This window comes from Rhinichthys klamathensis, unplaced genomic scaffold, assembly GCF_029890125.1.
Source record: "Rhinichthys klamathensis goyatoka isolate OS25496 unplaced genomic scaffold, OSU_Roscu_1.1 h1tg000079l_1, whole genome shotgun sequence".
NCBI lineage: Eukaryota > Metazoa > Chordata > Actinopteri > Cypriniformes > Leuciscidae > Rhinichthys > Rhinichthys klamathensis.
Window position 1 is genome coordinate 327,814 of NW_026606621.1, and position 72,089 is coordinate 399,902.

General features: G+C 39.7%; 1 protein-coding gene across 1 annotated transcript; it reads right to left on the reverse strand.

Moving 5' to 3' along the window:
* Positions 1 to 27,069: 27,069 nt before the first annotated feature.
* Positions 27,070 to 46,061, reverse strand: fmr1 (fragile X messenger ribonucleoprotein 1). The gene is made up of 15 exons (XM_056251212.1): positions 45,770 to 46,061; positions 44,227 to 44,279; positions 43,929 to 44,022; positions 43,726 to 43,797; positions 43,241 to 43,389; positions 43,041 to 43,134; positions 42,835 to 42,951; positions 40,780 to 40,950; positions 40,576 to 40,654; positions 40,354 to 40,466; positions 38,545 to 38,631; positions 36,898 to 37,096; positions 36,265 to 36,450; positions 35,970 to 36,049; positions 27,070 to 28,286 (listed from the first exon to the last, which is right to left on the reverse strand). The coding sequence occupies exons 1-15, from the start codon at positions 45,818 to 45,820 to the stop codon at positions 28,119 to 28,121; spliced, it is 1,713 nt and encodes a 570-aa protein (XP_056107187.1). The 5' UTR covers positions 45,821 to 46,061; the 3' UTR covers positions 27,070 to 28,118.
* Positions 46,062 to 72,089: the final 26,028 nt, after the last annotated feature.

A 72,089-nucleotide genomic window follows, 5' to 3' on the forward strand; every position in this document is an offset into this window, starting at 1 on the left:
TAGTGTTAGGGTTAGACCACTAGACCAATATGAGACACAGATATATAGCGCCATATATCTGCGTCTCATATTGACGGTAACGGGTGCCATGTGCGTTGGATATAGACGCTTTGGCAAAAGCGTCAGTATATGACGCCTTGGGATGAGAACTGGCTGAAATACCTGTAATAAAAAGTTAAGCCAATCGGGGAAGCCACTCCGTTTTTTTTTCTTACATCATAAATGACTTGCAATAAACATTGTCAAATTGTCTTGCGTTCGGATGCCTGGTGTTTGTGAACACAATCTTATGAGACGCTTCTGGGAGGGAATTAAACCCAATCATTCTGATGACAGACTTTGGCTCTGGCATTTCAGAATGACCAAACCAACATTTGAGATGCTGTGCTGATCCACTGGTTAATCCAGTTATCCAATCACATCCTCTGTTGAGGCAAAGTCACATGATTTTTTTATTTTTTTTTGCACATCAAATGATTTATTCTGTAAATGTGTTTTCCTCGTAGTTCAAGCATGCGTCCTCTTATCGGATAATTTTTTTTTTTATCCGCCTCAATTTTATCCGCCTCTATATGCACATCTTGCCGTTCCATCCATCGTTATTTATGCAATATCCCAAAATGTGCATACAAATAGGTGGATGGAAACATAACTACTTAGAGATTGAGAAATATTTTGGTAATTTTAGATTATTTTACTTTCTTATACTTCTTGCATGAAATTGGACATTTAATGAGTAGACTAACTCCTGATGTATACACTTTTTTTCTTTAAAACAATGCCTGAATAGCAATGTTCTACTGCATTCAACAGCCTGCACAAAAAAATAAATAAATAAAGAAACCATCAGAAACCCACTTGAAAACATGTCTGGCATTGGAAGAACAATCACATTATTGTTTGAGCCAAGGTTGGTCAAACAAACAGAAAGAGTTGTGATAAAGTGCACATTAAATTTGCATATAGAAGATAATTTTATCATCCAAAAAAATACCTTAGCTTTAAAGTCCCCTTGTAGTCAATCATTTTATCCCTTAAAACTCATCTCTGATCACCAAAATGATATTTAAACGCTTTTTCCTTGAAAAAAAAAATGGCTTAAAATAGCTTGAATGTAACTCTACAGCCTTTCCCTCATTTAGTACGCGGTTCTATGAATATGCAAATTAGCCCCGCCTCCACTCACTCACACCAGCTCAGAGATCCACTCGTTGACGATCACAGGTCGACCCGATTGGTTACAAGGTATTTTGTGACGTCAGAAATTTCAAACCGCGTTTTTGAGACTGTCTTTGGTTCACTTGCAGTTTTAAGGAGAAAATACTCAGCAATGGTGTTGACTTATGAATTCGCACATGGTTTGTCTTAAAGCATATTAAAAACACCACATAGACAAATAAGCAACATTAAAAGCTTGATTTTCTCCACAGGGGGACTTTAAGATTATATAATTTCAGAATGTAATTTCCTGACTAATCCAACCTTTTGTTTTATATATTCATGAACCTTGCATGGTTTGCATGGCGCTATTGTTCTCTTCAAAACTAAAGGAGTTTGATTGAAAGAGTTCTCGAGTCATTCATTTTCATTTATATTCCCTGTCGATTCTGCATATCTCCTGTTTCTTTCTCCTGCTCTTAGACAGCAGCCATCCAGAACGCTTGAACAGTGCAAAGGAAAAAAAAAAAAGAAAGAAAGAAAGAAAAATAAGTGAGAAAAAAGGGGGTGCTATAATGCAGTGCACAAATCCAAAATGCCTGTGGCTAATTTCTGCAGTAAAATCTCTTTGGCACTGATAGGTTTCTCAATACTGCTTTTGTGCTTTCAAAGCTTCAATTGATCTGGGGAGAAAAAGAGAGATGGTGTTTTTTTGCTAATTGCAAAAGTGTCAAAGAAGAAAAGCTCTGATGTGAATACACAAAGACAAATCAACATTATTGTAGTCATCAATCTTTTATGATCATTTTAAAATCCAAATCCAAGTTTAAAGAAGCAATTATGCCAATGTGTATGTGAAAAATGTTGATTTTCACGTTTCTGAAGTAATTTTCAGTGATGCTCACCTGCAAAAACGGCCATCATGATGCGAAGGTGCTGATGTGGTAGCTATGGTGTGGATAACAAGTCACTGGTTAATGGCGTTACACTAAAAATCTGCATGCAAGAGTGAAAAGTACAACTATTATTTGTCATACATGCAACATACAATACATACTTATTTTACACATATTGAGCCCTGAATAATTATAAGTTAAAATCAACAAACAAAACTCGAAGCAAAATGCTGATTACCTAAATAACAGTAACACTTTGTTTTACAGTGTCCTTGTTACACATCACATGTAGTTACTACAATAATTACTATAAATTGTGCATAATTCCATGCAACTAACCTTAACCACATCCTAATACTAATATATAGTAAGAACAGTAGTAACTATAGTAAGAACAGTACATGTACTGTAGTTAATTATTATTACTCAGTACTTCATTGTATAATTACACTGTTATACGGGCACCTTAAAATAGCGGTAACGCTTCCTTTTACAGTCCTGTTACCCATGTACTTACTATGTACTTTTTATAGTAATTATAATTACTGGGTAATAACTAGGTAGTAACCCTGAACCTACCCCTAACCCATGTACTTACCTTATATTAGCCAGTACTTTCTAGGTAAGTACACTGTAAGTACACGTAAGTATTGTACTGTAAAAGGAAGCGTTACCAAATTAGCCTAAATACTGTAACCCCTCAAACGATCATAACTTTTACCAACCTAGGCCCATTGGAAAAATGTGCCGGAGCCGACAAACCTGCAGAATGATTACGGCTGCATCCGAAATCGCAACTTCTTTTGAATACGTACGTACTTTGCAACTGTTAAAGCTCCTGTGGGTAACTTTTGAAAACATGTATTTGCTAAAACTGTCATTATGTCCTGACAGTAGAATATGAGACAGATAATCTGTGTAAAAATCAAGCTCCTCTGGCTCCTCCCAGTGGTCCTATTGCCATTTGCAAGAAATACACGCTCCCGGTCAGAAACAACCAATCAGAGCCGAGAGGAGTGTCTTAGCAGTGTCAATCACGCTCGTGTACGCGCTGATCACACCCCTCTCTTGCACAGCGCGAGCGCCGGAGCGCGAGCCGTCGTTCAAACTCAAGATTGCCGGCGTTCTGCAGCTGTGCTTATGACGGAGAAACAACCTAAACTGCCAATTCTCGAGTGACACCTGCTCATAAAACAAAGAGGTAAAAGGAAAAAGACTGATGACGATAAACAAGCGAAAAAGAAAGAATTACACAGAGCCCATTGTCAAAACTCTAGCCGCATAACATGTAGATAAAATGTCACGCACTCTGCTAAGCAACAATTGAAACCTGCTAATTCACTGGCTTGTCATGTTGCTGAAATAATGTACTAGCACACCTTATCTAGACTAGCATTATATATCGCTAGAATAATTACTTACATGCTGTAACATTAGTTACCGTTAAATTAACGTTATCTCACTAGCTATTTATAACTTATAGAAAGAGTGCAACATTATAAAGTTACATGTAGGCTATTGGAAAATACATAATGATTTGAGGACCAAGTTTGTAGTCAAAGTATGGGCAGGCCATAGTCAATGTAAAGCATATTATTGACGTTTAGTCCCTATTAGTGAATGTGCCATATAACTTTTTATCCGCCGTTATCGGTGGCCCTGTTTACTAGCCTGCGCGTTCACGACAGGCTCCGCTGTGGAGGACGAGCTGTGGAGGGAGGGCTGTAGCGCAGCAGAGAGCAAGGGGGTGGGACCTGTAAGTTGTGCTTGTTCAAATTTTCAGGCTAAGTCAACGTTTTCTCAAAACTCCCTACTGCAGCTTTAAAAAAACATAATGTTCTATATAGTACGGATGCAATCCAGACATATCAGCATCAGTTGCTGCCAATCACACGTTCTCCTCTCCCGTGGCCTCATGGGATAGTAAAGCGTTCATCAGATACTTCAGAATCTCGACGGATGTAATAAGTCATCCAGATACTTTTCTCCTACCGTTTTATGGAAAACTGTAAGTTCAAACACACTACTCTTTTCATTTACTGCTTTTCACCTGCTATTGTTGCTTCTTACACATTCAATTTTAAAAGAAGCAGATAAATGTGAATCTAACAACGTTTTATGTTGGTTATTGTATATTGCAACAGTTTTGAAATGAAATACCCGGTGAGTGGCGGTAAAGGTTAATGCGCTATCGCGTTTGAAAATAATGTAGCAGCTACACTAAACCCTAAACAAACTCGATAGTGTTAAAAGAAAATTGAAATAAAAATGCATTTTATGAGGCAACCGTGCCATTTTAGATGCTTCTACAAGTCTTCGACCTCTTTTATAGTGACTCGTGTTTCAAGTGCAATGCTGTGCCAGGTCAGGTACAGAGCAAGTTTACTATGGTAGAAAAGCCATACATATGGAGCTGAGTATAAATAATTCAATTCAAAATGTATTCATTTACAAATCAAAACATAGTATAATGCAAGAAACTGTGAAAATAAGTCTTTATTAATTGGTAACCTGGCTCTGTAATCATAATTTGTGCTAAAAGGAATAAAAGCGGTTGTTTTTCACTGAACACATATTGGCTTTTACAGCCCAAATAATACACACATTAAATCCTATAAAAGTGGCCTCATTGCCTCCACTGTAACCTTTTTGACTTCATCATCATCAAATCAATTTAAAGGTGCGTTGCGCAACTTTTCATGTTAAAAATACCTGTTTTTCTATCCTATACATGCTTAAAGAACTACCTGATGGGCTGAATGAGCCCTTCTCTGCGCACTGAGATTGCCTCTATAATCCTGTACAGTAAAATATATAAGAGGGATTCGGGCTCGAATTTGAGACCGGGCGTGACGTCATGCGCGTTCACGCTCACCAGGCTATGTCTCGCAGGTTTGTGTATTCGCCCACGCCGCCATTCTCAGCATCAGCGAAGACAACTCGTGCGTCAAAGGTAGAAGATGAATTCAAAGAGACCGGCTTGTAGTCCATTCCAAACCCCAACGCAAACTCCACGTAAAGTAAAGAAAAGAAAAATTTTGTCTAGTGCCACCAAAAGGTCCAAATTGGAGTCAGACAGGCGTCGGAGTAAGACGAGAGTCAACCTCGGGAAGGCATTCAACAAATGGAGAGATCTCCGGTCTGCTCTTGGTCTCAAACGGGATCCTCAGTTGGCTTTTTTCTTGATAAAACGGTAAGAAATAGCTCAGTCTCTAATGTTAGATACGGCCAATCTATGTATGACAACAAATGACGATGCGTAAAATGTGTAATGCTTTAGCGTAAGCTAGATACATGTACAATCAAAATTGGTTTTACTACCATTGTTAGTGAACAGTTTCATAAACTAGGAATTGTGTTCGGAAGAATAGTACAACATGAAAAATAAAACATATCCAATAAAAGATGCGTGTGGTCCATGAGCGTGCACAACTCTGGTTGCAGTTTCGCTTGTCGCCAGAGGGGGCGTAGTTCTGCAAAAACTCAGAGACTTGCGTTTTGCACCTTTAAGTAAAAAAAAAAAAGTGTGTGGTTATAAACATTACAGCACAAATGCTGTTGATTGAGCTGAATTGTATTGAACCCCCATCCAAAAAAAAAAAAAACGTGAATGTTGTTCCTGCATATGTGCAGACATATCATGTTCAAATGTAATGGAATAACTTCTTCATCTTGCCAACAATAGGCTATAGTAACTCACAGGAGATGGATCGCATGAACGGTCTTCACTCGCTTTGGCAGTTGTTGCATCATGTTGCATGTGCACAAAGTTATTCTTAACTATGTGGAGTTACTGGCCACGGCCACATCCTGTTGCCAAAGGTCACTGTCGCTCACGTTGCCACACGTTTTAACAGCTTTCACTGAAAATCAATGAATTCAGGTCACTTTATTGCTGAGACGCTGCCAGTGTGAAACTCTACAGTTCTCACAATTAAATAATGTACACACGTATTTAAAGGGATAGTTCACCCCAAAAATGAAAATTAGCCCATGATTTACGCCATCCTAGGTGTATATGACATTCTTCTTTCAGACGAATACAATCAGAGTTATATTAAAAAATGTCCTGGCTCTTTCAAGCTTTACAATTGGCCGGTTTCTGTTAGCCTGGCTCCGCCCTCCTACGTACTTCCGCTCAATTTTCATTTTCCTTCAGTACTACGCCTGGGATTGTGCTGTAGTCTTTGGTTTTCTCCGGGTCAATATTTTCCCGGACCAATCAGCGAACAGAGGGAGTGGCTGAGAACAATGACGTTGATGTGCGATTGGTTATGGCAGATCCAGAGTGACTCTGGGCAGATCCAATAGTTTTAGACTTCAAAAGAGGACCCGCCTTCAAGGAAGTTAACGCCTGTCAATGGAGCGATGCCAGACTCTATGTACAAATGAAATGTACGAAAGTCTGGTGGGACCAGGCTAGGTTTCTGTGTTTTAAGTCCATAAAAGAGCATCTATCCATGATAAAAGTGCTCCACACGGCTCCGGAGGGTTAATAAAGGCCTTATGAAGCGATGTTTTCGTGTAAGAAAAATATCCATATTTAAAACTTTATCGACTAAAATAACTAGCTTCCGACAGACGGCCGTACGCGTCGATTTGACGCATGACGCATTGATGAACGCGGATGCGCAGAGGATAGAGCAAAACAAAACACCGTTCACAAATTAGAAGTCTAAAACGAGAACTTTTAAAGTGAAATGTCGAGGAGCTTGAGTTTGTGGCCCAACCCTGTTTGTTTGAATCGCGAGAGGCGTCAAAACTTACGCTACTCCTACATCTACGTCATACACCGCCAAGTGTTACTCTTGTGGCGTAAGTCTGCCGGAATAAAGCTTGGAAGGGCCAGGACATTTTTTATTATAACTCCGATTCTATTCGTCTGAAAGAAGAACGTCATATACACCTAGGATGGCTTGAGGGTGAGTAAATCATGGGGTAATTTTCATTTTTGGGTGAACTATCCCTTTAGCATCACAAGATCCAAATCGAATCGAGTGAAAGCTACACAAATAATATAACAGATCAGTGTTGACCTGTCATGGCAATCACTTAGCCTACTATGTGAACAATCTGAAATAGCAAACACAAACCTGTAATAGTTCTTCCACAGCAGCATTTGAAACAACAGGAAAACAGTTCATCTGTGTTTGCACGTTTGACAATGACATGCGCATTATGAGTGTATACAGACGCAATCTCGACTCCATTGAGAAACATCAATTATTCGGCAGCGGTGTCAGTTGGAAAGGCAGAGGCTTTATATCTGCCAGCCTTTCATTCCAGGCATCATCTGTTTGTGCCGAGTGGGAGAAAGTTCTCTGGCAGAAATAATGACCAAATAGAAGCAGGTCTTTGAAGACAAGAATCAAAGAATTCCAGCCGCTGGATCGAGGGAATTGATAATGACAGTGTTTTTCGTCGGGGCAGTGAGATTAATCAGAGACCGAGGGGAGAGGGGATGGAGGGAAAGAAGAAAAAAGAAAGAGGCAAACATTTCTACCGATCCTAATTTTTCTGGCGTGGACTGACTGCTGAGCTCTAAAGAAGTGCTGGTTTTTGGAACAGACTGGGAGCGAGCTCATTAATGTTTGTGTGGATGGATCAGACGAGAGACTCGCTGTGTTCTCTCTTCCTTTATCATTTCGCTCTTCCATCTCATGGATGTTTTTTTTTTTTTTTTTTTTGTTAAAGGCCGCCTGCCTTAAGTGAGGTTTCTGCTAGCGATGTTTCACTGGTATACGAGCGGAGTGATCCTGAGCAATGGCAGCATGGAAAGATAGTTTAATGTCACCTTGTCATGCTATTTTGCTTCAGGGACATGAGGAATCACAAGGCTGTTGGAAATGCACTGGGGATTTTAGACTGGCATTTTTGAATTTGTCTTACGGCATATCCCCTTTTCTACTCTATTTTGGATCGCACATGTCAGTGATTATACAATATTTCCAGTGATCAATTTTTCTTCAAAGACCAGTTCCATTAAAACTGCTCATATGAGAAAGATTAAAAGCAAGTATTATTGTTATATCAATACAAGCCAATGTTATTTTTTCTCCCCTTTATATATATATATATAAAGGGGAGAAAAAATAATATTGGCTTGTATTGATATAACAATATATATATATATATATATATATATAGCAGAGGTGGGCATAGATTAATTTTTTTAATCTAGATTAATCTAGATTAATATTGAAATTAATCTAGATTAATCTAGATTAAAATGGCTCATTTGAATTCTCCCGAAGGCATTCAGAATATGTGTGCTACCCAAATAATGACTAAAAGTAAGTCTTTGAGAATAGTTTGCCTCGCGTAGGGATGTGCATTTCTGCCAAAAATGCCATTCGACAATCGAGGAGCAAAAGTCGAATATCGTAAAAAAAAAAAAAAAAAAAAAAAACAATGACAGAAAGGGAGGCCAATTTCATCTCCATCGATTTGTCATCAAACAAACTGTTTATTAATTGAACAAGTAACATGTTTTCGTCCTTTTTTTTTAACATAGTAGGCTAATTGGAAGAAGAAGAAAAACAATACGCACGACAGTCCGTTTTTGCATCGCCAAGCTCGTTAGATCAAAAAATAATGTCATCATATGTCATAAGAATTTTATGTGAACCTGCCTTGTTACTGCAATAGCCTCATTTTTAAACAAATTAGTTTCAATCAATGTAAACTATTCGTGTGATTATGCCACTGCGCAATACACACACAATAGAGGGGTTTCACGACGCGTCATCAATCCGGAAGTCGGCCATTTTGGAGGCACAGAACGTAAATAATGCCACTGAACTGAATGGACTTGCAAATTTGGCTGATTATTGCTGCTGAAAAATGGTCGAGTTTTTGTCTGTACCAATCGGTCACATCGGGAAAAAACATGTTGAGTGCTATAGACTGTCAAAAGTTAAAGAGAAGAGTGCAAAAAACTGATGAAAGAAGGCGTTTGTGGTTGAGAGAGGTAGTACATCATCAGACAGGTGTAAATGAAGCGTTGACTATGGCTAAAATGTCGACGTAGTTAACTATGGCTACATTCACACTGTCAGTCCAAATCCGATTATCTTTGTATCAAATTGGAATCTGATCTAAAATGATGTCCACACTGTGTATCGCAACTGTTCAGATCCGACGTGTGTGTCCATGCATGTTATTTGGTAATATGGCAATGACTTTGCGTTGATGGAGGGGTTGCATTTGCAATATAATGTTAGATGTTGTCTTTTTTAAATGTTACAACATGGAAATGTGTATAGCCGCCGCGCTGGACTACTACGGCAGAACTGTAGGAGGCTGGTATGTAACGTTACTGCTTTTTTCCCACGCTCGTCTGCGCCGGTTTCAGAAATAATACTTTTCTGCTCGTCCGGCACTTTGCAACAACACAGCATTGTTTCGGCAGTGACTTTCAGCATGTTTCCTATAAATGACGTTTGCATTTTAAGACATACCACGCGAAATCCGATCGTTCAGACTGAGGCTGATGTCCTGATATGTGATTTGAATAGGATTTCAAACCACATATGGATGTAACTTGAAACGAATTTCATGTGCTTTTTTGGACTGACAATCTGAACGTATCTTATTTCGGGATAATAAATAGATGGAAGAATTGCAGTAATGTTACGTGCTAGAGAAGCTAACTCGTTCGGATCTTTAGCAGCTACCACATAATGTGACCACATAAAACATATTAACTTTAGTTTGTCAAAATGTTGCGCTCTCTCCTGCTTCCCAAGTCCTTCTCTATATGATTTCGCACCTACCACGTGTTTTTTCCGTGGTTTATTAGTGTAACAATGTGTTCAGTAGTACATGAACAGTGCAATCCATGCTGTTGTTTACATCCGAGTGCCTCCATAATGGCCGCGCATCCGGGTTACCGCCCAGAACGTGACGTTGGTGAAACCCCTCTATGTATTACCCGAATGAAATGAAATCGAATGTATCGTCCTGTGGAATCATTCATTCACAGACAGCTTACGAAGATGTTCAACTAATAAAGATCTTCATCGCTGGCAAAAATATGATGCATTTGCAGATTTGCATTCACTAGACTAGACTGTAGATCGGCCACTTCATCCAACGCTCTTGATGCTCTTAAATCTTCCTGTTTCGACTCCGAGTGTGAATTGAAAGCGCTTCAGACGATTCAGTGCGCGAGGAACTGAACAGATCAACTGATTCGCGAACCGATTTAGACAGATCATCTGACAACTTGTTTGATGAAGTCTTTGAACAGAATCGACTCAAAAGAGTGATTCATTTGTAAATGAGCATCGCTCATGCCCATACAAAGGACACAGCGCGCTTGGAATAAACTCATTTAACAACGTATTGCATTAAAATAAAGTAACGAGAGGAACGTCGCCCAACGTAACAAAGTAAAAGTACACCTTGTGTCCCTGACAGGAAAATACCCTACTGCACGATCTGTGACAGTAGGCGCGGCGTCATACTACACATTAGAATTGCGCGAAAATATAACGATATTCGAAAAAGCTATTTATGATCCCAACCCAACTTTGATTAACGGCGATATTTTTTTTATCGCCCGATAAGAGTCTCACGTTAACGCAGCACGTTAACGCCGATAACGGCCCAGCACTAGCTTATTAGCATATTACTAGGATATTGGCTGTTTGTTCTTATAAAGCGCATATTGATGCCTTATTCCGCATGACCATACATTCCTTAATCCTACCCAATACCTAAACTTAACAACTACCTTACTAACTATTAATAGGAGTTTTTGAGGCAAAAGTAATAATTAATAGTTAGTTAATAGTGATTTTTGGACCCTAATCTAAAGTGTGATCATACAATTTTTTTCTGCATAGTTTTTTTTTTTTTTTTTCAGTGATATTTAAATAAGCTTTTACATATTTGTTTTATTATTAAATAATAATAAATAGTTTAATAATACCTATTTCTATAATTTTGTGTACAAAAATCACATTTTATTTATTTAAAGCTCAAGTCCGTACCTTTTTTGGGTTAAAAATAATCCAAAATAAATTTTTGAGCAAGTAGATAACCAGCCAGTGTTCAAAACTCTCTGCTTGCCTTAGCTCGATTTAAACCGGTAAGCTTGTAAACGTTTTTAATTCCAGTGGTACTGGTCGATTTCCGCGGAAGATTCGAGCATGTCTTTGCGTCATTACGTCACATCTGTACACATAAAGAAGGAGTCTCGGCTAGTATAGGCTATATTGTGTGTGAGGATGTTGGAGGTGCAGATTTATAGCCTTTTCTCACAGCACTTGATATAATTAAACTTATTAATTTGATGGCGGATCCAGAAAGGTTCAAACGACAATCACCAGTGACAACAGATTCACCCGCTGTAAAATGCAAAAGACTTTGGACTGAGAGTTTGGAAAAAGAGACTGCAACCGGACCCATGCGAAAACAAGGATAAATATCTGAAGGGCTTTAAATGTAGTTACACAATGCTGATGTTGTTAACATTAACAATTTGAGAACAAAGTATAATTTGCACGGTTTGACGTGATATGATAAGCGATCGTTAGATTTATTCAGCGTGATTTACTGCAATGCTTTTTTTAAGTTAGTTGGTCAGAACAAAAGTGGATGTTACTTGTTCAGATGACATTTCAGTGTGAAAATTCTTATGTTGGTCATACTTCCAAAAAGTAGAATCTGTGATTCTGAATGCCAGTATCCACACCGGCGCGGCGACTGACAGCCGCACATTCTCCTCAAAAACATTGTGTTCATCCGCGCTGTGCCGTGTCGAGGTACAACTCAAGTAAAGTTGATAATTCCGTGAATGACTGCAATTGCATATTTCGAACAGAGATGGCGACAAAGAGGAAAAACTGCGGACTGCAGCTTTAATCAGGGACAGTACATATTAATAGTACATAACAATATGTAAAATGTGCCAGATTAAACCAACACTGGCTAATAGGAAGATATTTTGAAGAACGATTGGAACCAAACAGTTGTGGGGCACCATTGACTTCCATAGTATTTTTTTTTTCTACTATGGAAGTCAATGGTGCCAAACAACTGTTTGGTTCCAATCGTTCTTCAAAATATCTTCCTTTGTGTTCAGCAGAAGAAAGAAACTCATACAGGTTTGCAACAACTTGAGGGTGAGTAAATGATGACAGAATTTTCATTTTTGGGTGGAGTATCCCTTTAAGTTTAGGTATTGGGTATATTAAGGTATATTAATTATTATATTAATTTGGAAATGGTTAATGCAGAATAAGGCATTAATATGTGCTTTATAAGTACTAATAAAAAGCCAATGTCCTAGTAATATGCATGCTATAGGCAACTAGTTACCGATAATAGTGAGAATTGCACCCTAAACTAAAGTGTTACCAAAAAAAAAAAAAGAGATAAGCATTGCATATGGCTGCCTCACATCCATTAAGCATCTTGGTAAATATTTCATAACAAATGTGCTTATGAGACAGCATATGATCCCACCAACCTGTGACCCATGCAGTCTCCAGTAACGCTCCCCTCTGCCAGAGCTGATCTGATGGGTGGAACTCTCTGAGCTGAGAGTCGGCGGAGAGCGTGACCTTTTAGCGAGTGTAAGGGATAAAATAAAACTGCTGTCAGTGGTAATGAGCCATCTGGACCTCTCATCCAGCCACCGTCCCACCTGAAGCCCCCATCAATCTGCTCCACTGCTGTCGAGGGGTGAAGGAAACATCTACCATGACCCACCGATGCAGCTCTAACCTTACTGTACCTGAGCAGTCAGGTGTGAACTAGTCTGCAGAGCCCTCAAGATGAAACATATTATAACTTTACATTTCAGAACAAGAGTTAAATGCCATATAATCCAGACATACTCACTCAAATTCCCTTGCACACTTTGGATGGGTCTGTATTTATCCAGTGTGAGACTATAGGGTTAATCTGACGTGCAAGTTTTGGTCAGACACACAGTGCTCTCTGCTGGAACTGACAGGAACTTTACACTTACTGCCCGAAGAGAACATTTGGGGAGCATTTGAACCCCAGCAACAGGGCTTACCTCGACAAAATGGAGATGCTGGTTAGAAAGTCTGGATTAGGTGACACCTCCAGAAACTGGACAAAGCCTAAATCAGGTAGACAACATCCAATTAAATGCAAGTGAAATAATGAAACAAAGTGAATATAAGTCTAAAACATGGTCCAGAAAAAAACTTAAAAAGTGGGTTGGTAAATATTTTGTTTTTGAAAGAAGTCTTATGTTTTTACCAAGGCTGTTAGAGCAAAAATACAGTAAAACTTTTCTATTTTAATGTATTTTATTCCTGTGACGCAACGCTGAATTTACATCAGCCATAACTCCAGTCTTCAGTGTCACATGATCCTTCAGAAATCATTTTAATGCTCAAGAAACATTTCTTATCATCATATCCTTAGTATCAATATTAAAAATAGTTGTGTGGCATCATATTTTTGTGGAAACCGGGATTCCTTTTGCAGGATTTGATGAAAGAATGTTAAAAGAAGAGCATGTATTTGAAATAGAACATTTATAACAATGTGAACGTCCGCTCACTTTTTTATAAATAAAAAAGGCTATATAATTTCATTTCATTAAAAAAATACCTCAAATTACTGACCCCAAAATTGTAATTTAATTCAATTAGCAGAGTGATACTAAAAAAAAGAAACTGGCACAGCTATAAAGTAAATAGGTTTATCATCATCATCATCATATATCATATATATATATATATAACCTCTAGAATGCCATGATTGACCAATCAAAATCAAGCATCCCAGAGAGTGGTGTAGTAAAACGCCTACAAGTGGAAATTGATGGATTTATCAGCTGAACCAAAAAGAGATGTTTAGCCCATTATTCAAGACGGTATGACCAGTGAACAGGCCTTCAGTCATTATTTGGTGAGAATCTTGATATCAGCTGTTACTAACACATTTTTACACCATGCGTATGTGCAAGTGAGAGAGCTACTATATTGTTTGGTGTCAGTGACATACCACACAAGCCATTTGGACTTCTGTAAATGACACTTGTATGGTGCTTTTTATTCTTTTCAGGGCTTGACAGGCCTGGGTCAACAAACACTTTTAAAAGATAACCTTGGAGATTCTTCTTTTGAGCTCCACAGAAAGAAAGTCATGCAGGTTTTGAAAAGTCCATGATGCATCAAAACGGAATAGACTTGTATAGCCGTGGTCCTCAGACTCCATATATTCTATACTGCGAGTAAACAGTGCTGGGGAAATATGGGTCTGACCATGGAAGACACAAAGGTCCCACATAAACCAACATCAATGACAGCCTGTGCAGTGGCTCGTCACTCCCACTTGGCTTTTTGGATCCTATAGGACGCTGTCAAACGCAGCTCACACACACACTCACTCTGAATGGCATGGACTGCTTCCTCATTCGGAGTGATTCACTGCCACTTCACAACACCACTCTTCAGAGTCTGGGACTGACATTTCCCACATCCAGACTGCTGCTCCTGACAGCCACAGAGAAAAGAAGAGAAGAAAAAAAGACAGGTGCACAAGGGGTCTGACTTTATGTGTAGAGACAAAGATATGCCTTGTGGAAGCTAATCCATGTGTTCAGGTTTTACAGTTATCGGGCCAGGGAACTTACAAAGAAGGGCTGGTAAACCTATAGATGATCTGCATTAGGTATGTAAGGTACTTTCCAACAAACAGCCTGAAACTATTGATTCAACAAATGTTGAAACAGTAAAAGGTGTGGAAACCGTAACCAAAGAAAATATTATAAAAGCTGTTTAATTCATTATAAATTATATTTTTTCAACCCTGTCACCGACATTTGGATGCATCAGAAATTTGAATATATCAGCAGATTAAAACCCTGATGACAGCAAATAAGCATTAAATAAACATCAACATTAAACAACATTTATATAATAATAAAACATACTATATAATTGGTAACATCGGGGTTGCAAAGTTAGCCTTAATTAATGTATATATATGATCTTTTTTGACTGTATCTGATAATAACACTTGAAATGAGTTTATTTACTTGTATTCCTTCCATGCTTGTAGACGAAGCCAGTTTTTGTTGTTAAATGATACATTAAAATCACCCTTTGTTTAAAAATGCAAATAATTTTCATACATTACATGGTATACAATACTTTAAAATATGTAATCGTTCCCCCAATAGGGATTTGTGCCCACTCTTAAAAAATTAAGCTTTATTGGCATTGAAGGTTCCACGTAGAACCTTTGACATCCAATTGTAACATTCAATTTCCATTGCACAAAAGGTTCTTTATAGTGGAAAAATGTTCTTTAGATTATAAAAATGTTACTAAGAAAAAAAAAAATCTCTGTTCACTGAAAGGATCTATGGTATCGCAATGAAAACCCCTTTTGGAACCTTTATTTTTAATTTGTAGGAAGTGAAAACAATGTGTGACATCTTTATAAATATCTCTGCAAAACCTAAATTTACTTACAATTATAAAGCAAACCGTAATGACAACATTAAATTTAACCATGACTAAATGATGGTATATCGAAAGACTGATTAATAGGACTCTACTGAGAATTCCTTTGAAGAGATAAGGCATATTTTTCACATCCCGTCTAAAGTATCAAATGTTTTTCAGGTTGTTAAACCAACCAGACTGGGTCATCGGTCAAATCTGTGAGACGGGGGAAGCCAGCAGGTGGTCTTGACTGTTTATTGAAGTGTTTAAAATCCATCCTGCCATTAAACCAATGGCTACGAGGAGCACTTACGTGTCAGAACTTCAGCCTCACTTTACTGGTGCAGGTCTCTAGAACGTCACTGCGGGACTTTCTGTAAGGGTCACTCAGGCAGCATGACAGGGGTTAAACTCATTTCTAATCATTTTCACTTTGAGGTCTTGAACAAAGAATTAATTACACTGACAGTCTTTCACAGAACTGTTAACATTTCCATTTCCTGAAAGGCTTTGGTGTGAACATTTGCGCAAAGAACTCAAACAATGCCAAGGCCACTGGTTTTAAATACTGAAAAGAAGTGTTATACAGAAATGAATCTGAATAGACTGGCCATTCAAACTTTAGGTCTTCTTCCGAAGCGCTTATTGTATCGGTCACTTAAAAGAGAAAGCAGCCTTCAATGGCGCACAAAAAAAGTATTAGCTACTGGGAGCCCCAAAAACATCTGACGTTTTCATTCTGGGTGTTTGATAAATTCTGTCATTTCTTTGTTGTTTAGAATCTGTAATTCTTTTGTGTTTTATGAGTTTAATAAAGGACTCTGCCTCTTCTTCTGTCCAAACCAACATGACATCATGACTTTGCGTAAACATACACGCCACTTTCAATTCAAGTGGCGTGTTATCTATACGCATTTTGAGGTATCCGCGTGTATGTCCACGCCGAAATCTTTTGCGTGTATGTCTACGCCATTAAATGTCCGAGTGATTCCGCGTGTATGTGTACGCCGTTAAATGTCCGAGCGAAACGAAGCAAAATCTATATCTACATCTGTGGAGCGATATTTCTTTTCCTAGGATGGTAGGAGAAGACTCATAAATGGTATTAACCCCAGTGACGGGTAGGTTTAGGGACGGGGTTGGGGTAGGTCATATATTTATATATACATAATACAGTAATATAACGTTAAGTCAAAGGCGTTGATAAACACGCTGAAAAGCGATTATGCGTGTTGATAGCACGCCAAAAATGAAAATACGAATTGGCGTGTCATACATACGCCATTTCATGAGATCAGTCTGGTCCAAACATACCGCTGCATCTACGTCAGGTGACCTGTAAATGTGGAAAAAGTTTCCATTACAGTTTTGCGAAATATTACTTTTTCGATCTGCCTGAAAACCCCCCTCATGTGAGCGTAAAAAGCCTTTTTCGTGAAAAATTTGTGCTTTCGCGAAATTGACGCGTTTCCATTGGGCATATTTTCAAATCGCAATTTCAATTTGCGCAATTTGAAGGGTAATAGAAAGGCGATCTTCTAGAATCTTCTAGAAAGAAGCAATTTCCTTTAAAAGAGCAAATTCCTCTAAAAGTGCAAATACATGGCGGTTTGCGTATATTCCAACATGCCTTTCCGTCCGTGTTCTCCTGGGTGCGATCGATTTATGTCTCCATCGGACGGCCACGATCGTTGCCTTCAGTGTATAGACATTAGCTATGTTTCCATCCAAAGCTGCAAATTTAACTTTTAAATTTGGAATATCGCATAAAACATTTGCGAATAAAGCAGCGTTTCCATCCAGTGAGTCGAAGAGAACAAAATGGTCACTTCCTAAAACAGGCGCTGAATATCACTAAGAAAAGTAGGAGAAGCCACTGTATGTAATAATGTTTGTATATAATAAATTACTTGTGGCTCAGAGCGCGCGGAAGAAAAGCAATAAACACATTATCTTGCTTTTGGAGGCAAATGCTGCAGTTTGAGAACGCAGTCGTGTAAGACAAATGTGGTTTCAGAGTTTGGACAAATGGTTAGCACTTACTGCCCCGTCACATAGCCTTCTCAAGACAACTCGACACGGCTACACAATCCAATTTGCATGGTACCTGCCAAAGTACAGTAGCCTGACTTCGTCATACTCATATTCTAGTCAGAATGTGAGTCTGATACTGCTCCATAGGGCTTTGATTATGAGGCGTGTCTTAACCGAACCAGAAAAAAAAAACCCTCTGCACTCAATTGGATAGACCTACAACCAATCAGAGCAACGCAGTAAGTGTTTTTTTATGAGCTACAAAGTTGTCAACAGAACTCAACTGCACGCACGCTGGAAGTAGTAGTAAAATAATGAGTGTTGCTTCTTTTACTTGGTCCTCCATGAGTGCGAGTGTGCGACCAAAGGAGAAACCACAACGACCACAGGGCTTTCATTGCGTCCCATCTTCTTAGCGACCATCGGAGCCAGCTGTTAATTTAAACTTTTGTCGAATCCCGTTCGAAGGACGGCAAACACATCTTTCCGATCGGCAAATGCCTTGATTGCAGTTCTCTGTTCGTCTTTTAAAATGAATGCGCTGTCGATTTCTTTTACAACAGACGCGATAGCGGAATCTATACATCTCAATTCTCCAGCTGCAGTCATCTCTGAGGGAAACCAGTTCAACCCAAGCGTTCTTTGATAACGCGATGATTACGTAACTGCAGATCATCTGTCCATCATCGTATAAAGCCCGCCCTGGCAATTTGATTGGCCCGACTAATTCTGAACCGATCATAATTACTCCTCAATGGATCGAGTCCAGACCGAACTTCCCGACCAAAAAATTTTGTGGGCGGGGTTCGGGCTGGCATCCATGCTAAAAGTACAGTGGCATTCTCTTCACATTCTCTTCACATTCTCTCTGGGCGGAAATCTCAGTTCTGCTTGCAAAGAGCTGCAATAGAGCATGTCCCTTCAGCAGAGATGAAGATGGAGTTCTACAGCCCTTTATTGTACCCAAGAAGGGTGGTGGGCTCAGACCGATTCGGGATCTATGAGTATTGAATCGGGCCCCTCACGTGGCTCCCGTTCAGGATGCTCATTCAGGAATACATGCTGACGTGCATCAGATACCAGGATTGGTTCGCGGCGATAGACCTGAAGGATGAATACTTTCATGTCTCGATCCTTCCTGTTCCTACGGTTTGTCTTTGCAGGGGGGCATATCAATACAAAGTCCTCCCTTTCGGGTTGTCCCTGTCTTTTTGCATCTTTAACGAAGTCGCAGACTGCCCTTGCCTTCTTGAGGGAAGTGGCGATTCGCATCCTCAACTACCTCAACGACTGGCTAATCCTAGCTCACTCTTGAGAGTTGTGCACACAGGGACATGTTCCTCGAGCACCTAGCCCAGGACTGGGACTTCGGGTCAACTGGTAAAAGAGCAAGCTCATCTCTTTTATCAGTGTCGAGTTGAACTGCAAGGAGTTGAAAACTTTCAGAAAACTGTGCTCGCTCAGTGCTGAACTGATTGAATTTTTTCCAAGTACAAAACAACGGTCCCTCTCGAATATTTTCAGAGGCTCCTGGGGCATATGGTATCCTTAGCCGCGGTAACGCCCAAGGTGGGCATGGCGCCGCAGCACACATCATGTGGTCATCACACTGAGGTGATTTCGCACATTCAGATCTTGGATGGACCTTTCGTTTCTACGGGCACGAGTTTTCCTAGAACAAGTGTTCATACGTGTTGTTATAACAGACGCATCCAAGACAGGCTGGGGCACCGTGTGCAAAGGGTGTGACTTTATTATCAGGTTCCTGAGAGGTGTGCAGAGGTTAAGTTCTCAGAGACAGTGCCTCATCCCCTCTTGGGATCTCTCGGTGGTCTTACAGGCCCTACAGAGAGATTTATTCGAGCCTTTACAGTCAGTCGAGCTCAGCGCCCTCTCTATGAAGACGACCCTCCTGACTGTGCTCACCTCGGTCAAGAGGGTGGGAGACCTACAAGCCCTCTCAGTTAACAAAACATGTTCGGGCTGGCAGACTCTCACGTGGTCCTGAGATGTGCCTAAGGTTCCTACTACCCCTTTCAGGGATCAAGCGTTCCCTCCTGATAAGGGAGACCCAGCCCTGTCTCTCTCTAAAAATTAAAGAAGCAAATTTTTTGGTCAATGTTTTGATCAATATATAATATGCTACTGATATGCAACCAATATATTACATGTAACATCTGATGAGTGGATTTTATTTTAAACATTTTATAATATAATATATTTTTTTACAGTATATAACATTGTACATTTAAGCTATAAAAAAAGTTCATTTAAAATAAAAAAAATTTGATCAGTAACTGGAAATTCCTACCAGTCTCTGCGTAACAACACATGATTATATTCCATATACACAATTTTTCTTACTTTTATTATGTTATCAGCAATGTACATTAAATGTTTTGTTACATTTTTTGTATTTTATTTGATATTGCATTATTATAGTGTACTGTGTATTATCCTAATGGTGTTTTGTATTTGTCTGAATGACCCTGAGCACCTCATACACAAGTATAACTAGGTTTTATGGAGAGGCCACTTACAGTACGATGATTCATCATATGGCTTTCTATTTAACCACTTTTATTATCATGGTGGTTATCAGTGCATTTTAAGGTTAACAGAGACTTTGGTGTTTCGTGGTAGAATATCAGTATTATATAATTTATTACAATAAATGGTTATAAGTTAAGTTTAAAAGTCAATTTATTTTTATTTTAACTAAATGTAACAGAATATTTGGCCCCACATTTAAATGAATCATTTGATTAGATACATTTTGCATTGCACTTATATTTAAAAAAAAAGATCTGCATGTAAGAGCTGCAATTAATTTCTGTAATTACATATTGTTGACCTTTCGGTTACACCTTAACCCACCCCTAAACCTATCCATACCAACAAACCTGTCCCATAACCTTTCCCGTTTCCCACCTCAATAGCAGCACAATAAGTACAATTGTTTTTGTATTATTCAAAAAGACGATTGTCTTTTTTTTTACATAATAGTTAAAGATAAGTACATAATAGTTAAAGAAACCTAATATAAATTGTGACTGGATATTTTATTTTTTGTGTGCATTGCATTTCCCCAAAACACGATTGATACTTCACATAGTTAGTGTATGATGGAGAACAATAAACAACTAAATTTACGTCTATATGAGGACAAGGACGTTTAAGCATGCGTTATTGTTTCTCCTTCAGAGAGATAAGCTATCAGATCGCTCAGACGCACCGCCTCATTAGGAGCAGACTTCATACTCATCAAAATGCATTAGGAGACAAGCATCTGACACGGGCATTAAAACGACTCTCGTGCAAATTGAATTTGACTACTCTGGTGAGGGGCCGTCTTGCTCGCGGGAGCACTTTGCTTTTGCTCAACATCTCTAGACTCGCGCTCTCTCTCTCTCTCTCTCTCTCTCTCGCTCGGGATGTCAGCATGGCCCTCCATTTGTCTGGAGCAAATACAAAAATCAATAATTTAATTTCACTTTTCAATTAAGTGAACTAACAGAGGTTAGTCCCCATGTTCTTTGACCACAAATTCCTCCCATGCCATCCGTCTGAATTAGCGCTCATTGAAAATAATGACCGGCTCCACATGTCATGTGTTATCTGGAAATGTAGGGCCCATAGGTAGGTAACATCATTTGACTCCTGCTAATTAATACAATGGAGTAGATTTAATGGGCTTCCCCGTCTTTGTTTATCTGGTGATTTATTTCAGGTTAACGGGGCTCAGCACCGCATTCCATTATCAATTTAATTACCGTTTCTAAAGATGGATAAATAATTTTTTCATCACGGATGCACCATATTGACAGGCGTACTGAGGTCATTCATGTTACATTATTCAGTTAATAAACCAAAGGCAACGGAGAATGATATTAGAAGGATAAGAAAGCTTGTCTGTCTGTCTGTCTCTATCTATCACTTTTGATCAATTTAATGTACCCTTGCTTGAAACAATCTATATTGTTAAAAGCGCTATTTAAATGAAGGTGACCTGACTTTACTTGCTGAATAAAAATATGAATTAATTAAAATAAATAAATAAATAAAGCCAAGTGCTGCCTTGCTGAGCATCAGAGACTTCTTTCAAAAACATACAAAATCTTACCAACCTCAAACGGAGTGGTAGTTTGTGTATGTGTGTTTTATTTAGATTTGATTATAATTATATCCTATTACAATTTACAATGTAATAGTAGATACCAAGACATGCAAATTGACTTATGGTATGTATTTCTCTAAAAATACTAAGATATATTTGTTTTGTTTTAGATGACACATTAAATGGAGTAATAGAGTTAAACATAAAATTATGAGGGCAAGTATAGCATATGCGATTCTTCACGATGAAACCAACTAAATTTCTTCTAGCTTTCTTGTCGTGTGATATAAAGCATACTTTAAAGATGGAGAACAGACATAAGAGCCTGTGATGTAAAACCCAGACTGATGACGCTGGAGTGTGAGATTTGGCAGCAGGCTCAGTGTGTGGCCCCTGAATCCCACCACACACACACACGAGTCCGAGTCTCTCACACGCCAGGGGCTACAGAGAAATGAGTCATGAGGGACCCAGACACACACACACAGAGAGAGAGAGAGAGAGAGAGAGAGAGAGAGAGAGAGAGAGAGAGAGAGAGAGAGAGAGAGAGAGAGAGAGAGAGAGAGAGAGAGAGAGAGAGAGAGAGAGAGAGAGAGAGAGAGAGAGAGAGAGAGAGAGAGAGAGAGAGAGAGAGAGAGAGAGAGAGAGAGACATATTTGCTGCTAGTGCATCTTTTTGTTAGCACTTCACTAAAACAGGTTGTTCTTTACATGTTGTGCAACTAATGATGTTTGTACTGATTTATCTTGTAATGGTTCCACAACTACATGCAGGATAATATATGTTTAGTTACATGTCAAATATGGATGTTTGAGATTATTAAAATTAGAAATCCCTAAAAATGAAACCAGCATGAAACCAGTAAAATCTTCAACTACAAATAGAATTTAATGACTCTAAGTGTCACGTGGTGTAAACATACTTTCCTTGAAAAAATTGTGTACAAAATGTAATTTTTCAAAGTAGAAGTTTTTGTTGACAAACGTAAAATGTTACTAAATTTATATTTAAAAAATAAAAACATTGGCAAGTTATAAAATTGTCCGAATATCTGATTTCACATGATTTCAAGTCCTCTATCATATTTCCAAGGTTTTCTTATGCGGATTTTTTTTTTGATTACACCAGTGATTTGGTGGACAAAAGTTTCTAAATCAGTAGGGCTGGGTTACAAATATCGATTACTCAATTTTAATAGATTCTCATTTTGAAGAACTAATATCGATTATTAAATCCCAAGAATCGATCTCTGCTGTTTTCAGTTGATGAATCAACAAAGATTTGTAGCTTTCCTCCCATCAAATAACAATAAGCGTTGTGCTTTGTTACTTCATATATGAAAAAGTCCCATATTTCAAATTCTGTCAATTTTATTACGAAATTCAAACAATAAAGATCGTTCTGGCACTCTTTAAAGTGGCGCGACAGATCAATGTGGCGTCTCAGTTCAGTTCTCTACTACTAGTTACAGCATGAAATAAACAGTACCGAAATCCACATCATTACACATGTAAACGCTCAGTGTTTTAACTGTGGAAAGACGTCGATAAAACAGCACAATGTCACCCACTCATTAGTCAGCAAGAAAAATGGGGAGGGGAGCATTTCGCTGTTTATATGCACTATATTGCATATTCATTGTATTTTTACTTAACCTGCTCATCAGTATATAATGTATTTTTGAACAAATAAGTCTTGTTTTATGACCTATATATATATATTAAAAAAAGTCAAGACAGTCACAGAATCACGAGAAATAAAACCAGAAAACCATTCTTTACAGCATTTTGTGTCATTTTGTAACTTTTAAAAAACGATTATTATGTAATCTTCGTTGTGCAGCCAATTTTCATTGTTCAATTAATGCAGTACGTTTTTGCTTTGAGTTAAAGCACTTGACTGAGACAGAGCTGTGATAGATGTACAGCTTCTGTCATTACATACTAATTAAACAGTTCTGCAGGCATAATTTTAAGTGCTGTCATTAATTTCCTATACATTTATTAATGACTCCACAGGGAAAGGGAGAGAGAGAGAGAGAACAGGTTTTTGAGTTTTGCTTTAAATGAAACCAGACGAGAGAGAGAGAGAGAGAGAGAGAGAGAGAGAGAGAGAGAGAGAGAGAGAGAGAGAGAGAGAGAGAGAGAGAGAGAGAGAGAGAGAGAGAGAGAGAGAGAGAGAGAGAGAGAGAGAGAGAAGAGAGAGAGAGAGAGAGAGAGAGAGAGAGAGAGAGAGAGAGAGAGAGAGAGAGAGAGAGAGAGAGAGAGGTGCTTTCTTGTGGTTGTTAGTGGATGGGAATCTAGGTCAGTCTGTTGGATCCATTGGGTGGATGATGGCATGGATTCCAGGATAAGGGCTCCAACAGACTTTGTTTGGGGTCGGAGGTAATTGGCCCTTTCCTCCTGCAAAAAGGCAGAGAGCATCTACATTTCTGTCAGCTCTGGTGAAAATCCAGTGATGCGGGACCAAAACTATTTTTTTTGCAATTGCACTGCATCTAGCAGAAGAGCGTCAGAGATAGCAGAGGAAATGGAAAGATATTTAAGTAGCCAATGCGTGTCCTCTTTACAGATTTATAGTTAAATACAAACTGCAGTTCCACCTATGTGGAATGGAAAGAGACATGATTGTGATTTTTAATTTTTACTATCTTATAATATAAGGCAAGCATCATTGTAACCGTTGCTCATTCTTAATACGCCGGTCTACAACACATGCCACACCAATTACATGAATCATACTTGTAATTATGCTCCTTATTAAGGTGTGGTATTGCTTGAAGCACTCATATTTACAAAGTTCACTTGAATATAAAGCTAATGTTTTACTGTACTAAATAATACGTACAGGTCATTTAAAACAGGCCATCCTTTTGTTCTTTATATTGTGACATTTTTCCAAGAAAATGTTCGGTGCAATATGTGCATTTCTATGTAAAGTGCAATTACTTCATACATTTATTTGAAAGTTCAATATTTACAACAAAATATTTGTAAAAATGCATCATGGTTTCCACAAAAATATGAAGCCGCACAACTGTTTTCAACACTGATAATCATCAGAAATGTTTCTTGAGCAGCAAATCAGCATATTAGAATGATCTCTGAAGGATCATGTGACACTGAAAAGTCAGCTTTGATCACATGAATAAATGACATTTTATAATAGAAGTTATTTTAACTGTAATAACGTAACATTTTTGATCAAATAAATGGGTTGCACTTTATTTTAAGGTAACAATTACATTGTAGTTAAAAAAAGTACCGAGTAATATGAATTAACTCTACGGTTAGAGTTTGGTTTAGAGTTAGTTAATTGTAATTATGCATAATTTACTGTTATTACTATAGCAAGTAGATGAAATAACGTGTAACTACGTCACTTTAAAGTGTTACCAATAAATGCAGCCTTGCATAAGAGGCTTCTTTCAAAAATGACCCCACACTTTTGAACAGCAGTGTACTATATATATATATATACACAGTGTATATATATATATATAACTTCTGAATGCAGTCAAAACATAACCCAGCATGAAATCTCACATCTTTAATAACAATAGTAAACGATCTTACCTGACATGATTTTCCTTTTGAAATAATGCACAGTAATTGCTATACAAAAGACAAACACAAGTTAATGGAGCCGCTACATACAGGGTGAATTCAGGTAAAGCATCTCAACGTCAAAAGCGTCCCAATTTACCCTATGCCAGCATTCATTAGTTAAAGGAGCAGTTTGCAGCGCCATTGTTGTGCAGGATTCGGCTGAACTCTGCACAGCCTGTGCCAGAGCGCCACCAAGTGGTGGAACAAAGAAAACCGACAGCTGCAAATGACCTGAGCACTGGCAACATGCATTTGACATGCCGAGGAAGCTGCTGATGTTCTAGAGAGGACTAATTAAATCTGCTGTCGCCTTTAATGACGCGCAGATTTATCGCCACATACGGAATTGTAAAACCTCCAATTCCCTGCGAGGAATAAAAAAAACACTTCAGATTGCAGAGGAAGATCAACCTTTATTTATTGAAACTGCTTGCATACAAAATATATTGCACTATAACCAAACAATGTCAACATAAAACCCAGTCTGTTCTGCTATTATGTACAAAGAAATTATTACCCAAAGTGCAGTAACATACAAGGTCAGTCTACCTCAGTTCATTATCTACAGTATTTCATGTTTTTTTTTTCTTTTTCTTGTTGTTTTTTCTTTTCAGCTCTTTTTTCAATCACAATAGCCTATGATGTGTGCAAGAGATGGTTTTACAATTTGTCATTTTCATATACATTCCAAAAAATAAATAACTAGAAAACAGTCTGTTTGGCAACACTTCAAAGATTCGGAACAGTATTATTTTTTTTATTTTTTTGGAACAGACTGCAGTGAACTGAGCCGTCTTGCCAGTTTACTGCCCGCCGTGGACGTGCAGGTTTTTAAAAATACTGAGTAAACCATTTAACACCTTAATTTGAAGTAAAGGCTAAATTTAAGAGCCACACGAGAGGGGCCGGACACAGCCGGGGCCGCCTCGATTTTCGAGAGTGGTTTGTCTTTCCCGACCCGCAATCCTCTGCCAGTCACAGGTTCTTTTTCGACGTCTCCGAAGCCTTTCGTTCCGCTTTCACAGGCAAATCACTTTAAAACTGGTGTAAAAGCTTAACAGGTAGAGCTGGTAATCTGCCAAGGTGACTAGCGAGAGCACAGGAGCATAAAGAGAAGTCGAAAACGTAGAGGAAAAAGAGCAAAGAGGATAACAAACGACAAAGGAAAAGCAGAAAAACTACCATGGTTACCGTCACAGTAGGTTTCGAAAGAGTCGTGGGTTAAGAAACAGCATCGCGTCTTAAAAATGTAAACTAAAGTTTAATGCACAAGCACTAATCGGATAAGACAGACGGTTTTCATATCAAAGTTAACATTGTGTCGCCCCTTCTTCTCCCTCTCGAAGCGAATTCAGCTGCAAAAAGTACAGTAGACTCAAAATTAGCGAAGATATCTAAACTTCCGTTTAGTTATGTTGACAGCATACATGTGATTCACCTGCCGAGGAAGTCTTATCACATTCTAGTTTATTATAGGTTTATAGATTATAAAGTACTTGCAGAGTAACACAAACATGATAAGTGCACATTTAAAGTTCAATCTAAAAAGAACAGCAACAATCTCTTAACGGATGACATAATATACAGAATGCAACCCCACAGTTGAAAATTTTTCAGTCTATGATGAGCCATTGTTAGGACGAAGACAATGTTACAGAGAGTTGATATAAGTGCTTCAACACCTGATGCTGAAAAATACAGCAGGAACGATGGCAGTTTACTGTGGTCAGCGTGAACAAAAAAAAACAAAAAAAAGAGCATTTCCACCCTGTTGAAAAATCACCTTGTGTCGTTTATCACGATGGAAGGTAAAATAAGAGAAATCAAAGACATTTATTTAAAGGAACCTGCTTTGCTACTTCTATGGAAAAGAAATTCGGAATTGTTCTACAATGCAAAGATATGCTAGATGTCAAAATGTATATTCGGCGATGCTTACGTCACTGAATTAGCGTTGATATTCGTTCTCTGAGTGGTTGGTTACAATTGATGACTTCCACAGTTGACTAGGTTAGTTAGGTTAATACCTTTACTACTATGGTGAAATATGATTCGGCCGACTTGATAGAATCCTGCTTTTCAGACATACAAAATGTTCATGAATTACATGCAGCACAGAAAAAAAAAACACCTCTTTTTTTTTTTGTCGTCGGCTGAGATTTCAACACTCGGACAGGTGTTGTTCACGTCTTCTTCCCTGATTTAAACATCCAAATTATGATACTATCCACACTAGTTAAAGGCACAGATCCAGACAGGAGCATTTTTTTGTTGTTGTTTACATGGTTTGCCATTTTTTTTTCTTTCTTTTTTTTTTTGCTAATGATGTGGCTAAGATCTCACATCAGAATGGGCTCGAGTGACCACGGACACCAAAGCGCGTAAAAACAATGTATGCCATGAGATGTGGCATAAACTTGTGCCCCGAGCGCTTGAGTTCATCCTCCAATGTGTTACTTTCCCTTTATTGGACATTGTGGAAAACAAAAACTTTAAAAACCAAACATTTTTTTTTTTCTTTTTCTTTTTTTTAAGTCACGATTCCATTTGAGAGAGACATTTAATCCACAGCTTCTTTAAGTTTCATAGGTAGTTATTTAGAAAGTCAATTAGAAAACCTGTAGCTTCAGTTGTGATCTAGAGACCGGTCTCTCTAATCCACGAAGACTACCAAATTCCACACACCATACACCAAGAGACCTCGTCTTTTTACCCCCACTATCAATTACAAAGTGTGCTTTATGTCATGTCTTGCGACAGCCCTACTGACCTGGTTCTCTTTGGCCTAATGTGTCTCTAATGAAGAAGCATCTGGATTGGTGGAGCTGAGTGGGACAATGAGGGGAAGGGGGCAATTTATTCTCTACGAAACGCCGTTCACAACGGCTTGGCTGTCGGGGACATCCTGCTTCTCTTTCTTTATCACTCGGTCCTTTATGGGTCTCTGTCGGTTCCCTCCACTGTCTCCTGCCAGAGCTTGAGAGCCTCGGCTGGTGTGGACGCTCCTCTCGTTATTGCTGTCGATGCGGATCTGGAAAACGAACAGATTGGACAGGTTGTACAAGATGAAAGCTTTCACACAGCAATGCATTTCTTCTTTTTAGTACGGATGTCAAAAAGTACCAGTTCCAAGTGAGTTTGGACACTGCTAATAATAACTCAAAAACATCCATTACATGTCAATAGTTTATTTGTTATTACTGTTTAATAACCACTTGGTTCCAAAGTTTGGGGTCAGTAACCTTAAAAAACAAAAACAAAAAAAAACAATCGTTTTCTTCAGAAAGGACGCATTAAATTGGTCAATACGACAGTAAAAACAATTTAATGTTACAAAAGATTTCTATTTCAAATTAATGTTGTGTCTTTAAACATTCTATACATTAAAGAATCCTGAACAAGAAGTATCACGGTTCATATAACGTATTAGGCAGCACAACTGTTCTCTCGTACTGCGTAATATCTTACTGTAGGGGGGAAAACCTCTTTTCCACGAGATATTGAAGCCAAAAATTATCCTTCATTTTGAATTAATGTAAAACGCGCTGCGGCAGCACGCAGACATAGGCAAGACATAGGCGTGCCTATTGGCTGTCCTGTAGGCAACTGCAGCAGCCTATCGACAGAGGCCCTTGGTGACGTCAGATCCAATGGGGTGCTTCACGCCCACTACGACACGTCCCGCCGAGACAGGCGTAGCCTGGGCCTATAAATACAGCTGATATAATCTGAGAAATAAGCTGATATAATCCGTCTGAGAAAAAGCTTTCTGCGGGACGAACCTTTGCATCTGAAGCCGCTGGCCTTCATCTCGCTGCCTTCAGTCGCCGTACCTGCTACGCTTTCCGGCGTTTATATCCTTTTACTCTGCCGAGTGTGTGTTCGCCGCTGCGACTCACACTCTATCTAAAAGAGCAGCGTCTTTTTAAAGATGCCTCGTTCCTGTGGCTCGTGCCGAGCCGCACTCAGCGACGGGGAGCGCCATTTCATCTGCGTTTCCTGCCTGGGTAAGGATCATGCAGCTCTCGCGCTCGCTGACGGCGGCTGCCATCATTGCGAGCTATTGCCCATGGTGACTGAGGACTCGCCTGGCATTTTTCTCCGAGTCTGCACTTCCGCCCGCTATAGTGTCGCTCTATAAAAAGCGGCGTACTCAGCGGGTCCCTGAGCCTTCTCCAGCCCACGAAAGCTCGCCGGTTCGCCCGCCAGCTTCACTCGAGTCGCTCACCGACGGACAACGGCCGCTGTCCGCCGCCGCTTCCACCATTGATGACGACGAGATAGCTGCATCTGTAGAGGAAGCCAGCTGCTCTATCCTGGCGTCGGACAGTGAGGATTGGGCGAGCTCTGCGGGCACCCCCCGCTTCAAACGCTGCACGCACAGTGTTTACGTTACAGCACACTGAAGCTCTCCGGTCGCCACTATGTTGCGGGCAGAGCCCAGATCTCATTCTACCCCTAGCTATTCATGCAAATGCGTGGGGAAAGCTTCCCGGGGTATCAGAATGGGTGCTGAACATTATAAAAAGAGTTTATTCGCTGCATCTACTTCGAGCCGAAATAGCGAAACTATTGAGCAAAGGGGCCATAGAGCCTTTATCTCAAGCTCAGAGCGAAGGGGGTTTATACAGCAGATATTTTCTGGTACCGAAAAAAGACGGGGGTCTCGGACCCATTCTAGATCTAAGACAGCTGAACAAAGTGCTTGTGAAACGCCAGTTCAGAATGCTCACAACCAGGAAAATCCTCGCGCAGATTTGCCAAGAGGACTGGTTTATGTCAATAGATCTGAAGGACACGTATTTCCAATTACAAATAGCGTCACGTCACAGGCGATTCTTGAGATTCGCCTTCGAGGGCCAGGCATATCAATACACAGTCCTACCGTTCAGCCTGTCCCTAGCACCCCGTACATTTACAATGTGCATGGACGAGGCCCTCGCACCCCTGAAACTTTGGGGCATGCGAGTTTTGAACTACTTGGACGATTGGCTGATTCTAGCTCGATCACACTCAGAGCTCATAGAACACAGGACCATATTACTCGAAGATCTCGAGAATCTAGGTCTCAAAGTCAATTGGGCGAAAAATTCGCTGTCTCCCAGTCAGAGAATATCTTTTCTGGGCACAGAACTGGACTCGCTGTCTATGACAGCGCGACTGTCACTAGAGCGCAGACTGAACATTCAGCGCATCACGAAATCCTTCCGCTGCGGCACTATAGTCCCGCTCAAAAGGTTTTAGAAAATGCTGGGTCTAATGGCCTCAGCATCATCAGTACTCCAGTTGGGTCTGCTTCGCATGCGCCCGCTGCAGTTATGGCTAAAAGCGCGAGTACCACCTCGGGCATGGGCCTCCGGTCTGTTTGGTGGCCTATATAAATCGCCAGGGTGGCGTCAGGTCCCGAAACCTTTACAGGCTGATGGAACGCCTCCTGTTCTGGGCTCAGCACAATCTGCGCTCATTGAGAGCAGCACATGTGCGTGGTCACCTGATTTTGGGACCGGACAGACTGTCCAGAAACAATGTTCCACCAGGAGAATGGTCTCTGCACCCGCAGACGGTCCTACTGCTGTGGGAGACATTCGGCAGCGCGCAGGTAGACCTGTTTGCGTCCCAAGAAAACGCTCACTGTCCAAAGTTTTTCTCCAAGAGCAGGGATGCGCTGGCCCACATCTGGCCCCTCTTCCCACTCTATGCCTTTCCCCCCCGTCTCGCTCCTGCCTCAGGTATTGGAACGAATCAGGGAAAACGGATGCTCAGTGGTAGGGCTGTCGCGGTGAAGGAATTTCCCTTGCGGTAATTTTGAGTGGCTCAATAGCGCGATATGCGGTATTACCGCCATTTATTTATTTATATTTATTTGTTGCTATATAAATACGTGTTATGATGTGGTCAGCATACACAAAAACAATGTAACCGAAACTAAACAGCGTTTCTGCGCATTGAAAGGCTGTCACTCAGCGCACACATTGTTACGCCAACGCACTGTCTTTTGAGTGAGTCATTAAACAGTTCATTCAACGAAAACGTTCAAAAAGCTGATTCCTTAAATGATAGATGTCATGAAACAAGGTGTTATTTTTTAACTTTGAGCTCCACTTTTCAAGGCTCAGCTGGCCAGCAATGCTTCACTTTTGGGCAAAGCTGAAGCAATGCTTCACTTAATAAACCAATGGCATTGATTCAATGCGTGACTCGCTGCTTTCCCCCCATGGCTTCCTCGCGCTGTGTAATGCTGACCAGCGCTGCCGCCATTCATGGTAAATACCCTTACACGTTAAAAGGATGATATGACAAATATTTCGCTTTCCTTGGAAACGGCAACCTTTTCACGAACATGACTTGACTTCAAAGACAGACGCAGGTAATCGCACGCGCTCAGTCGATCACATTCACTGTCTGTTTAGGCAAATCCACGAAGCCTCTGTACAAATCACCATGATAAACAGTCTTGTTATCATTATGAACTTACTTAACATTCAATACACATGGTACGAACTACGAAGGGTGGCCTTATGAAAAAAGAAAATGCGGTTCGCGGTTGCTGCGGTTACTTGAATTCCTCTGCGGTTGGCCTGTCAGTAGCGCGGTATTGCAATATTGCGGTTATCGCGACAGCCCTACTCAGTGCTACTTGTGGCTCTGCTCTGGAAAAACCAGGCTTGGTTCCCAGTTCTGATGCAGCTGACAAGCACTGCCCCATGGCCAATACCAATGAGGAAAGACCTCCTCTCTCAAGCCAAGGGCTCGATTTGGCATCCTCGTCCGGAGCTGTGGTCCCTACATGCATGGGCCATCAGCGGGTACCCGCTAACCTCCCGGAGGGAGTGTTAAACACGATCACGCGTGCTAGAGCCCCGTCTACTAGATGACTCTATTCCTCAAAATGGTCTGTGTTTTCTGGCTGGTGCAAAGCTCGAGGCTTTTCACCCATAGACTGTGGGGTTACGGAAGTTCTAGTCTCAGCCTCAGAACTTCACGCCCACGGAACGTTGGCTAAACGTCTGATGCATATGGTACACTTAACTGGAAACACTTCAGGAATGTCGAAGTCGTCATCTGATTGGTTGAATTTTATCGGATTTCCGGGGGGCGCGAGTGTCGCGTTTATTTTCGGTCTGCCGGGAAACAAAGCGCAGACGTGTGATTGCGGAAGAAAAACTGTTCTGTTTACATGAGTGACAACGAGCATTTATCAAGATCAGCTAAACGTAGGATTCTCAAAAGTATGCGAGGTTCACGGCGTAGACTCTTTAAGAGATGTCCAGGAGTTTTGTTTGAGGCACTTAGTGGAGACAAAAAGAGATATTTTAGCCTGTTTGCCGACGGGATTTGGGAAGAGTATTATTTTCCAAGCCTGGCCGACCCTTTGTCAGCATTTATAAGGATTCCCAGCAGATCCAACTTTACTAGTTGTGTGTCCCCTCCTATCTATTACATAGCTGTCAACCCTCTCGTTTTTTCCGGATTTCTCGATCACGTATTTTAGCTCTTTTCCCGCTGTCTTCCCGTTTTATTATTTTCCCGTAAAATATCCCGTATTTTTACGCTCTGATTGTGTGAGACGTACATGCTCGGGCAGATTCGGCTTGAAGTCGTTCATCGTCGGATGCGGCGCCGCGCGCGCTGTTACAAAAAAAGCTGTGCACACAGCCAAGCGAAATGGGGTCTTGCCGGTCTTGCGCACCCAACGCGTAATCTTTGCCGCGCTCGTGCGGACGCGTCAAGTATAAACAATTATACTCCGTGTTAGCGCGCGCTTTGATCGGTAAAGGAGCACAGACCTCTCCCTAATCATCTCCAGCAGCCCCCGAAGCACCACGTATCGTTTCCCTCGTATTAGTATTTAAACATTCTCTGATAAAAAATGTTTAAAAAATGACACACTTTCTCTCATACACACACACACTGTCTCTTTCTCTCTCACTCATTTGTAGTTATAAACTCTTTAGACTTTTAATGATTAGTGCTTTATTTTTAAAGTTTGTGGTGGGTAAGAATCGTGTAAAAAAATTCCCTTATTTTGGGGATGGATTCCGGGAAATCTCCCTTATATTCAATGTTCAATGTTGACAGCTATGATCTATGGAAGATCAAGTGAAGTACCTAACTGTGAAGGGGATATCAGCCGCGTTTGCGGGCAAACATGAAACAACAGACGCTGACATCGCAGCTGGCCGATTCAGTATTGTGTTCGGTTTTCTTCTCCTCCTTTGATTTTCTATGCTGACTGACTTGTTGCACGCCGGTCTGTTGTTGTGGGGACATTTCCACGTGACGCTGAACGAAACGAACTGTAATTGGTTGTTTGACATGTCGGTCAAACGGCCTTATGGGCGGGCCTTGGCCAAAGAAAGCTGCTATGAGTTCCAGACCTTCAGCCGTCAGTCTGAAGGTCTGGCTACGCGAGACTACGGAAGTTCTCTCCTTCCTTTAAGAGCTACTGGATAAGGGCAGAACCCCATCCACGCTCAAGGTTTATGTGGCGGCCATAGCAGCGTTTGCTAAACCAGCGACTGGCCAGTCACTGGGGAAGAACGATCTGGTCATCCGCTTCCTTAAGGGAGCTAAGAAGCTGAATCCTCCCAGACCCCCTTCAGTCCCCATGTGGGACCTTTCGACGGTTTTGGAAACCATGAAAGGTGCCCCGTTCGAGCCAATCCATTTATCAGACATGAAACATTTGTCGTTCAAGACAGTGTTTCTTATGGCTCTTGCTTCAGTGAAGCGCATAGGGGATTTACAAGCGCTCTCAGTAAGCGCGATGTGTATGGAATTTGGGCCAAATGACTCGAAAGTCATACTCAAACCAAGACACGGGTACGTGCCTAAATCCCTCAACACACCGTTCAGGGCTCAGGTTATTTCACTGTCTGCCCTGCCGGTGTACAACGAGGAAAAGGACGCGAGCTTCCTTTGCCCAGTGAGGGCATTAAGAGCTTCTGTGTCTCGCTCATCTGTTTTCAGACAGACAGCTCTTCGTTTCGTTCAGCGGATGTAGTAAGGGACTAGCCGCATCGAAAGGGACTAGCCTATCCAGATGGATAGTTGATGCTATAGCGCTGGCCTACACTTCTAAAGGCTTGCAGTGTCCTTTGGGTGTCAGAGCGCACTCCACAAGAGGCGTGGCCTCGTCGTGGGCTTGGTATAGTGGGATTACCTTGCAGGATATCTGTATGGCGGCAGGCTGGGCCTCCCCGTCTACATTTATAAGGTTTTATAACCTAGAGGTTCCCGCCTTACAGGCTAAACTACTTTCGGTCTAAAGATCAGTACTGTCTGCCCCGTTGCTTCGGCTCAGAATACTGAGACCGCTTGAGCACCGCTCGCTGATCGATAAAATAACTCCATGGGCAATGAGTAAGACCCACACTGTCACCCAGGCCGAACATGCCGAATGACGCTTATAGCCTCTCTTCTCAGACTCTCTGTGAGTCCCTGGTGTTTATGCACTATATGAGCCCCGGGCACCTGCCCTTGGGACTTTGGTGTTGGATGCCAGCACGCACAGTGTTTTACACTGTGTTCCCCTAGCGTAAGATATTACGCAGTACGAGAGAACCTCTCGTAAGAGAACGTACTCGGTTACTAACGTAACCTCGGTTCTGTCTAGAAGAGGGGACGAGTACTGCGTATCTTTGCTGTGCATGCAACACGCTCTGGTTTGCTTCGGCGATGAAAAACCAGATTATATCAGCCCATTGAGCTGTATTTATAGGCCCAGGCCACGCCTGTCTAGGCGGGACGTGACGTAGTGGATCTGACGTCACCAAGGGCCTCTCTCGATAGGCTGCTGCAGTTGCCGCAGGACAGCCAATAGGCACACAAGCTGTCTTCCCTTTGTCTGCATGTTGCGGCAACGCGTTTTACATCAATTCAAAATTAAGGATAATTTTTGCCTTCAATATCTCGTGGAAAAGAGGTTTCCCTCCCTAGAGTAAGATATTACCCAGTACTCGTTCCCTCTTCGAGAGAGAACCGAGGTTACGTTAGTAACCGAGTACGTTTTCAGGATTGATAATAATCAGAAATGTAACTTGAGCAGCAAATCAGGATATTAGAATGATTTCTGAAGGATCATTTGACACTGAAGACTGGAGTAATGATGCTTAAAATTCAGCTTTGATCACAAGAATAAATTACATTTTAAAATATATAAAAGTTATTTTAAATTGTAATAATATTTCAAAATATGACTTTTTTAGTGTATTTTTTTTTATTAAAAAAAATGCAGCCTTGGGCAGCAAAAAAGAAAAAAAAAGGGAAAAAAAATCTTACCAAACCTAAACTTTTGAATGGTAGTGTAAATGGTACTAAAGTAATGTTACATTTAGAAAAACTAAACACCATGTAGTCTTCAATTTGCAAATTTGTATTCATATTTAAACCTTTAAAATAAAGTAGGGTGTTTAATAGCATATGTACTTTTTAAATTGTGAAAATTCACTGGTATTGTAAAAAATATCAAGACATGTATAAATAATTAAGCTTAAAACAAAAACAACACAATGTATAGCAAGCATACTGATAATCTAGTAGGCCAATATTTGAAAAATTTGGCATTAGCAACTAACAGCCTTTTTTATAGATAAAAGACAAAAAATGGTGTAAATATTGTATTTAAACTTACTAAGTGTAATCTGCTATAAATATAGTGAATAAATATTGATATATTATATATATATGAAATATTATATGTATTGATTCAGACCTGCAATGAGTCTTCCTGGGGTCTCAGCTTTGAGTCTCTGGAACTACGAGAGCGGGACTCATTCCAGTGCATTTCTTCAGCTGATTTAAGACAAAAACAAAGACTATTACAAAAAACGAATACACGACTTAAAAATAAATAAACAAAAAGTAAAACGAGCTGAAATGTATAATATACAGTCCATTTATACAATCTAGATATCAACAGATTTACAATCAAGTGTTTCACTTTTTTTTAATTACTGTATGTGACATTATAAACTCCCTTCAGACAGGTAACAACTCTAAAAACTGACTTTTGTATCCTCCTCCTCTTCCTCTCCCTCCACGACCCCGGGGTCCCCCACCCCTTTTGCGTCCATCAGGGGCCCTTTTGGGGTAACCCATGGACTCCTCATCTGTGGGGGCCAGGGACCAGTCGCTGAGCTCATCTCTGTGGTCGGATTCGGTCTCAGATGCATTGGAGGCCTCAGAATTGGTGCCTGGGACAAATACAGTAAATAATCAGATAATTGGCACTACGCTTTAATTAGTGGATGAATGAAGCTTAAATATCAAACCAACGGCTATTATGTTACAGAAAGTAATACTATCATATGAAAACAATTGTCTTTCATTTAAATGCCCGGTTTCACAGACAAGGCTTAAGCCATGTTGCAGACTAAAATGCACATTCAAACTGCTTTAACTGAAAGCAACTTGCACGAACACATCTTAAAATATATCAGTGCCATTGTTTTTTTAATGTTTCTTTTCTATGGCACATTTATAAAAGCTACTTAAATGTCCTAATTTAACTAAGGCCTAATCCTGGCTCAATCTAAGACCTTTCTGTGGAACCAGGTCAAAATATTTTAAGTGTGATGTTTAGGGCCACCAATTTCCATAACTAGTTAAGCTCTACGTTTATCATTTGAGGCTGGTTATACCTGAGGCCAGTGTCGGGCCCCGTCTCCCTCTCCCTCCACGACCGAAGGGTTTGCCGCCCCCCCGTGACGGTCCCATTCCATTATCAGCCATGAAGGGTTTTTCCTTCTCAGGTCGTCCCGGCAGAGCTCTGGGTCCCCCTCCGATCTGTCTGAGCTGTTCATCGATCTGCAGTCTCTCCATTCGCAGCTGATCAACCTCCTGAACAAGACCAAACAAACATGAACAATGTACCGTCACACACGAACAAAGAGGCTAAATCAGAGTAGTGAACATCACATGATTATCTTTGGGGCATTAAGTATGTCACTAGTCAACAATTGCTGCTTTGCAACGAGTACTAATGTGCTCGGCGATCAGAATCTGCTCAACGAGAAGAACAAGTATTCTGAAGGAAATGTAAAATGCTTGTTCGAGCAGAACTCGTACCAACAACTGCACAAAACAACAAATGCTGAGGTCAAAAAACAACCCCAGGTGTCTGATATTCTAGGGACATATTGAGGAAATTCTTCTTGAGAAAGAATTTAAAAATGTCTTAAATTTCTAAGAAATTCTAAGAAGTGTTGTCTTGGGAAAATGAGAGGCTTTGGATTACTGATCTGATTGTATGGCAGTTCTATCAGAAAACTTGCTGATCAACTCAAACACCTCAGAGGCTGCTCGCGCTTTTATAAAGGTGCAGTAAGCGATTTCTGAGAAACACTGTTGAAAGTGGATAGGACTGAGCACCACAACACGTTTTGAACCAATCAGCTGTAGGGGGCGTGTCCACTCATGATGGGGGAGGAGAGAGAGTGAGAGACATTACAAAAGCTCACAGGAATACCACTGGAAAAAGAAGGGTGATGATTAGATATATTCGAATATTCCCACGTTAATATTAGAAAATCTTTCCAGCGCTGGAGAGACCGAAGCGGGAAGGCTTGAAAAAATGTTAGCTGTAACAGGACCGTTTTTTGTTCTTCCTTGTCATTCATTCAGCATCTAAGTTTTATTTTCGAGAAGCATTATTTTGCTTCGCTTTAGCTATGATGAAAGAAACACTTTAGACATTTTGGGGGTGGAGCAATGAAGGGAGGGGTGTGTTTGTTTGTGTTGATTTCAAATATCAACAGTGTTTTCTAGAAATTGTACTTTGATTGTTTTTAAGAGCCTGTCTGGTGCATACATTTGCGCTCTCCGAAAATTCATTAAACATCTTACCTTGTGTATTTACGAAGAGTTTAAGGTTATGGTGATTTTTAAGAATATTCTTTTCAGGAACTCATATTCCTCTTAAGTTTTGTTTAAAGAACTATCTTAAGAGAAAAATGATGATAATATCCGAGAGAAATGTTTTAGGGAATACAGTATTTTTTAAACTTATTCTTCAGTTAGAAAATAAAAATAAAAAAGCAGTTTAGAAGAATTTTATTCTCAAGATTGTTTGTGAGAATGCAGCCCATGGTCTCTAGTCAATTATTTATTGCAACACTATCAATTTTTTTTTTTTTTGCCATTTTATTGACCGCCAAACTGAAACTGTAAATTAAACGGAAATACTTAAACACCAAAGTTTAATAGTCAGGGTTTACGGGTTATTTTAATCAATAACCCCAAGTATGATCAATAGTAATTATGCAAGCAACCTAAAAAGTGGTTCTTACCTTTAGATAATTCAGATGGTAGTCCAGCAGAATACGTGCATTTGAAATGCTTTCCTTTGTCCCAACAAACACAAACGGCACCATTCCCTGCAGTTGCAATTAAAGTATGCGAAGTCAGTATGAATTATAATTTGTCAGCATGAATGATAAATTCCATATTGGATAGATACAGTCGACCAAGGAGTAGGATGTATATATATTAGGGATGCTCCGATCAGGATTTTTGCAAGCTTTATATAAGTATTATGTAGGCTCTCTGAATGATTTCATGTGATTTCAAGTGGCATACTTAACCCTTGTGCATCCTTATGGACATTTTTGTCTTTTTCAAGTTGTTTTTTCTTTTTTTCACTTTGCCTGTGTGCCAAAATTTGCCAAAAAATCTTTTTTTGCACTAGGTACACAAAATACTTCCTCTCAGGGCCTTTTGAACAAAAATGTCCACAGTGAAACCAATTAAAACTGCTATTGTTAATCCCAGGGCCATTTAACTATAAAATTATGCAATCTTTGTTAAGAGGCTTTCATTCTGTTGGCAAGGCTTCAAAATGTAACTTTTTACAATTTTTTTTACCAGATGGTGCCATTTTTTCAGGTATGGCCTATAAAGCAAATACTCGCTTTATTCGTGTTTTCTGCTTCGGCATATTTAGAGCCAGTTGGATAAATTATGCAACGATAACTGTAACGATAACTCTTAACGATAACTCTTTTTTTTTGAGATATCAACCTCAAATTTGGAACACAACTTGTTTAGATTTATGGCTTTGATTTTCTAGCCATTAGGGTTCAACATGTTTCATAAAATATACATTTTATATAAAATAATGTTCATAAAGCTTCACATTTTTATGACCGTTTTTTGACAGACATTTTTGTCCACTATGGACCCATGTGTAACTTTTTTTAATTGATGCAAAAGGGTTCAAAGTAATGGCTTATAGTTTTTTTTTTTTTTTTTTAAAGGTATCGAGTACATGGTCATCAACCTTTAAAATTGAGGAAAATAGATTTTGATCATGTTTAGAGGTTCTAATGTTACAACACTGTGGAGAAAACCCAAGAAAAAGTGATGCAATTTATTGATCTATTTTGCTTGTTATTCATGCTTGACATGATGACTATTAGAATCATATATGACAGGTCATAAAATCAAGTCCACTTGTTCACAATCATGACAACTGCATCTGGGCCAAATTTAGTCAGTTTCCATTAGTTGAACATTCAAATGACGTTGGAAAACACTGAATCATGATCGCGACGCGATCGGATCCCTGAGGTTCCATATTAGCCAAGCGAGCATGTCATAAGTTACTCCGTGAGGACTTTCTCCAAAACTACGCATCATGTTATGTTGGGTGTGGGCTCGATTGAATCGAGAAAACCTGCTCTAAATAAAGATGTGCGATCTACTATGGTTTACTAATACTAATTGCAAAGTTACAAAGCAGAATGTGGTGCAAAAGCCTCATCTGTATACTGTTTACTTGCATGTTTTACGTGATCAAATTGCGATCGGTTAGTAAGATTGGACACATTTAGTGACTACCGATCGAGTCATAGAATGTGACTATCGGCCATTATCAATCTGCGGCTGATCGATCGGAGCAACTCTAATATATATATATATATATATACACTCACTAGATTGCATTGTAGATGGCATTGAATTATGTATTCCTAAAATTGATTAGTAGGCTATAATACAGTCTTCACCAATTACTATGAATTAATGCATTTTCTCATGCATCATCACTTCTGCCACCCATAAATACAACAACGAGTGTGTTCAGCCGCCCACTCACTGACCTCCTCTAATGGAGAAGGCTTTTTGTCGTTTTCAGGTTCCACTCGAACTCTGACAACTCCCGATTTATCCACAACCTCTTGAATCAGCTTCCCACTCTTGCCAATGACTTTTCCTGCAGGACGGGGGTAGAAAATAATTTAATGATTCACATTAACCATCATGGTGCAGGACAGAAAGTCCAGTCCGTGAAGGAGAATGTTGCTCATTTAGTTTGTCCTTACCGACTAAATTCTTAGGAACTTTGATAATATCTTCAGAAAACTCCAGGTAGCTTCTGGCCTTCCGTACAGCTTCCTGGTCCTGGAATTGAAACAAAATTCATCGCAAAGACCCATCAAGACATCTCAGATATGCGTTTTAGGCTCACATATTCTAACAGCCAATTGACTTTACCGACACCAGAAAGTCCCCAATAAAGCAGTTACCTCTCCATAGATGTGAAACGTGCAGGTCTCTTCATCCAGATCTATGGTTGTGACCCCAGGAATCTTTCGTGCTTGCTGGATATTCGCCCCATGGGTGCCTATGGCCAATCCCATGAGGTCATCACGCACCACAAACTGCTCATGGAACCTTGAAGCCAGTTGCCGAGAGCTCTGGAAGAGAATTGTTTTTTATTAATTAAGCGAATGTTGTACTTAATGGAAAACCATGATGGCATGTGTTTTAAAAAGTGGTTAATTTTTTAGATTTAAGCTGTTTAAATGTTATGGTTAAAAAAATGCATGTTCAGTTCAGTTGTGGCTTTTGAGGAGGATATGCAAGGACACGTCTACAGTATTAGATTTTTAGCACATTTTCACGTGTGAAATTGCAGCGCTGCCTGATACACAAGAGTGCTTTCTGTATGAAACTCAACAGTGGGTTCAAAAGCCCTCAGCAGTCCAGCTACTCTTGTACCGTAAAATAAAAAAAGATTCCAGCACTGTTTAGCCACACATTTGATAGCATTCTCCAAATCTTCTCCAAATCAAACACACTTATGCAAAGAAATAACTGCATTAATAAAGTAGTTGTTAGATTATGGACATAAACAATTTATTCAATTAAACAGAAGTCAATAATGAAAAAAATATATATATCAAAGAAGAGATGTTTTTAAAGACATTTCAAACCATAAAACACATACAAATTCAAACATTGGTTGAAACACTACAATTTAATTCATTTAAAAAAAAACTATTCAATGCCTCATATGCGCTAATTTGAAAATATATATATATATATATATATATATATATATAAAAAGTGTTTCCCATACATTGATTTATCTGTGGCAGTTACCATTAACCATTACCAGTAACCATTGCTGTTAAATAAATTAAAATAGAAAGCGCAACAAGGCTTTGTGTCCTTATCAAAAGACTGTTTGCGCTGCGCAAAGAGAAGTGTGCACTTCTCTCACGTGATCAGCTCTGTGTATTAGACCCCAGTGAATGAATGCAGTGAACTCCATCTGTGCATGTGCTGAGTTTAGCGTGCATTTGGGAAAATAGCGGTCACCAGTAACGCATTATTTCCATAGTTGCCGAATACAGCATTTCACTAGATTTGTAATGAGACACATTTGTAAACTTGTTTTCCGCCAAAATAGGGACAACAGAAAAAGCTGCTAATGGAACGACAGCCGGAAGTAAACGGTTAATAATAAAAATAATTTTATATTATTATTAGTAGTAGTAGTATGTCGTGTAATGTAGACTGAGACACTATAACACAACTAAAAAGAGGTTTGAGTTCCCTTTAAAGTTCAGGTACAAGTCAATGCACTGACTTTTTCTTTGTTCAATTTGCACAATGAATATGGGTTGGAGCTCTTAATTTTTAACTCTTAATTTTGAGCACACGATTTATGAATTTAACTGCAAAATGTACAAAGTTATATATATATATATATATATATATATATATATATATATATATATATATATATATGTGTGTGTGTGTGTGTGTGTGTGTGTCCAGCCAATCTGTCACATTCAACTGCGTTTTCACCCCAAGTGTGTATTATTTGATCACAACATTTTATACACAAGATTTCATTATACACATTTTAAGAGCTAAAACAATACCTATATGGAGCCAATGCATCTGTAAATATAGCTCAGCATATCAACAGAGTATCATATTATGCCATAGCAGGAGCATGGGCCATCACAGTGGTGCATGTATGCACGTAATACCCTTTTGCACCTTTTAAATATAGACTTTCTCTACAGCCATCCCATGCATTAGTGTCCAGCAGTGATATTCTGCATGACTTTATAATGGTAAGTAATAAACCAGCGAAATTCATGATAACACTATCAGCCTTCCTCGATTCGGTATAAAATACGGTTGCACTACCGCAAAACAACAAGCATTTTACATAAAACGATCCAATGACCGCTTGAGAGTATCAGTAAGGTAGTCTTTGTGGACTTAGTTGTGAGTGAGAGTGTTGAACCTGACACTAAACGTCAGGGAGTCCAGGGCAATACCTCCAGCTGTCTGGTTGCTTCCTCATTCCTCAGTATCAGCGTCAGCTTTGTGCGCAGACTCCTGAAGTGCATGTCACTCAACATGCCTATTCGCTTCGAGGTGACCTCATTAACAGACTGAAAGAGAAAAAAAAAAACAATACACTTAAGAAAACGTCAAAAATCATACATGCGTTCAAAATTGGATTTGAAACATTCCAAGTTACCAAAATAACCAACTGCTTTTCTTCCGAGTCATAAGTGACGTTAAAGGCTCCGATCGCTTTTTTAAAGTCTTTATGTGCCGAGTCTTTCGCACACCTATCCAGAAACAAAAAACGATAGTTTACAAATTTGCGTGATATCATTCCGGTTTAAAGTCTGAAACAAAAGAATCCACTTCAATATGTAAAAGACATGAACTTACATCTGTCTCAAGTCTTCAGGAACATCTAGTCTGATTTTGAGAAAGGTGTTCTTTGATGCTGCTTTGTTGGGGTTCACAGGTCGTAGCCTCTCTAATGTGACGATTTCATTTAGCGTTGCATCACAGGCTGCGTATTCTATCACGTAAAACTAAGTGCAGGACAGAGCAACAAAACAGTTACAATACATCACATAATTCAGCATTCAACTTCATGCCTATGTATAGTATTCAGGAGAACCCTTACTGTAGCTCACTATCATTTAATGACCATGTTTAAGTGTTACATATTTTGCTAGTACTTTGTACATAAACTACTAAAATTGAATCTACTTTTATAGACCTTGTGTGAAATATAGGCTACAGAGCTACCGCTGAAACGAAGTTCAAAGACAAAATTGTGAAGATGCTTGTTTCTATGGCGCATAAAGTCTATAGAAAAGGGGCGGAGCTACATAAGGTCTATATAACAATACGAAATCGCTTACCTCGCCTTTCACCATGCGAACTTTGGCTAGCCACCATCCACAAGGCTCCTTATCATTGGCCCTGGAGTAAACCTGTGGAAGAGACAGGTAAATGTGGAAAATACGCAAAAAAGGGCACTATATAGACTTTAGTGCATGCGTGTAATATTTGTTTAAGGTTTAAAGAACGTTTTCCATGTTGAACAATCTTTGACAGCCCATACCTCCACTTCATCACTCTCGTTTATCTCTTTCTGAAAGCCGGTTGGAGGTGGAAACCGGACATCTTGGAAAGAAATCTGTCGTTCTGGCTGCCAACTGCAAAGCAATTTAAAAAAACTTAAATTTAGTTACAGAATTTCGGACACATTGCATTAGGAAACATCCCCATCAGAAATCACAAAGTTATATATTCACGTATGACAAGTGTATATTTATATTGAAGACGACATAAAACTGTACATCTGAAAACGAAACTATTTTGACCTCGCAAGGCGTTCGTGTGCTGAAGTTGGTACTCACTTGTTCTCAAAAGACACTGTGACTGTACTCTCCTGAACATCCTTAATATAAGCCTGGAAGAAATAATGAGGTATTAATTATGCACTGATCTTGCCTCAAAACCTAGACAAGACTGCATTTTTGGAGGGCATCAAAGGTGCCTATAAACAACAGTCTTGGAGTGCAATTCTACTTTACACTTGGAACAAATTAGATATCGTTTGAAGGGTACATTTTAATGGTTTGGCAAAAACTGGCACCCTTTTACCTGTTATCTTGATGGAAACCATATGGACTAATGCATCATTTTGGTAATGTAATGTTGTAACATTTCTTCCTCATACCTTTTTTAATTCAATGTAAACAGGTCTGATATGTATGGGATGGTTTGTGATGTGCTGTTTTTATTATTCTTTCTCTCTAATTCTTTGATTGGTTTTTATTTGTATATGTATGCACAAAAGAAGATTGCAAATCCTTCTTTAAAAGTTGTCTTCCAATATAACATTATTTGAGCAAAAAACACAGTCCACACTGAATGATATATCAACAGAATTGTATCATTCTGAGAAATGAAATTCCTTGACTTTCACATTACTTTTCTAGCAGTCCATTAAAACAGTAAAATTATAATTTCCAGTTTATTATTATTATTATTTAGAGTGGATTATAGAAAATACATATATAAACTGAATTAAAAATCAGTCTTCTATGAATTTCGTAGGACTGTCTGTATTAATTTCAATTACTTTTCCCGTATGGAAACAAACATTTTAAAATCCCCTGGTACATTTGTAACCACATGGTTTGTAACCATTTACATTATTATTCTAGCCGTCCATGAATACAGGAAAAGTATCATTTCTAGTTTATTATTATTAATATTATTTTGAGTGGGTCATACAAATGCACACAAAATTATACAATGAATAAATTATTTTCGGATTGTATTCATTTCAGTGACTTTTCCCAGGCGTGGAAACAAGCTTTTTAAAATTCACTGATATTTAACGTTACAAGTTTTCCATGAACATGAAAAAAAAAAAATTGCCTGCTTTATAAACTGCTAAGTTACAACAATACATTACAACTTCATTGTCATAAACTGTATAGATAACGCCATTTTAAAGCATAAAGTTACAGACTCGGGAAACATATAAATTAATTTTAATACCATTTACATTGTCATGTACGCTTTAAAGGTCTAGAGCCATACAGATGATTTTAAAATGTAAAATGAAATACATTACATCAATCGCCCATAAGTGGAGAACTCAGTGTGTACCATACACAGATCCATACAGAACCGAGCCAGCTGACAGATATTCCGGTGTCAACACACTAGATATGCATTAATAATACACATGATATCGAATAATTTCGATGAATCTTTAACGCCTGTCCATGCAAACACACGTCGAAGAGGCCTCGAAGGCCTACTGCACCATCGAGCATTTGAGCTCTGCGTTCACGACGGACTGGATCAAATTTTACACACATTATTTGCATCATCCGTTGAGTTAGGCACACACAGGAGGCATATAAGACGAGATCTGAAGCCCACCTTGTAGAAAGCTCCACTCGCCCCTCGCACTTCCACCGCGAGCTCGTCCATGTCTCCAGTAATCTAATACACAACTGATCACAGCTGCAGCAGACGCGCGCGCTCTGTAACACACAGCAGCCTTATGCTCGGACGGTGTCGTAACTACCGTGTGTACCGATGTTTGTGCTCGTTTTCAACGAAATGAAAGCAAAACATTGATGTGTAGACGGTCTGCAGCGGCCGCTGTTGAATGCATCGATGTAAACACAAGAGCCTCCCTATTTCCCCCCCGTCACGTGACACAGGCCCGCTTCCCTTCCGTCGAGAAGCCACGCCGCCGTCACGTGACACGCGTCAGCTTTGCTTCTTCTGCACGCCACTTTTCTGCAATTAAATTAGCTTGACGTGCTACGTATTATTTTTTAAAATCCCAAACATATAATATAAAAAAATATCCGTTTGACTTTTTTTTTAAACAACATTATACAACAACACTATGAATAACAACCATTAACAACCAGGGGGAAATAATACACTAAAATACAGCTAATATATATATATAATGTGCTGCCCTGTTTCACACATTAACACCAATGTTGGATTTCATAGGCAGAAGCCTATGTTTTTAATAATCCTTATTCATTTTTGAAGCAAAAAAAGTACATAACATAGTGAGTCTTGAACAATGTCTAGCATTTCTGTATTTTACACCAAAATAATGGAGAGGATGCCAATATTGTGTGTTTTAGGCCAATAGGTTATGAAAGAGATAAGAGAAAAGAGAAAGAGATAACATAATATGTTATGCCAATAATTGGCAACATTTTCATAATAATATTTCATTTCACCTAATATTTCAAAGGAATTTATATATATATATATATATATATATATATATATATATATATATATATATAATTTATTTCACTTTTCACTTTTTACTGTACACATTTACTGTAACTCCTGGTGTACAGTCGACATGTATTAAATCAATGCTGTTTTGTAACAGAAAGTTATAGTCTGAATTAGAAAACCCTGTTACATTTTCCTGAGATAATGAACATTTCGAAAATTACTCAGATTTAAATAATAATTACAAAATATTATCATTTTTCCAAAAGAGTCATAAATTGGATCACTAAATTAATGCCAGTCATGTTTAAAGACCAAGGAGAAGGTGTTGTGGTGAAATCTCCAAACATTTTGTATCTCTGAAAACTAAAATCTCTTCACAGGACATCCAGACTTAAAACTGTGACATGTATAGTGTCAGATACATTTTCTAAAATATAATGTCCATGAGGACAAAAGTATGGGTCCCAAGAGGATTTTACACTGAAAAAAATAATCCTGTAAAAAAAATGCTAAACTACAGGCAGCTGTGGTTGCCAGCATATACCACAAAAATACAGTGTGTTACTGTTTTTGACATTACTGTAACAGCTAAATACCGTTTTGTCAGCTACAGCTATGCTGTTAAATTACAGTTTTATACTGTAGCTGACAAAATGGTATTTAGCTGTTAATTGCAAAAACAGTAACACACCGTATTTTTACGGTATGATGCTGGCAACCTGTACTTTACAGTTTTTTTTAAAGGATTATTTTTCACAGTGTATGTTTGAAAAAGGTTACAAATGGCTTTATAATTGTTTTTGTGAATCAATAACAAGAAAATTTTAGGTAAATCACAAGTGGGCAATTCATAAGAATGATATTTAAAAACACCTTCAAACTAAATTTGACTATGGGGACTGAACCAATAGCAACCAACTGCTTTAGAGTAAATGACAAGTTAAGGCCTCAATTTTCATGTTTGCAGTAAAATCTTCTTGAAAGGATACATCTGTCATTGTGATATTTGCATATCCAACATCTGAGTTACACTTACCCAATGGACAAAAAAGTGAGATTATCTCAAGTAAGAACATTTTAGTTGCCCTTGTGACCACTGATTCACCTAGCACTCAAGAAATATAATGTTGTATGGCACTGGGCGAGACGGCTATGAATATTCTCGGTTGTCAAGTTTGGTTGAAAAGGCTTAATGATCCGGAAATAAGACGGAGGGAAGATTAACTTGTGGTGCTGAAGAATCCTGCGTGTGCCATGGACAAGTCGATCATGGAGGAAATATTACTCGAAGCACAAATGATGAAACTGCGTTTGTCATATTTTGGTCAGATGGTTTGAAGGGAAAGATCCCTGGAAAAGACATCATGATTGAAAAGCTAGAGGAAGCTGCAGAGGAAGACCGCCAATGAGATGGATCGATACGATCACAATGACGACAGGATAGATGCTGGAGGATCTCATCAGACTAGCACAAAACACAATCCTTTTGAATTCTTTAGTCTATCAAGTCACCAAGACTCGAGCCCAAATTAATGAGATATGTACATGATGTACATTGATCAACCACAAAATTTAAACCACCTGTCAGATCTTCCAAGCCAACAGGGGCTTTCATGGATTGGATTTGTTTGTAGATTCCATCGATGCTCTATCGAATTGCCATCCACCTGATGTAAAAGAAAACGGGACTCATCGCACCAGGCGACCTTATTCCATTGCTACATGGTCCAGTTCTGATGCTCACGTGCCTATTGTTGGCGCATTCGGCAGAGGAAAGGGGTCATCATGGACATGGGCACTCTGACCGGTCTGCGGCCACAAACTGCAATGATTTTTCCTAGTTTAGCTTTATTCAGCAATAATTGTTTCTCGTAGGCCTGGTTTCACAGACAAGGAGATTAAGCCAGTTGTAAAGTTGTATGTCATAAACATGTCATCTCTGTATGTTTTGCAAAAAATAATAATAAAAAAATAAATTAAAGTAGACTTTGAGCTGTATGCACGTCCCAGCCGGGTTCGTCACTTATTGGGGTCCCCTAGAAACATTTTCCGTTGTGGTCTGTGTTATTTGAAGCGCGTTTCTGTATTTGGCGTGTTGTGAACTTTTGCAGTGCGTTTCTGTATTTGGTTGTGTTGTAAGTATTTGGAGGAGCACACATGTGTTGTGAAACTGATACCGTAATACATACAGTAGGTGAAAAACAGTATGTAAGCCGAGTGGTAGCTATGTCGTAATTCATAGTATTCATAAAATGTATACTATGAATGGCAAATGGTCCTAGATGACCCACTACTTCCGGCGAGATTCAGAAATGCACATTCGATGGACACTTTACTATCCCATGAGTCCACGGGAGAGGATTTGTGCGTGGAGGTGTCCACACTTTATTTATATACACACGACACATTGATACTTTATAGAACACATTTTTTTAATGGTCGCCAAGTAAGTAAACCAAATTCAAAACCTATACACTATGCGAGTTTGGACGCAGCATGACTGTTTATTTGCTGCCAAATATATCACAACCCTTGACAGGTGCCATTGAAATGATATAATCAATGTTATTCAATTTAACTGTCAGTGGTTTTAATGATTGGCTGATCAGTGTCTATGTATGTATGTTCCGTGTGTATGTATGTGTGTGTGTGTGTGTGTGTGTGTGTGTGTGTGTGTGTATGCAGTTTGGCAATATTCCCCAGGTTGGTTTTCAGTTTACGATGTTTTATGTTTAACAAATTTTGCTACTGCACATTACAATTTTTACAACAGTAAACAGTATGTTTATATATATATATATATATATATATATATATATATTGTACTGTTGTATATATATATATACTGCCAGTCAAAAGTTTTGGATCGGTAAGATTTTTTATGTTTTTAAAAGTCTCTTCTGCTCACCAAGGCTGCATTTATTTGATAAAAAAAGTAATATTGTTAATATTATGACAATTTAAAATGACTATTTTCTGATCAAAGCTGAATTTTCAGCATCATTACTCCAGTCTTCAGTGTCACATGATCCTTTAGAAATCATTCTAATATGCTGATTTGATGCAAAACATTCATTATTATTATAAATGTTGAAAACAGTTGTGTAGGACAACTGACAACTTTCAGGATTCTTTGAAAGTTCAAAAGAACATTTAAAAATCGATTTTTTTGAACATTTAAATATAATTGTTTATAACATTATACTTTACTGTAACTTTTGATCAATTTAATTCATCCTTGATGAATAAAAGTATTGATATCTTTTACCCCAAACCTGTACTGACCCCAAACAATTGAACGGTAGTGTTTATTGTTACAAAAGCTTTCTATTTCAGATAAATGCTGTTCTTCACTTTCTTCTCATCAAAGAATCCTGAAATAAAAATGTATGCGTTCCACATTGATAATAATGAGAAATGTTTCTTGAGTATCGAACCATCATTAGAATGATTTCTGAAATTTCTCATAGAAAACAGGTGTTTTAAATTGTAATAATATTTAACAATATTCCTGTTCTGTATTTTTAATCAAATAAATGCAGCCTTGGTGAGCAAAAGAGACTTCTTTTTAAAACATTAAAAATCTCACAGATCCAAAAATTTTGACTGGTAGTGCATATACAAAGTAATTGTGTACTGTACATGTTAAACTGCATTCTGACACATCATTGCATTTTTGCCTGTAATTTTTTAGTACACCACTGGATGTCAGTGTTGTATAATGACTGTTTCATGAGTCCAATCACACTGCTATACAATTTTCGGTGCTGTTTATAGTATATATTTCAGACACCACGTAATAGATTGTACAATATCAGGTTTCTTTTTATCATTAAAATATACAAGATTCAGTTGTCAAAAATGCTGAGTAATTTCCTTCGTTGTACTCCAAAAAAACTCAATGCGATCTATTTTTTGATAAAAACAAGTCCATAGGAAATGCATTACTCATGTTAACCAACAGCATCACACTCACTCCTTGTTTCTAAACTCGTCCCGACACAATCCAATGTGTCCACTCTCACTCACAGCAGGCCGCTGGTGTTGTCTGACCACATCACGCTGAAGAGGAGCGAGAATGACGTATAGGCAAGAGGAGAAACATGTGGCCGGTGTGAGCGATACATGGCTGCCCTTCTCAAGCCCCTGCTGAAACGGATGAGATCAGTTGTGTGATGCTCTTGTCCCCGGTGGTCTGGCAGGGTGGGCAGCTTGATGGTGTGAGCACTGAAACTCTCTCTTCAGACCGCAGGTGGCCTGCCAGAACACATCAAGCAATCATGTGTGCTTGATACAGGAGGTGAGGAGGTCTATCGGTGATAGAGACACAGCGGTGGATGAAGTAGGCTACACAAAATCTGGACATTTGATGAAAAATACTCCAGTAGAAGTATGAGTAAATAGGAATAAAAGCCACCCGTTACTGTAGCCTATATGTATATGTATATTCTACAGAATTGGTTCAGTCAGAAAAATATGTCTTTTTCCACAAATGTTGTATGTATGCAAATTATATGATATCCAAGGCACACGTTTCTAGTAATTGTGCAGTTATTTCTCATATTGTATATACAGAAAGTTGTGGAATTTTGGAACCAAATTAGTCACTGCCGAAATACAATAATATCTATAAGAAGGGTTATATTGACCTATTAAGATTATTAAAAGTTTGCTTAATTGCAGAAAAAAAAAGTGTTTGGTAGTGACGTCCCTTAAAGATTTTTAAACTTTTGAACACACTTACCTCAAATTAATGGGACATTGTTTATTGTATTTCTATTTTTTTATTTGATTCTATGAGTATTCACCTGCAGTCATTTTTTGGAAGTGAACTGCAAAATCTACAAGGTATAAAGCTATCTTGAAGTTGCAAAAAAAAAAAAAAGATTGACTCACTGTTACAGAACGAACCAGAGGAGAGACGTACAGATCCATTCGCAAGGCTTTATTCCAAAAACGTAGTCTTAGTACAGGCAAGGTCAATGAACAGCAGACAGGTATGGCAGAGGCATAGCACAGAGAAACCCTAAGGGCAAGCGTGGGTCGACGAGGTGCAAACAGAATCCGAAGGGCTAGGCTGAGGGAGAATCCAAGTGACACAGGCAGGAATCAAAACACGAAGGACAAGGCAAGACTACAGTTCAATGGAAGGCTCAGTAAGTAGCTAACACTTGGGGAGTGTTAAACGCTGACAATACAGTACAAAGAAACAATATCCGGCAACAGAGAGAGGAAGTCCAAGGGTTATAAAGGGTGTGTGATGGTTCTCAAGTGTGAGCGTGATTAGTGGAATCAGCTGTGTGAATCGTCAGTGCAATGAATGATGGGGATTGTAGTGAAGTGCAAGAGTCCATGCTGTGAGTGGGAGACCTCTGGTGGTGAATGTCCGGAAGTGAATGGACCAGATACGTGACATAGCCCCCCTCCAATGAGCGGCTTCCAGACGCTCCAATAACATCCAAGGCGGGACGGAGACAAAGATCCTCACAGCGGAGCAAAAGACCACCAGAGCAGAGCAGGCTGTGCAGGCGACCAGGGCGGAGACGACCCCTTGGGGATCCTTCTGGCGGCCACGGCGGAGAGGATCCTTCTGGCGGCCAGGGCGGAGAACACCCCTCAGGTGGTCCTGGCGGAGAGGATCCTTCTGGCGGCCACGGCGGAGAAGACCAGAGAGTAATAGGAACCGACACCGACTCCGGAACAGGAACAGACACTGGCTCTGGAACAGGAACTGGCTCCGGAACAGGAACAGACATGGGCACAGGAACAGACACTGGCTCAGGAACAGACACAGACTCTGGCTCTGGAACAAACACAGACATTGACACAGGAACAGAGACAGACACAAACACTGAAACAGACGCTGGCTCTGGCTCAGGAACGGCAGACACTGGCTTCGGCTCAGGAACAGCAGACACCGGCTCGGGAACAGCAGACATCGGCTCTGCGGACGTGACGCGTAGCGTCTCTGGCTGTGCGGACGTGACGCGGACAGTCTCTGGCTGTGCGGACGTGACGCGGACAGTCTCTGGCTGTGCGGACGTGACGCGGACAGTCTCTGGCTGTGCGGACGTGACGCGGACAGTCTCTGGCTGTGCGGACGTGACGCGGACAGTTTTTGGTTGTGCGGACGTGACGAGGACAGTCTCTGGCTGGACGTGGCTGACGTGAAGCTCTGGCTGGACGTGGCTGACGTGAAGCTCTGGCTGGACGTGGCTGACGTGAAGCTGTGAAGACCCTGGACTGGACAGGACCAGTGGTGAAGGTTCTGGATGGGTAACAGGGCTGGACAAGAATTCATAAATAGTCGCCTCTGACACCTCCAAAGGTTCTGCAGCAGATGCCGCCACCTCTGGAGGTTCTACAGTGGTAGCATCAAGAATCTGGTAAAGTTCATTAACAAGACAGGTACCGTGCTCATCTATGGTTCCTTTGACCCTGACATGACAGGCTGAGAGGACATTGCTGGGCGCAACCACCATACAAGGGGCTGAAGCGAACACCGCCGCTTCAAGAGGTTCTGCAGCTCGTGCCCCCACCTCTGGATTAACTGCAGCGGGTTCCTTAGCCTGGGGCAGTTCTGAGGTGGTATACGCAGCCCAAACGCAACATAGAGCGATCCCCATCATGGGAAGCGCTTCTGACAGGGTAATCAGTGCAGGATCAGAGGGATCAAAGTGAGTGGGTTTGGGGATACCAGCTGTGCGTGCAGAAACCAGTGGTGCATCCCTCACACTGGAAACCAGACTGGGAAATCGAAGCACTGACCTTGAATATCTGGGTGTGGCAGACAGGACGTGAGAAGATTCTGGCTGGTCAGTGGTGACATGACGAGACTCTGGAAAATCAACTGTGACTTGGCTTGACTCGTGACGATCAACTGTGACTCGGCTTGACTCGTGACGATCAACTGTGACTCGGCTTGACTCGTGACGATCAACTGTGACTTGGCTTGGCTCGTGACGATCAACTGTGACTTGGTGGGGCTCTGGAAGATCTGCTGAGACGTAACATGGCTCTGGAAGATCTGCTGAGACGTAACAGGGCTCTGGAAGATCTGCTGAGACGTAACAAGGCTCTGGAAGATCTGCTGAGACGTAACAGGGCTCCGGAAGATCTGCTGAGACGTAACAGGGCTCCGGAAGATCTGCTGAGACGTAACATGGCTCTGGAAGATCTGCTGAGACGTAACAGGGCTCTGGAAGATCTGCTGAGACGTAACAGGGCTCTGGAAGATCTGCTGAGACGTAACAGGGCTCCGGAAGATCTGCTGAGACGTAACAGGGCTCCGGAAGATCTGCTGAGACGTAACAGGGCTCTGGAAGATCTGCTGAGACGTAACAAGGCTCTGGTGCGGCTGCCATTATAGGCACGGAAGGAATGGTGCATTCCTCTGCGAACCCCACAGTGAAAAACGACCCTGTTAATAGTAGAGCATAATCTAAAAAATGACTGAGCGATGTACGAGGACCCTCATGGATTAATCGAGATCTTAAGGGTTGATTTATGCCGTCACAAAAAAAGTCAATGAGAACGCAATCAGGCAGATCAGAAAAATATGCTAACTCCAAAAACTCATGAATATATACCTCTAGCGGTCGCTTACCCTGTTCTAGGGCTAGTAACAGTCTTGCAAGGTTAATACCTGACCAGTGTTCTTCCGAAAAGCCGCTGGATCCTTGTTTGGCCGGATATTCTGTTACAGAACGAACCAGAGGAGAGACGTACAGATCCATTCGCAAGGCTTTATTCCAAAAACGTAGTCTTAGTACAGGCAAGGTCAATGAACAGCAGACAGGTATGGCAGAGGCATAGCACAGAGAAACCCTAAGGGCAAGCGTGGGTCGACGAGGTGCAAACAGAATCCGAAGGGCTAGGCTGAGGGAGAATCCAAGTGACACAGGCAGGAATCAAAACACGAAGGACAAGGCAAGACTACAGTTCAATGGAAGGCTCAGTAAGTAGCTAACACTTGGGGAGTGTTAAACGCTGACAATACAGTACAAAGAAACAATATCCGGCAACAGAGAGAGGAAGTCCAAGGGTTATAAAGGGTGTGTGATGGTTCTCAAGTGTGAGCGTGATTAGTGGAATCAGCTGTGTGAATCGTCAGTGCAATGAATGATGGGGATTGTAGTGAAGTGCAAGAGTCCATGCTGTGAGTGGGAGACCTCTGGTGGTGAATGTCCGGAAGTGAATGGACCAGATACGTGACACTCACTTATTGACAACTTTATTTATTTCATTTATGGTTGGTAAGTAACTTCAAAGTAACAAGGAACATGTTTCTTGAGATGTAGTCAAGATATAATGTTTGGTAGAGTAGTAAAAGTACGGGCCCTATCATACACTGGGGCGCAATGCAGCGCTAGGAGCGACGCAAGTGTTTTTTGCTAGTTTCAGCCTGACGCAGTTATCATTTTCACGTCCTGCGCCACGCTGTTTAAATAGCAAATGCATTTGCGCCCATCTGTGCGCCCATGCAGAGCATGCTGGTCTGAAAACGAGGTGTGTTCAGTCGCATTGCTGAAATAGACCAACTGAAACTGCAGTATTTTTTTTTTTGTTATTTAAAGCTCCAGTCCGTAACTTTTTTAAGTTAAAAATAATCCAAAATAATTATATTAAAAAAAAACTTATTCTGCCAGTGGTCAAAACTATCTGCTTGCCATAGCTAGATTCAAAACGGTTAGCTTGTAATAATGATTTTAATTCCAGTGGTACTGGTGGGTTTCCGCGGGAAATTCGAGCATGTCTTTGCGTCATTACGTCACACCCGTACACATAAAGAAGGAGTTTCGGCTCCTTCGGCTATACTGCGCGTGACGAGATGTTTAGATGTATAGGCTTTTCTCGCAGCACTTTACATAATTAAACTTATGGCATCCAGAAAGATCCAAACAACAATTATCAGTGTCAACTGGAGATTCAGCAGTTATAAAACCCAAAAGACTTCGTACTTCGGATTTAAGGTGGCTAGAGAAAGAGAAAGAAACCGTCTCATGCGAACACAAGGACTTAAACATCGGCGGGGCTTTTGAAAAGTGCGTGAACTCCGTGTTTTGAAGGGGTTCAAAAAGGAAGAAGAGACGGCTTTTTTCTGCTGAACAAGTAAGTTAAGACATTTCAATAGTTCAATCGTGTAACAGTACGTTTTCTTAATTCACACAGTTATGGAGTTTCCTTTGTTGTGCCTTTCTCGTTTTGCTATTATGGAGAATATGAATTCTGAACTACACAGGTAACCATAAAACACATTAAATTTAACATTAGTCAAGCAATGCTGATGTGATGTTGTTAACATGAACAATTTGAGAACAAAGTAGGCTATAATTTGCACGGTTGCTGTAAATCGCGTTGATTAAATCTAACGAAGCTTATCATGTCGAATGCTTTTTCCCCCTTAGTTGGTCAGAACAAAAATGGATGTTACTTAATTGTTCAGAAGACATTTTCTTATGAAAATTCTTATGTTGGTCAAACTTTCAAAAAGTGAATCTGTGATTCTGTATGACAGTATCCACACAGCGCGGTGACTGACAGCAGCACTCGCCTCAAAGCACTGTGTTCATCCGCGCTGTTTCATGCCGATTTACAACCCACGTAAAGATGATAATTCCGCGAATCACTGCAGTTACAGATTTCGAACAGAGAGATGGCGACAAAGAGGAAAAGCTACGGACTGCAGCTTTAAAGAGCGCGTAAGTAATATGTGCCTATAGGCGAGTCCACAATGCACGTACACTCTGCTTATTACACAGGGATGCGCAGCAGCTCACAAACATGCCAAATATTAAAAATAAAAGGTTTACAATGTAAAAGATTATTATTGTGTACATAAAAATATGGTGGAATCCTTTAAGCTCGAGCACGAGCAGATCCGTTTGCGCTCTGGAGACACGTTCAGTCTTTCCACTGTCAAATTCCGTCATGTAAATAGCGAATCCACCATGGCGCGAGCGCATCTGGCTTTTAAAGGGCATGTGGGATGAGACTCTGATTAGTTTGTTGCACGTAAAGCACAAAACAGACCCATTACTCATTAAGAGGATAGGGACAACACTTTTAGACCACGCGCCGGGAGCGCCCACCATTTTTCCCGTCGTTAAACTAGCAAAAGTGGATTCGGACACAGCCTAAGTGCACTTGCGCCGTGAGCTTTCAAACATGCGCTTAGATCGTTAAAAAAGGTTTTCCAAAATGAAAAAAAACTGTACTGGGATTGTAGTACATATATTTAAAGAGAGAGAAAGAGACTAAAACAAGATTAGAAAATGATTTTAAAAACATTTCAGAAGAATGAATAAACACATGTGGCTGGGTGCGGTGTTACGCCAGTCTGGCTTTCTTCATGTCATGTTTAAAAATGCATGAAGGCCTTTTGCACAGATTTCTATTTTTTTGATGTTATCATAACCTCCTAGACATAATTAATGTACATCCCTTACCACCGCCTAACAGCAAAATGAATATTTCATTACTAATCCCGTCAGACGTCAATCAACCGTTTCACGAAAAGAAATTGGAATGATTGTCACCTCGATAGATAGACAGACAGACCTTTGAAACACGACTGAGGTGACAGACACACAGGGACAAAGAGAGCACTTCTAGACCGTTAGAATGATGCAGAAAGTGACGGCCAGTGTCCAATTTAGCTGACTTGTCCATCACCGGGCTGTGATCAGGGCAATGTGGGGCCAAGGCCTTGTCATTGTCATTTTTTTCTTTTGTTGTCTGACTGACTTGCTTCTTAGAGCTTGTCTTCCACTGTCGCACGTGTACAAGCCAACCCAGTGAAAACATGTCTTTATAATGTTAGAGAAGCTCTCCTGGTGACTGAAGGTGTCTCAGCTGAGGTGCAACCGCTCAAAGCTATATTCAACTATTTTTGAAGGTGAGGCACCTTTGGATCTGCCAGGGATCAATACAGAGCGGAGCAGAGGGGATATCGATAGAAGAGGTTATTTTAAAACCAAGAATACCAGAAAACGGATCTGTATCCGGGGCAGGCTATATATGTGGAGCACATGTGCAAACAAACACACATCAACACCTGAAGTGTCACATACTGTATGTACACAAACACACACAAACATGGAGAAAAAAGATAATTCTGAAGCTGTAAACAACCCTGACCTCTTACAGTGTTAACTCTGTCAGAAACAGAGAAAACATGGACTTGCTGCGTAACAGTTCAACTCCAACAGTCATTATTTAGTGTGCTCACATTGTATTTTGTGTATGATAGGTAAAATGTGTTTATTCTATTGTAACGTTTTAGGTCCGACGAGGATGATAGAGATGCAAAAGGTCCCAAACAAATGTATTTATTAAATAAAAACAAACTTAGGTAATCCACAGCTATGAAGGCAACGTAACACTGAGTAACAAGAACATTACCAGACAAAGAACTGAATGAAATGAGTAACTTAACCCTCTGGGGTCCTTCATTTCAGAGTCACACTCAGGACCTTCGGGTCCAAATGAGCCGGAAGGGTGGGATTAATATTTGTTAAAAAAAAACATCTTTTTTTTTTTTTACTTGTTTTTTTATAATATTTTTTCTTTTCTTTTTAGGTGTTTTGAGATCATTTCAAAAATAAAAATGATTTATAATTAATATTAATGCAATAATTATGACCCATTTTTTCCCCATTGAATATAATAGATTTTTTTTTTTTTTTTTAAAGCTGTATTTCATTTTAGAGTCAAGCCTAAGCGTCATGAAAGCAATTTTTGAAATGAGATGGATGCCATCTGGTGGACAAACTGAGCATTTTAAAAATTCAAAACCCATATGTAATCTGAATTTATTAGTGTGCATGTGTATACAAGTGTGTGTGTGTGTGTGTGTGTGTGTGTGTGTGTGGATGTGTCTGTTTTGCACTCTTGATGTTTTATAGATTCACCCCTTCACTGTTGTGTGCTTTTTTTCTGGATCATGGCTTATTTAGATTGTACGCACAAAAAAAACTCTGTATTTTCACATTTTTGCCAATTTCCCATTCATTTCCTATGCGGGTCCATTTGGACCCGAAGGTCCTGAGTGTGACTATTTTTTTTACAACCACTTAGACTATTCAAATCCTGTCCCCAATTTTTTTGGTGTTCATATACCAAGTACCAACAAAGTCACCAAATTTCGGACCATTCCGATAAAGCTATGATTAAAAAAAATTATATATTTAAATGCTTCGGGTCCATTTGGGCCAAAGGACCCCAGAGGGTTAAATAAACAGGTGACAACTTAATCATCATGGTAAATGAAAAATAAAACAAAGGAAAACAAACTAAAAGTCCATGAAAACAAAACAAACAGGCAGTCTGTGACAACTGTACATTTAATTTTAAATGCATTCTCTTGACATAATCTTTTTTTTTTTTATACTGTATATAAAGTTGCATGTAAGAAAATGTTATGCTTATGAATTAACATGGAAATCATGGTTTTTGGACATGGTTCCAAAGAAAGGCATTTAATTGTATTGAATTACACTGTATATACATATATATATATATATAAAAAAAAAACTGTACTTGCAGATCATATAACATTAATGAAATTAAAGGACTACTTCACAAGCTAAAGCACACTTTTAAAAGCACATTTACACTAACACTTTATATACACTCTAATAATCTTTGTTTATGCTTTAAAGTAGTACACTTATTTTGATGTGGTGACTAAATAACCCAGACAGCAACATACTGTAGTGTCAGCCCACATCTGGTACGTATTGAATCCACATGTACCAAATGTGGGCCGGATCCGTCAGGTAATGTCAAGAATCTGAAAGCGGACCCAGGCGCAGAATAGCTGTGAAGGGTTTTTTTTTATCATCAAGACTGTAGACAGGGCACAAGGAGAGTGAGGTGTGAAACAGTTCAAACAGTAGGGCTGACGACACGATGACAGGAAAGGAGGACGACCACTGAAACCAGTCCTGGGTGACAACGGGCTTGAGAACTGCAAAAGAAGAGGCAGCAGGTGGAATGATGTTGAGGAAGACCAGGCAGGAACACAAGGAACCAGAGGCTTGATGATCTCTTAGCTGCCATGCAGTGAATGTCAGTGGTCAGAAAATCTCAGGATGCAGGGCAGGGACAAACACAAGACTCACAATGAACAAGACAAAGACACAACAAGAAAACAGAGCAAGACAAGAGAGTAATTAAATAGGAAATGTAAAATTAAAGACGGACACAGAACAAAGATAACTAGGAATAAAATGACTGGAACTTGCAATCAAAAAATAAAACAAAAGAACAAACTGACTGGGAACTATACGATAATCTAGAGTAGAAATAAAATCAAAAGAGAAAAAACCGAAGACTAAAACTAACTAAAACAAGACTGGAAGGAAAAAAGACAAAAGGATACACTAGAGCTAGAACGATCAATATCACAACAAGAACTAAGTTTACCCATAGGAAGGCCAACAGGAATAAACCACAAAGCACACAAACCAAACCAGCAAAGACATGAGGGAAAGAGGCACAATATAAAGGGACCAGAGCACATGAGGATCAGGTGAGGACAATTAGTGAAACGAGGAGTGGACTAAACAAGGTGGCGTGGTAACATGAAACAAGGAGGCGGGACAAGAGGAGCACATGGCCAACACAAACAAAGACACAGCCATATGCTCAAGCACAAGACAAACAAGGAAACATTAAACAGTGACAAAACAGACAAGACTGTCACGGCGAGACCCCTGATCTGGGCCAACACTATGTTGCTGTCTGATATTACAAAGACTGTGAACTGTGAAGTACTGAATTGTGGAGTTAGACCGTTAAACAGTTTTTCACCATTGCTATTTTCCGGATTTTTTGGGCGGGGCTAAAACGGGGCTCGATGACGCACTGGAGCTCCTGAGCTCCTGGACACGCCCCTACTTGATGATGCACTGAGGCCACTGAGGCTGGCTCCTCCCCTAACAATAGAGCACATTCGCATCAGTCCACCGCTCAATCGCTAGTTACTGTCGCTATTAGTTACTACAGCCTACAGTTTGCTAGCTAGCTATGCCTTCGACACGGAAATACGTAGGCTACTACCTGGATGCGATCATGTACAAAACAGATCGGTGTCTTTATTTAAATTTCCTAAAAACGATCACATCAAGAAGAGGTGGATTAATTTTGTTGAAGAGCCAACCTTGATGTAGAGCTGAGGATCACCGCCAACACCCGCCTCTGTAGTGATCTTTTACACGGGATAGTTTTATAAACTTTCATCGGAGACAACTGGGATTCACTGATAATCCGCTGTTACTGGTGAATGGGGCCGAACCGACTGTCTCCCGCCTCGGCCTTCATCTCCCCGTCCCGAAAGCAGTATCACCTAATATCAGCGTCGGCAGCTTTCCCGTGAGTGGGCGTGGTTTCAGCGCAGCCAGCGGACACGCCCCCAGCGTTTGAGAGCAGCTAATTTTTTCAAGATTTTGATAGCTTATTTTATGTACTTGCCGGCTTTTTTATCATTCAAATTTGGCTGGGTGGCTAATAACACATTTTTCTGTGGTGTGACAACCTCAGAACACATACTTAATTTTGACTTTACAGGGACTTTAAATTTAATATATTTTAAATGAATATTGAAACTACATCATTACAAATGTGTAATAGCAAATATATTTAAATACATTATATAAATGTGTCAATAGAAATCACATTAAAATCTATTTTATTTTATAATAAATGCTTGCCATAAATTCAGCAGTACACTTTAACCATATCTCATAGACAATAGAAGTAATTACATATAACGATGTAATTAAGTCCTACTTAAGTGGGTCAAAAATTGCACTAAATGTTAGCTAACTGCATTAAAAAAAATAAGAAATAATATATTCAACCCGATCACACTAAATGAGTCTCAATAGCACGCAGTGTGTTTATCGTGCAATTTATACGCGAAAATGAGTTTTTACATGCATAGGATACGCATGGGTAGGTTAGGGTAGGTTTAGTAGTGGTGTGGGGTGCGTGTGTATTACACGCAAATGAACTGCGCATCAAATGCATGTGAAAACTGCGTATCATATGCACGTAAAAACTCATTTTCGCGTATAAATTGCACAATAAAACACAATGTGTGCTATAGAGACGCATTTACGTGAGAACAGGCTGATATATTAATTGATTTATTGATTAATTCTTCTTCTTCTTCTGGTTGTCTGTTACGTACTGCTATGAGACAAGAAGGTTGAGATCTAAATGCAGCTTTTAATAATGGGGCAATCCAGACACGTAATCCAATGTACAGGCAACAGGTCAAACAAACAAAACAAGGTTGGGAACAAGGCAAACGGGTAATCCAAAGGCAGGGAGAGAGTCCAAAAACCGAAATACATGGAAGCAGAGAAATGCTCAGAAATGCAGCGCAACAACATACAGGTGAATGTGATCATGGCTGATTAGTCTGGGCAAAGGATTATGGGAAATGTAGTTTGTGGATGTGTGGTGATTGTCCGGCTTGGAGTGTCCTCTGATGGTTATCCCGGGCACTCTCACTGGTTATTGTTACATTATGTTACATTAGACAATCCTGGCCCTAAATAGCACATATTAATAAAACAAACTAAGACTCTATTGGCATGGTGCTAAAACTGCTCAGAGGGAAAAACTTGAATGGAGATTGAGGGTGAGCTTGTGCCATTTGGTTGGTGCAGGTGACAAACGGGTCATGTCCAGTAAATTATTAATCTTGCAACAGCCTAAAATCATTACGTCAGATACTACAACATCTACTGAAATAAGGAAACTAATTAGTACTATATATTTACCTAAATTATTTGTCACTCCTCAAATCAGAGATTTATTTGCCACAAGTTTGCAGCCTTCTCCTCATTATATAAGTTATGCTTTTCCTCACTAAATGAGGCATATACATGCAACTTCTCTGATTTGAATATACTCATAAATTTAGTTGTGGCCCAGCATACAAATGAGAGCATAGAAATGTATTTTTAATCTCTGTCGGGACATAATGAAGGATTTAATTCCAGGAATGAAGACTTTGCAATTACAAAATGTCTTAATATAGAATCTCAAATTTACATAAAAACTTGACTACACTTTTTCACGTGTACACAATTTCACATTATGTAGGACCATTGACTTTTTTGTTGTTTTTCTTGTGTCTAAACCAGCAAAGAAATGTTGAAATCATTCCAGAAAGATAGCTTTTTGCCAACACTTTAAATACTAACTATGAAAAAGGCTTGTATTTTACCTGAGGCAAAACATGAACTAGCAGATATAATAACCACATGCATTCTAAGCTACAGCCAAGTAGATGCATTTTGCTGTTGCCAGCAAGTTCAATGAACACGTTTTTTGAGGATACCAAGAATACATTATTGATGTAAACTTTGATTCATAATTGAAATGAACAATGTATTATGATTGCTATGTGCTCTGCTATCCACGTTTTGCAAGTGTCAGCCTGGAGCCAAATCAATTACTGAGCAGGAGACATTATAATGTGGATTACCGCAGTGAAGTGTAGTGCTTGACCACTGTCCATATTTATGTCAGCGCAAATTCGATCAAAGACTAGTATCCCAATGCCTGCATGGAATCTGCACGATTTACACAGAATTCAACCAATTATTCACAAAAAGCTGCACATCCTCATTCCTTAGGCGTTACTCTGTTAAATATCTTGGCTAAAGGAGCTGTTCAGCCACAACATCAGTTTAAAGGGCACAGCACAGACAAATAATTCACCATGGGTTCCCTTTGAAATTTCTAATGGGTTTAAAACTAATGATTTGTAAACTAATACATTTTGATTGCATGACCTAACCAGCTCCATATGGCTTTTCGGATGTAGTAAATTTGCTCGGTAGCTCACCTGGTACAGCATTGTGCTTGGTTATGAGTCACGATAAAAGAGCTCAAAGACTTGTAGAAGCAAGCTATAATGACATGGTTGCTTCAGCAAATGCGTTTTTATCTCATGCTTTTGTTAACACTATGGGCACAAGTGTTTTTTGCTAGTTTCAGCCTGACGCAGTTATCATTTTCACGTTCTGCGCCACGTTGTTTAATAGCAAATGCATTTGCGCCCATCTGTCCTCCCATGGTCGTGCTGGTCTGAAAACGAGGTGTGTTCAGGCGCATTGTTGGCGCGTTCCTGTTTTGTGGGAACTGAAATAGACTGCGCCATTGACCAACTGAAACCTGGTCTAAAGTCAATGCCGCAATATAATTTTTTTGTTATTTAAAGAGCGCGTTAGTAATATGCGCCTATAGGCGGGTCCACAACAAACACTTTGCTTATTATACACAAAGGGACAAGCACAAACATCCCAAATATAAAACAAATTTGGCATCCAAAAAAGGATTACAATGTAAAAGATTATTGTGTACATAAAGATATGGTGGAATCCGGCTTGTCCCGTAGATGGTCTGCTTGCGTGCTTTAACCTCGAGCATGAGCAGATCCGTGTCCTCGCTAGAGAAGCGTTCAGTCTTTCTGCTTGCAAATTCTGCCATGTAAATTGCAAATCTGCCATGGCGCGAGCGCAACAGGCTTTTAAAGGGAATGAGAAATGACACTTTGATTGGTTTACTGCATGTTACGCCCAAAACACACCTATTACTCATTAAGAGAATAGGGACAATTCTTTTAGACAACACATTCTCATCCCAAGGCGTCATCTAACTGACACTTTTGACCATGCGTCAACATGCCGACGCACATGGTACCCTTTAAGCGTCAATATGAGACGCTTATCCTCGGGCGTCATCTAACTGACGCTTTTGACCATGCGTCTAAATCCGACGCACATGGCACCCTTTAGCGTCAGTTAGATGACGCTTCCGTTATGGGTAGGTTTAGGTCTGGGGTAGGGTTAGGGTTAGACCACTAGGATGCGCGTCTCATATTGACGCTTAAGGGGTACCATGTGCGTCGGCATGTTGACGCATGGTCAAAAGCGTCAGTTAGATGACGCCTTGGGATGAGAACGGGCTGTTTTAGACTATGAGGTGGGTGCGTCGACCATTTTTCCCGTCGTTAAACTAGCAAAAGTGGATTCGAACTTCCACCATGCGCTTTAGAACATGCGCTTAGATTGTTAAAATAGGGCCCTATATTTTATGTTTAGGGTAAGGTTTAGATTAATAATAACTGATACCTTATTTTCAAATGCAATAGAACATTAGCCTTTAAGCGTTACTCACTGGACATTTAATTTAGCATGATGATGTTGGGCAGTCAGAGATCACTTTTGAACCAGTGGACAAGAAGAATAGTGAAAGTGATGAAAGCGAGCACATGACAAAGTCAAGAGAGCACACAGAAAAGGCTATTGTAACTTTACATTTTTATCTTATCTGAGCATTTCAATAGTGAATATTTACATAACAACATGGCCACCTGGAATGAAGAAAGTGAAGACCAACTGTTGCAGTGAGTTCAAGCACACCTTTTCTACCCACTAGTGATGCCCCTGAAAACAGGCGATGCAAGGTGAGAACAAAGTCTGCTTCCATCGCTGCCAGTTCTTTGATGTCGGTTTGGTGTGTCCCGGGTTTTATAGACAGTATCGGTGGCCAGTTGCATAAACTGCTTTAACTAGTCACCTATTTTTTTCTTCAAGGTCATTACTTTTTAAAGTCAGTTACGAGGTAGATTGTTTCTAATTTGAATCCGGACTTGGCTAATATTAATAAACCAAATTAGTTTCTAAGACACAGTCTTAAAATAGTGGCTGCTTTTATGCAACTGGCAGTTGGTTTATGTCTTGAGGTAAATTGAGGCTTCAGAGCTGATGGCGGAGGCAAGCCTGGACCATGGCCATGGTGCTAATGTCACGGGTGACAAAGACGCTTAGCGAGCGGAACCCTCTTGATGAGTCACGAGTTTCCCGAGGGAACGATTGGTGTGCGACACATCCCACTCCGGTTCCGGGTGTGGCAGAAACATTGTCCGGCCTGATTAGCGCTAATGCACTGCAGGTGCGTGAGAGAGAAGAGCGGCGTTCACACAGGCTTCCTGCTTTACAAGCCAAAGATAAAAGGGCTATTCAGAGAGGTTTCGGTGTTGTGCTGGTTTTCTCGGAGCAGTTGTGGGCACAAGCTTGCTCGGGGAAGTTGTCTGGGTGTGGAAGCCGCCCATTGAAGTCTGCTGGATCAGAGTTCGTCTGTGGGAATCTGCTGGACTGATTTATCGATTGAATCTGCGCTGTGAAGGGAGAGAGAAAGATAAGTGAATTGTAGTGGTGGGCAGATCGAGGCTTCGTGAAGCAATGAAACAGTTGAAGCAAACGTGCCATATTGTTTCGAGGCTTCGAATCAATCCGACACCCGTCTCCACGGTGACACCTAGTGGTCACTTGCAGGTGTTGATCTGAAACAACTTTGATTTTTAATACAACGAGCCAATAAAAAAATGTTGTTTTTTTATTATTATTATTGTATTTTTCTAATATATGAAGCTTGTAACCTGTAGTCTCTTCACATTGCATAATGTTATTTTGGTCATGAAAAATGAATAAAAGAAATCAAGCCACAATGTCTCACTTTCTTATAGATTTTTATTCAAAAATATCAATTTCTCTGCTGTCGAAGGACTCAGCCTACTTCTTTTTTTTACAGATAATTTCTCCAGCCTTTGAAAAAATTCTCTCACAAGAGACACTTGTTGCTTGCATGCAAAGATATTTTTTTTTAGCAAGGACATACAAATGAGGAAAGATTGCAGCTCTCTCTTTCCAGTAAGTTAGGGGATCATGAGTTCTGGGCAAAAACGCATCGTTGAGGTATTTTTTCACTTCCACTGTGGCATCAGCTGTAGCATTGTGTATCATCTGGGTTTCACAGATACGATTATCAAAATGTTCCATAAACTGTCCTGTGTTTCTACTGGTGTTGATGATGATGATGATGATGATGGGCCTAATGTTGTCATTTGTGGCTCTGAATGAAAATGAAAATCTATTATATGCATCTATCTATTAATCTATCTATCTATCTATCTATCTATCTATCTATCTATCTATCTATCTATCTATCTATCTATCTATCTATCTATCTATCTATCTATCTATCTATCTATCTATTATATCTATCTATTAATCCATGTATATATCTAATAATCTATCTGTCTATATCTATCTATGCATCTATTAATGTGTCACTATATGTACTCTGTCTGTCTCTCAGTCAATGTGTAAATTTAAATGGAAGCCTAAATATAACTAAACAAATTGCACTATATAAATGTCTCTATATCACCAAAAATCCGCTACCTCAAAACCAAACTCCTTTCACAAAAACCCACGATGTGAAAATGCGTTGACTTCACTTTTATACTGTGTGTGATAGTGTGATCTTTCCCGACCGACCTGTCAATCAAACCCTGATTCGGCGGAGCACTCCACCTGATGAAACACTCAGAAGCTTCATTTAGCCGTAGTCACGTGACGTGGGTGTTTTGAATCACGCTTCGGATCAGTGTTTCGAAACATCTGCGCTTCGGGATCTCGCAAAGCTTCGGAACGACTGTTTCGCGGCAGCCATCCCTAGTGAATTGATTTCATCTTACGAACATTCGAAAAGCTCGAAGAGGATGCAGTGAATGTAAATCTGACTGTTGGGGAAGCTATGTGTTTCGGGAGTGTAACAAATGGATTGAGGCCTCTGATCAGCCCTATCGTGTGAGTGAATTGCAGTGCTTTTGCCTTATTTATATACATTGATTCATGGCTGTGGATTTGAAGTGAACACGAGTGTGGTGTGCTTTTGCTGAGAAGTGGCCCCAACCCCTGCTTACACGTTTGTGAAAAGTTATTATATCTGCTCTCCATCAGAAGCCCAGAGTGATAGAGCTGAGCTGGAAAGTATCCTGTACTGAGAAGAATCCTTACCTTCCTACTTACCGTCTGAGTCTGGAAGTATGCAGCATCGCTGGTGAAGTAAGCTTTTGAATCATTGTCCCACTACTGTGCACTGACGAAAGTATCCTGTACTGAGAAGAATCCTTACCTTCCTACTTACCGTCTGAGTCTGGAAGTATGCAGCATCGCTGGTGAAGTAAGCTTTTAAACCACTGTCTCACTACTGTGCACTGACAAAAGTATCTTATACTGAGAAGAATCCTTACCTTCCTACTTACCGTCTGAGTCTGGAAGTATGCAGCATCGCTGGTGAAGTAAGCTTTTAAACCACTGTCTCACTACTGTGCACTGACGAAAGTATCCTATACTGAGAAGAATCCTTACCTTCCTACTTACCGTCTGAGTCTGGAAGTATGCAGCATCGCTGGTGAAGTAAGCTTTTGAATCATTGTCCCACTACTGTGCACTGACGAAAGTATCCTGTACTGAGAAGAATCCTTACCTTCCTACTTACCGTCCGAGTCCGAAGTGAGCCGTATCATTGGTGAAGTCACCGTCTGGGCGAAACTGGACGTTCAATCAGTACCTACCCGTAGCTGAAGAAGACCTATAGGACACTGAAGTCTATCACGTTTGTGCTCATTGATATATTGTGTTCAATAAAGATTGTTATTCCTTTGAACTTATCTCTGGTCTGCGTTGTCCATCTGTTGCGGACCCGTGGTGTCGGCTCCTCACGGTGGTGTCCAAGTCAGGGGTAGCTGTTCATCCGAGTCCGCCCCGGCCTGCACCGGTGACACTAAGACTGAGGGGCTGGTTAACTTGGGCAGGGTAACTTGGGCAGACATGGCATGCACATAAGTGGCCAAGAAAGAAAACTCAAGGACAGCCTTCCAGACAAGACTCAACAAAAGGAGCCTCCGTAACAGGAGGGCACACATGGACAAGACTAGTGTCTGAAAACTGAGGGACAGTTGGGGCCTTTTGTCAATGTGAGGGTGCTAATGGATGCCCCCAGCGAGAGCTGATTCTTGGTTTGGGGAATGTGGTTCTCCTCTATTAGACCATCATGTAGGAAGAGCCACTTAGGAATATAGTTAAGTTAATAAACTTGACTACTTGCCATTCTACTTCTAGAAAACAATACTTTACTGGTTAATTTAATCCTAACCACAAACATATATTTTAGGGCAATCAAATGCTATGAAGATAAGTGGATAAAACACAAAAAATATCCACATAATCATCAATGGAGTTATTTTCTTGAAATGAAGAAAGGAGCTCCATTGCTGAGTTCATTATTAATTGATTATTCTGTAACATTGGGCACAATAAAGATAATGGAGAGGCCCAATTGCAGGCCAGTTGCCCCAAACCAGAAGCTCCTATGGCCATCATGACATTTGCTGCTTATTATAATTAAGAAATTGTCTCATTAAGACAACTGTAGAAATTGTGTCCCATCAGAAGGCAAACCAAAACATGTTTTAAACAAAGCAACAAAGCATCATTAAAGCAATCATTAAAGCATCTTCCAAGGTAAAACAAAAAGGATTTTGTCATAATGCTGAGCCACTGGCGCAAGGATTGTTTAGATCAGTTGCTGACTCGTCCGCCTGCTATTATCCAGACTGTTTTGCAACCAGAGGCCTGGAGATTAAGACAGAGTGTGGATCCTAATACTTGATATTCAGTTTATGTAAATGGACTTTTTCCGAAGCATGATCTCTTGAATTATTCATCCGCTGAATCAATTGAAATTTGGGTATATTCGATTTTTAGACAAAAGTGTTGTATGTAAATAAACCTTTCCTACAAAAAAGTTCCTACAAGCTGTGAGGTTATTTATTATGTCCGACATTTTTATGGCAGCAAAGCATTTTAATACAGATGTCCAAATGCACCCACCTAATTAAATGCCTGGATAAAGTAGTGTCTAATATCTGTTCTAAACTCCGGAGTTTATTTTTTGACGCTTGAGTAATTGTCTTACAATGAAAAATTTGCCACGAGGAGCAGCAATAATTTGAAATCATTCTCTTTGTTGTCCTAAAATCTGCCAATGGCATTTCAACACATCTGCAGTTTAGCATCACAGCATGCACAATCAGAAAGCACAGCCATTAAACACATGGTCTAATCAGAAAGGATCGTCAAAGGCATGGATTTAAAGTGCTGTTGAGATGAGAAGAGTAGTCTGCGCAAAGCAGACCTCTATATTTGAGGGGTTGGATAGGAAGGTTGGCTAATGTATTTTCACTGGCTGTGGTTTATAGTGGTTGGAGAATGTCTTAAAGAGTTCATAAAGTTAGATGTACTTAAGGTTACTTTAGCTTTCATTCTCTGTCCTTACAGTGAGCTCTCTTAGGCCTTTGGGATGTGAAGGCTTCTCTTGATGGTTCATTGCTTGTCTAATTAAAACTGTTGGTGCATGGTTCTCTGCTTCATGGGAGGAAACAGACTCAAAGGCTGGTATTGTAAAAACTTGATTATACTAAACTTGGTAGAATGTAATTTATTATGCATCAAAGGTTCTAAAGTAATTCACAATTTAGAGTAATAAAGTAATTCAAAATTTAGAGTAAATCTACACTTTATAGATTAATTGGTACTTCATAAATAAAAAAGCAACACATCCTCATATCCAGGGTTTTTCTTGAATGTTCTTGAATGATTTATGTCATAAATATATGCAATTTTCAAAATGTACTGTTAATACAAACAGTGTCTCACAGAAAAAAAACTTACACAGCAAGGGTGTTTTGTATGCTACGAGTTTTATGATAAATTATTTTGAAAAATGATGATCAAATGCTAAATTAAAGGTGAAGTGTGCAATTTCTCAAATTAGTTTTGATAATTAACAGTGGTTCTATTTGATATTACACAATCCCCTACCTTGATAGGTAAGTTAGGGGCTTTGTTCAGTTTACTTCTCATCCCAAATAATTTGGATTCAGTTTTACCTAAATCAAGCATAGCGTCAGTTCTGACAGGTCACGTCACGTTAGTCAAGCTCGCATCAGCTGACTCTCAACTGATCCACGTCTACCTATAGGAATATGTCTACCTATCACTGTGTATACATATATAAGCTCCTTCAGGATTATCAGCAGCTATAGCGTTTCTCAGGAGCTAATTACCCTCCTCCATCCCCAGCTCCTCCTCTCGCTCAGTCAGGATTTGGCTTTCTGATTCCCCTTGAATCAGAATAAATTCTCAAATTATGTTGTACTTTAAAATCTTGAATTAATGATATCTGCATTCATTCATGTTGGTTCTGTTCTGTTTACCCTAAGGGGGGTTATTGCTGCTCTCCCTGCTCTTATCCATGCTAGGCTGCATGGATGCGCAGGGAGTTCTCGCCCAGAACAAAACCATACCGCCAATCCAAACTGTATGCTAATTGTCAATCGTATTTGACGATAGTGGTCCTGATAGAAATGCAATAAAAGTTTATTATCAGAGAGCCAGTCTCTTACCCTACAAAGCTGTTCACCTAATATCACTTGTATTTTGAGAACATCCTTGTCCGAAACCAATAGAGCAGAGTCATCAGCATATAAAAAGAAATTACAGTCACAAACAGCTTGCATGTCATTTATGTATAAGAGAAATAAAAGGGGGCCTATGACACTTCCCTGAAGAACTCCATTATTAAGAATTGTCTCCTCTGAGATTTGACTGTAGTTTTAATCCAATAAAGGCAGCTTTGGTGAGCCTAAGAGAGATGTTTCCAAAACATTAAAAAAAAATTCTTACCAACCCCAAACTTTTGAATGGTATAGCTGATTATACTTTTGAGATTTTATACACTCTACAACAACATGTATGTTTAAACCTAGCTTTAAACAAGTTCACAAGATGCAGCTCTAACTAGTTACCTCCATGGGTGTTGTTATGCACTTTATTGCTAATAGGCTTTGGGAGTTTGGCTGTATACTGAAGAGAATATGTTTTGTGAATAAAGAAAGCAATGATGATCCTGTTAGTGGATACTAATATGCTGAGGCAAGCAGGTTAGAAGAGGCTGTAGGTCTGGTCATGCCTGTAGGCATGAAGAGTCTACTGGGTTCTTCTTTCACTAACATTAATGAACAATTACATCGATAGACCATGAAGAAACCTTCATCCACCACTGTTGCTTGAAGACACGTAAGGATAGTGGCCACTCAGCGTTTTGACACTGGAACAGAAATGTACAGACATTCTTTAGTGAAATATGGTTGCTCAACTAACAACAACACTAACATGGCACTTGATGGCAATAGATTTACAGTAAGTGCTTGTTTCTTGACTTCCTCTGGGGATATTTTGCCTCCTGTACTAGCAGTGAATTTTAAAAACTTGACTTTCATTAGTACAAATTATTCGTACAAACATTTGAAAAAAATGTTTCTTTTTTAAATGTTATATACTACCAAAACACTGCTACAATATTTTTTGAAGTATAATTTCAAACTGCTATAAACAACACCATGCATATGGCTGAAGAGATTTTAACAAATCAGAATTACCATTCATGACCTCCTAAGCAAACATTAGCCATTAAATACATAATTGATAACTATTATTGGTACAGCAATCAAGTGTGTCTGGATATATTTTATATTTGATCATTTATA

What these genes read in the sequence shown, in the direction of transcription:
- fmr1 (XM_056251212.1), bottom strand. Translation starts at nt 45,820, where the DNA reads ATGGACGAGCTCGCGGTGGAAGTGCGAGGGGCGAGTGGAGCTTTCTAC. An exon ending in CCTGAAGACTTGAGACAGAT is followed by an intron (nt 43,135 to 43,240) that starts GTAAGTTCATGT and finishes GTTTCTGGATAG; the next exon opens with GTGTGCGAAAGACTCGGCAC. An exon ending in AAAAGCAGTTGGTTATTTTG is followed by an intron (nt 42,952 to 43,040) that starts GTAACTTGGAAT and finishes TTTCTCTTTCAG; the next exon opens with TCTGTTAATGAGGTCACCTC.